The sequence below is a fragment of the Vulpes vulpes genome, chromosome X (assembly GCF_048418805.1).
Source record: "Vulpes vulpes isolate BD-2025 chromosome X, VulVul3, whole genome shotgun sequence".
Taxonomy (NCBI): Eukaryota; Metazoa; Chordata; class Mammalia; order Carnivora; family Canidae; genus Vulpes; species Vulpes vulpes.
The window spans coordinates 80,443,128-80,515,216 of NC_132796.1; the positions used below are offsets into that span (position 1 = coordinate 80,443,128).

General features: G+C 40.3%; 2 pseudogenes; one reads left to right on the forward strand and one right to left on the reverse strand.

Moving 5' to 3' along the window:
* The first annotated feature begins 12,837 nt into the window (after nt 1-12,837).
* On the forward strand, nt 12,838-13,261 carry LOC112932009 (small ribosomal subunit protein uS12-like; annotated as a pseudogene).
* A 19,988-nt stretch (nt 13,262-33,249) lies between these two features.
* Nucleotides 33,250-34,770, reverse strand: LOC112932077 (elongation factor 1-alpha 1 pseudogene; annotated as a pseudogene).
* Between the last annotated feature and the right edge of the window lie 37,319 nt (nt 34,771-72,089).

Genomic DNA, 72,089 nt, shown 5'->3' on the forward strand with positions numbered 1-72,089 from the left:
TACTTTCTCTTTTTTGATTGATAGCCATCCTAGTGAGTATCTCATTGTGGTTTTGAATTGCATTTCCCTAATGGCTAATGATGTTGAGTTTCCCTCTAATATCTTTTTGCCACAAACTCAACGATCTTGCAACATATTACCATATATCTTGTTGAAAGCTTCGCTTTTGGAGAGGGAGGAGCTACTATTCCCTTGCTATCCAGCCCACCTCCAACTATACTCTTGCCCCAAACTTCTCAGAATTAGAGGGGAAAGGTTTAGAAGGGCAAAGTCTCATGGTGCCATGGAGACCCATAACAGCTTTCTCTTTTTTTTGCTGCTTTCTGGAACAGAGATTGCTCAGAAGAAAGGTGAGTGTGGGCTTATATTTTAGGGTTTGCTGGAGGCCCAGAAGCCCTAGCTCAAAAGAAAATTTTCAGGGTCATGTGGCCTCTTTATTGTGGATTCTTCCTCCTTTGACCAAAATTAAAAATAGCCCAAATTAATAATTTATTGTTGTGGTCTTCTATTGGGCTAAGACACCACTCAGATTCTCTCCATGACCCAATCTCTCTCTGTCTCTCTCTGTCTCTCTCTGTCTCTCTGTCTCTGTCTCTCTCACAGACACACACACACACACACACACACACACACAATGAAACAAGATGAAAATATCCATTCCAATTCCACCTGTGCCAGCGACAACATGTGTGACCTTGGGCAAATCATTTGACCATTCTGGACCTCAGTCACCCCATCTTTGTCATTGTTTGATTCTTATTAGAGGTGATAATTCCTTTTCTGTTTAGACAGGCTCTGGATGTAGGAAGATGTTTAAATAGCCTAGGAAGAGGACTTCTGGGTGGAAGCCCAGTGTGAGCTATTGCTAGAGGGCAGCATTGTATCAATAATTATTCTAATGACACTGGCTGAGGTGTGGTCGCCTCAGAATTCTTTAATTAAAAAATGTAGTATTATCCTCACTCATAAGTGGCATATTCACAAAAGGGAGGTCATTTCTGAAAATCTGTAGAGAAGTCAGAGAGAGAAGAGTGCATCTGGTCCCCTTCACATTTCAATGTCCATTAACAAATTTAAGATCACAAAAGAGAGATAGTGTATTTTAATTTCTAATTAAACCTGTTTGATTTAGGTCCCAGTTGGATATAGTCACATAAATATCTTTTCCTCCTTGAAGATCCCACCAGCACTATGATGGAAATGTTCAAATTCAATTGCAACCTCTTCTAGAGATTTGATTCACAGTTCAGTGACAGAATTTCTTATTAGGCCATTTATTATTTTAAGTTTCTTCCTTCCTTAGCTTATATTTGTTACACCCAAAAAATAGAACATTTATGAAATGGATCTGTAATAAAGAATCATACAGGGGCACATTGGTGGCTCAGTCAGTTAAACATCTGACTCTTGATTTTGGCTCAGGTCATGATCTCAGGGTTGTGAGATCAAGCCCTGCATTTGGCTCTGTGATCAGGGAAGTCTGCTTGAGAGTGTCCATCTCCCTCCCCTTCTGGGTCTCTGCACACTCCATCTCTAAAATAAATAAATAACCCTTTAAAAAAGAATCAGGGCAGCCTGGGTGGCTCAGTGGTTTAGCACCTGCCTTCAGCCCAGGGCGTGATCCTGGAGATCTCGATCAAATCCAATGTCAGGTTCCCTGCATGGAGCCTGCTTCTCCCTCTGCCTGTGTCTCTGAATCTCTCTGTCTCTGTCTCTGTCTCTCTGTCTCTCATGAATAAATACATAAAATCTTTTTTTAAAAAAAGAATCATCCAGAAATTCCTATTAAATCTTTTGATTACTTTCCACATTTCACAGAAGGTAAATTTCTGCATGTCAAGGGGCAGCCCAAGTCACTTGTCTAGGCAAAAAATATATATGGCTTTAGCAATAACTGTTCACACTGTGTATTTCTAGCTGTCCCCTTCAGCTATTGTAAGGCAAATGAGCAATTAATCAGTAATGTCTGCTAAGAACAGGGATCAGGGGGATCCCTGGCTGGCGCAGTGGTTTGGCGCCTGTCTTTGGCCCAGGGCATGATCCTGGAGACCCGGGATGGAGTCCCACGTCGGGCTCCCAGTGCATGGAGCCGGCTTCTTCCTCTGCCTATGTCTCTGCCTCTCTCTTTCTCTCTGTGTGACTATCATAAATAAATAAAAAAAATAAAAGAAAAAAAAGAACAGGGATCAGGGTGTATAAATTGAGAAAACTGCCATCTGTAAAGTGATGCAAATGGAGTTAATTTACTATTAATAGTGATATCAATAAAGAAAACAGTATTTTTAGTAGCAAAGTAGGATATTAGTGTATCTCAATACATCTCCAGACTATGGCTGGTCCTGGGTGGGAGGGTGAAGCTAATACTCAAGAACTTCTAGAATCAGGGACTTGAATGCCACCATTATTCTTGGTTTTTCTCTCTGCTTCTCAGCTCTGCATATCTCTGCACATTGACTTACTTCTTTTTTCTCTATAGGCTGGCCTTCTCCATGTGGTGGGTGATAGGAAACTTTAGAGCAAATCTGTCCAATATGGCAGCCCCCATCACATGTGGCTATTGAGACTTGAAATGTGGCTAGTTTGAATTGAGATGCAATGGCTGTTAAGTGTAAAACACACACTAGATTTTGAAGACTGAATATGAAAAAAAAAATCAAAGTATCTTATTAATTAAAAATATTGCATGTAGAAATAACATAGTACATGAATTGTGTGAAATAAAACACATTATTAAAATAAATACCACCTATTTCCTTTCTTAATGTAGTAATTAGAACATTTAAAATTACAGGCTTGGCTCACAGTCTATTTCTATTGGACAGCACTGCTCTACAGCATTGCAACTTATAACTACTTGGAAAGTGATTGATTGAGTTCTCTTGGAGCAAAGCACAAAAAAAGAGAGAAAGGGCCCTTATTGATGAAGTTGGGCCGAATATCCACCAGAGGCATTTTTATGTGGCTCAAGGGGGAGGATCATATGAAAGCACAGCAGCTCCAGCTGGCATATAAAGTTGGGTTAGCCAGAGAGACAATTGCTAGAAGCATGGAGGGGGCTATTAGATCAATAAAGCAGAAGGTATTTTCCAATATGAGATGAACCTAAATGCCATTTTTTTTTACCCTCAAGCTCCAATAAACAATTATGTAGTGTGTTCTATTTATTCTACCTCCATCTGCTTTTTGCCATCTTCAACATATCATTCTCTTAGTTCACTCACTGTCATCTTAGTTGGGGTTATGCAGTCACTGGCAAATGACTTTTTTTTTTTAAAGATTTTATTTATTCATGAAAGACACACAGAGAGACGCAGAGACACAGGCAGAGGGAGAAGCAGGCTCCATGCAGGGAGCTCGATGTGGGACTTGATCCTGGCACTCCCGGGACTACACCCTGAGCCAAAGGCAGATGCTGAGCCACTCAGCCACCCAGGTGCTCCCTGGCAAATGACTTTTAAACAAGTGTAATATACATTTGTCTGACTGTCTCTTCTCTCAAGACAGGCATTTGGGAAGATACACACTTATTTCCAATTAAGGTGGTTTTAGTTATGTACAGGTTCTTCCATTCATAATACCTGTGAACAGACCATGCCATTTAGCTGTTCTGGGACTTAGTGTGCACATCTCTAAATTGAGACTAGTGTGAATCCTACTTACCCGGGTCATTGGTATTACTCAGGGAAAAACCATCATGAGAATCCTTTCACATGGAAAGTGTAATTTTAGAGAATGGACCAAACTACAAAGTTAGCTGTGCAACACCTCCTGTATGTAGAATTGTCTTAGCTTCAGGGACACAGTCACCAAATATTTTCAGCAGCAGCAACTCTTCTTTCTTTGAAAGTAGACTTGATTTTGCAAATGGTCAGAAATCACTGAAAGTCAAGTCTAATGAGATGTGTGCTCAAACTGGGTAATACCAAGTTTGGTGAGAGAGAGAGAGAGAGAGAGAGAGAGAGAGAGAGAGAGAGAGAGAGAAAGCAATGATACTAGTTTTATTATCCTTCCAAGAGAGGTTCTGAAAGTGTTTATTGCAGTAACAAACATTGTTGGACTAAGCAGGCGGTCTTCAGCATGGATGATTCTGATACACCATGCTCATTTGCATGTGGAGACACTCAAGTGTCGTTTTTTCATGTTTTTGGTTTTTTAAAAGGTATTATTTATTTATTTATTTGACAGAGAGAGAATGCAAGTGTGCACTAGCAGAGGGAGCAGACTCCCTGCTGAGCATGGAGCATTATGTGAGGCTCCATCCCAGGATCCTGGAATCACGACCTGAGCTGAAGGCAGATGCTTAACCCACTGAGCCATCTAGGTACCCCTCAAGTATTGTTTTTATATATACATTAAGAACAGTCTGACCACTGGTTGGCTCAACCTTGGAAATAATTCTTTATGTTTTGAAGAGCTTTCTCTTACAAAAGTTGTTTCTTTTGAATATTGCTAACAACTTTGTAGCAAATGGGTAGGTCCCACTCCCAATTTAGAGACTTGACAACTGAGATCAGAGATGCTAAATGACCTATTTTTGATGACAAAACTGCCCAGAGACAGAGTCTGGATGTGATTAGACCATTTGGCTCTGAGCCTTGTCTTCTTTCTGTTGAACATGCTGTCTTCTTGGCATCTCCATTTTTACACACGTAAATCATAACAATGATAATATTTACAATGAACAGAGAAGGGAAAGTATTTGTCCAAGGACACAGGTTAGAGCTTAGGTTTCGATGCAGAAATCACTTTGTTAGTCTGTTTGCTGCTGATCTGGTCTTTTTTTTTTTTGCAATCAACACTTGCCTGTCTACTAACACCTGCCTGTCTACTCACCTTCGACATCATATGAAAGTTCTCTATATCCCCTTCCTGCTGCCACCATTCTACTGGCATAACTTCCTCTGATGACCTCTTAGATAATAAATCCAGTGGCATGAACACATAGGTAGTCTCATTTTAGAAGTGTGTGTGTGTGGGGGGGGGTGTCCAAATCTGTATAGGGAGATTATAACCACAGCAACAAATTAATCAGAAAATGTCAGTGGCTTAACACAACAGAAGTTATATTGCAATGTAATAGACCAGTATGGGTGTTCTTAGTGCCTCGCCTTCAGCCACGAGGTGTTTCAGGAACCCTGATCCCTTCCATATTGTGCCTTGGCTATACTCCAGGGCCTCAGATTCCATTCCATTTATGAACACTAGTCACGTGGCCTCATCCAGATGCAAGGGAGACAGGAAAACATAGTCCCTGACTGGGCAGCCACTTCCCTGTAACAACTGAACTCTAGGGAAGAGGGAATATAAATATTGGTGGACTACTGTTCTTTCCTATCACACAAGCTCAGAAATGTTGCAAAGTCACATAGCTCTTAAGTGGTAGAGAAGGAATTTGAAGCCAAGTCTGTCTAAATCTACAATTTGTCCTCTAAATTATCATGCCTTCTGCCCTTTTTTCTTAAAAAAGAACTCAGCTGATCTATCTCATGACCTCCAATCACACATTGCAATGTAGAAATACCAGGAAAGCTGTGGACTGGCTATGCCCTGGCTTCAGACTTCACTTTTGTACATGGAGTTCATATTCAGGAATTCTGAAATGATGATAATGATGTTCACAGTTTACTTTTATAGGTTTCATCTCCATCCTCCCCTTCCAATTGATCTTTTCTCACTATTTCTCTATTACAATTTACCACTCTGAATCTACTGATTTGTCTTACCTATTATGAAATTAATTTGCCTTTCATTTTCACATATACTCCAACAGGTTGGGCATGGAGAAGTACAAACGGTAGTTTAATTTATTCAAGTAGGTAGATATTCTAAAAGCCAACAATTCAATACAAGTAACTGGTTAATTGCAAAATTATTAATTGGCTGTTTTAAATTCTAAAACCAATTATTTGACCTGCCCCCAATTTCTTCTCTCCTCAGAAGTGCTTTGAGACTCTGGATCCAACTATGGATTGAGCCAAAGGAAATATTTACATTTCCATGTGTCAGTGTTCTCTGATACACAGTTGACCCTTGAGCAATGCCAGGGTTAGGGGTACTGACCTCTAACAGTCAAAAATCTGTATATAACTTTTGACTTCCCTAAAACTTAACTACTCATCGCCTGTTGTTGGTCAGGAATCTTACCAATATAGCAGAAACAGTTGATTAACCTACGTTTTGTATGTTGTGTGATTTATTCTTACAATAAAGTAAGCTACAGAAAAGAAAGTGTTATTAAGAAAATCATAAGGAGGAGAAAACATATTTACAGTACTGTACTGTATTTATGGAAAAAATCAGCATGTAAGTGGACTTGCACAGTTCAAACTCTGTGTGGTTCAAGAGTCAACTGTAATTCTCCTTCCTTTATTTTACTCACTCTAATTCAAAGTACTTCTTTCCAGAATCCCTGATTAGGAAATCCCCTGACTGCCTTAAAATAATTGAGATATGTGATCTTGGCTAAGAATGCTTGATTCTGTGAGAAACTCCTGGAGATGGCTGAAGACAAAGGTATAGGCTTTACTAGGTGGGGACCCAAGTGTTACCAAGGCCAAGATCTCAACTCCCACTGCGGCCTTGACTCAAGCTTTTATTTTCTTTCTGGAGAGAAGACTGTTCATCCCTTATCTAATATGTAGGAAGGGCCTAAAGACCAACTTTCTATAGCAAGAGGTCCCATTCTGAGTTTAAACTACACCCATGATTAGAATTCAGATGTGTTCATGCATGTAAATCTATTTGCATGAGAGACTTAGAAATTTCCTAGGAGAGAATTCATCCCTACTGGAGAGGGAGCTAGGCCTACAGTCTTGGTCCACTTATGTAGCCCTAGTGTGGGAAAGGGGGAACACAGTGCTGTCATTTGGCTGTGTCACTAATTCAACATCCTTTTACTAGAGTGTGAATAAAACAGAAGAATCATTTCTTCTACTGCTTCGCCATAGAATTCCATGAAGCTTTGGTGCCTTGAGGACTCTAAGTGTCAGTCCCAGTAGAAGCAGAAGCAGTGTCTGGAAGAAGTGACAGTGGCCAGCAGATACAGTGGTACCCAGCAAAAGCCTATTATGGAGGCAAGAGTGTCAAATCTCAGAATGGCAAAGTGAGTTATCATTGTCACAAAGTAATAATCCATGTTTTTGCTGACTTTGGTGCCTAATCCCTGCAAAGTTTTCTCTGAGAGTTCTGGATGTTGTCTCTCAGGTAGGCATAAAGATGGATAGTCAAAAAAGCATTTGGTGTCTGCCATTCTTCCCCTTAGCATGATAGTAGGCTTTTGAAGACATTGCTTCAACCGCAACTCTGGAGATGAGCACATCATTAGGAACCCTGACAGGAACAAAGGCATTCTCTGCCTTTGAATTGGTATCAGGGTCTCTAGCCCCCAAATAAAATGGCCACATTCTGGGCAGCCCTGGTGGCACAGCAGTTTAGCACCACCTGCAGCCCGGAGTGTGATCCTGGAGACCCGGGATCGAGTCCCATGTTGGGCTCCCTGCATGGAGCCTGCTTCTCCCTCTGCCTGTGTCTCTGCCTTTCTCTCTCTCTCTCTGTGTCTCTATGAATAAATTAAAAATATATATATTAAAAAATGGCCACATTCTTATGGTCCAAAGAGCATGAACATATGAACCATGTGGAAAGTCTGATTCTTTGTGCTAGAAAGATAGATGTGAGACGAACACCAACTCAATTTGAAATGGAATTGCAAAGACTCAGAGCTGCAACTCTTGAGTAGAGCCAAATGAGGATGACTTAATCCACAGAAATACCTGTTTCATGCCCCTAATTTTCAGAAATTTTGTTGTATAGCACTTAGCTTATTGATCTATTACACTTTCAAGATAACACAGGACATCCAGTATTATCTTCACTACTGACATCAGGAGAAAGACATCATGTATCCCCTGAATGCAGTTTTCTCTGATGAGGCCCAAAAGGCATTATCCACTATTCTTACTCTGTTGCATTTATTTGGCCTTGATCCTGAAGATTCTACCCCTACTCTTGACACTCTAGCCTCTAAATTTCTCTCTTAACTCAAACTGTGTCACACAGGAGATTGGGAGCTTGATAGGGCAGTAATGATCATTTTTACTGGGGCACAGGTAATTCAGGACAGAAAAGTGTGAAAAACTTCAGGAAAACGTACATTAGGAAACATTATTTTTTCACTCACTCATTGAACATTTGTTCAGTGACGAAGTTATTTTAGGCTTTGGCCAAAGTGTTTATTGACCACACATAAATTTAAATGAACACCTATACATGAATGTGTGACTGTGACTTTCTCAAATGCTCTAAAGATAAACAAAACTGATATGTAGCTTTTCCTTTTGGTATACATTACTTTTCCTTTGTCTAACCTTTCTCCCTTCCATGCAGAATTATAAATGATCCAGGAGAGTTCCAATTCTGGTAGGCACATAAATGGCTCCCTAGAGATATCTGCATTCTACTTACTGGAAACTATAAATATGTTAGGCCACATGACAAAGGAGAATTAAATTTTACAGATGGAATTAAGGTTGCTAAGTAGTTGACCTTGAGATGAGGAGATTATTATGGATTATCCAGGTGTGCCAATATAATCACAAGGGTATTTGTAAGAGGAGGAAGGAGGCAGAAGAGAGATAATGCGAGTAATGTAGCATGAGAAGTACTTGGCCCTATGTTATTGGCTTTACAAGATGGAAGAAGGGAGCCAAGAATTAAGAAACACTTGCAACCTTTAGAAGCTGGAAAAAGCAAGAAGTATAATATGTGTGGAGCCCCTAGAAAGAATGTAGTCTTGTCTATCCCTTGATTTTAGCCTTATGAGACCAATTTTGGACTTTTGCATTCCAGAACTATAAGATAATAAATTTTAAACCATGAAGTTGGTGGCAATTTGTTACAGCAGCAATAGGAAAACAAATACAGTAAGAAATTGTCTAAATCAGTAATTCTCAACCTTGATTGCACTATACAATCACTTGTAGATCCTTTAAGATCCTAATGTTCGGGTCACACTTCAGACCAACCAGAAACTAAGGAACTGATATTCAAGCATCATTTTTTAAGCTTTCCAGATAATTCCATGTATAACAAATTAAGAACCACTGGTCCAACTAAATAATTTTTTTGTACCGTTATATTTTAACAGTGAAAATCTTGCTTGGTTGAGCACAGTCTCTTCTTATCTCTTTCTACAAGTTTGCCTTTCAGCAGGACAAGAAAACTCAAAAGAGATTCAATGTCCAGAATCCCAGGGACATGAGACCAGATAAGAAGAGCTTAAAACATCCTCCCAAGGAGCTGAAATAGAAGGTAAAGCATTGGCAGAGGCTCTCATCTAGCTTCAGTTTTGGTAGATCCATTCTCTTTTGAATGCCTGGATGTATATCTATTTATAAAATGCCATTTATTTTATTTTCAGTAAGGCATCTAAAAGTCATTGGAGGATGGACACAAGCTGCCAAATTCACCTTAAAAGGTGACCTTTCAAGACTTCCATGTCAGAAAGCAAATTCAATTGTGTGCTGACCAAACAGACCTGTTACTTACCAGAAAAAAAGTGTGAGCCATGTCTGTGTTACTGGCATCAGCAAGCTGGGGTTTGGAGTTCTTAGCCTAGGTAATGTAAAACTAAAAGTTGCTTTCTGATGAATGAGAACGAAGGAATAGAATGTATATTGAATTAACTGTGTCTTTAGCAAAAATGAATTATATACACCCTGAACTTGATTCCTCTTATAGGTTTAGGCAGAATGTACTGTGGCAGTTTGGCCAAGACATATAGATAATGTGAGCCCAGACAGTCATATTAAATCTTTCTTGTCACTAAAGAACATGCCGTTTCATTGCCAGTCTGACAGTGAAGCTTTCCAATTGACTATTTTCTGATCTGGCAAGGGAGCTGGTAGATTTCTGTACATTCATGGAGAACAATGGATGGAGAATACAGAAAGCCTGCTTTAGTCCATAAAGGTAGGATATATGTGTATCAGGTTGCCATGATACAATGTTCCCTGGGTTAGGGTTTGGTCCAAGGCAGATCAGATGCTTTCTGTAGAATTGACTCCACAAGCCTGAGCAGGGTCGAAGGGCCAAGACTAGGGGAAGTGCAGGAGATGACCTGCACCAGTTCATTAGCAGTGATTAGACACATCTCTGCATTTAATACCAACATAACAGTAGCTTAAAATTGGCTACTTTGTGGTGGAGTATTTACACCATAGAGCTTGGCAAATGCTCCAACTCAGTCTCTCCAATCCTCCCTCTTCCAAAGAGCTGGTTCTAAATATTCACCAATGTATTGGGATTTACAATACAATAAAACAGGCTGGGTCTGAGAGGTGTGGTAAGAGGATGAGGAATGTTTTGTTTGGAGAAGAAAAGACCTAAGTGGACCTAACTGCTGCTAGGGGAAGAAAGCTCAGATCCCTTCTTTATTTCTCTAAAGGGTAAATCAGAACTACTGTGCTTATGTGTACATGTATATGTGTATGTGGGGGAGGATTCCATGGAAACTGGATTCAACTCAGTATAAAAACAAGACATTATTAATGCTCAGTACCATTCAAAAGGGAAGAAATTTATCTCAAGAGATAGTGAGATTCCACATCACTGGAAGTGAGAAAATAGAGGCTTAAAAACCAGGAATCTAAGAGTTCAAAACCAGTATGAGGGGGAAGATTTTGTAAGAGCTCAAAGATTGCTTCTCTTCCCATTTATATTGTCTCTTCCCATTTATATTATATATATTATATATATATATTTGCCAGCACAATGCTACCCAAAAGGGTTTCCCAAACTGAATTAAGGTAAGCATTCTACTCACGCCAGGAGAGAAAAAAAAATCACATTAACTTAAGCAGGCTTTGGAAACAATTATACTATAGTGGGAAGAGTAGTTACATGTTTATATTGCTTGAAACTATGTTCTACAAAGTCATGTCAAACATAGCAGCTTTGAAAAATAAACACAAGAAACAGAGGAATTTTATTAGATTAAACATCTTCTCCGAGCAGCAGCTCATGGTTCTCTTTAGTCCACTGTCTGTTTTCATTAAATCAATCATGATTTTTTGAAGCCCAGAGGCACATGATCAAGGAGTGATTTCCATGGTTTGGATAGTTATCTACCTGCATGGGATGTTTGAGGTATTCACAGGGAGAAATACAGCTGAATTTTCCAGTATCTCCATCTTTCATCACAATCTACCTGGCTATTGATAGAATGGAGTGAAAACAGAACTCTTAGTGTGATATATGTGGCTGTGAGTAGTATATATGTATTATTGGGTTTGGTGATACTTAGACCTTGTTTAGAACAACAGTTTAGGATTAAAACAGAATTATAAGAAAGTGTTCCTGGATTGTCAGATATGGATTTAAAAAAATCTGCTCCTCCATAAAATTAACAAGAACACAGTAAATTGTCAGAATCAGCTTTCTCAGAACTCTGAAAATTGACCAAAATCACCTAACCATCAAGAGCTATTTATTCAAGAAAAATGGCTGAATCTCAATAAGACCAATGAGCTTCGTGGTATTTTAACTTGCTCTGTTCCCATTTTCTTCTCCAAAGCTTAGTGGGAGCCTTAGAAACTAGCAGCTTCACAACTATGGTTGTTGTGAGAATCAGGTTATTGGAAGAGGCAAAGTAGGTTTTGAGCTTGCTCATCAAGCCCCATTTTCAGAAAATAGCAATTGTCATTATTTGACTTGCCTAACACCTTCCTGGAAATCTCCACCTGCAAAGCTTGTCTTTATTTGACCTGACGCGGAGCTTACTCACTGTGAACAGTCTTTTCCCTGGGCCATTCAAACAAAAATAATGGTGCTAGAAAATTATGGAGGCAGGACAAATGATAGGTGGGATGCTCAGGGGAAGTCTTCATTTATAAGGTAATGCTTGTTCAGCCACCTCCGCTAAATGATGGAGTGAACCATGTAGCTCTTTGGAGGCATTAGAAGGGAATTTTAGGCTGAAGTAATAGCATATATAAAGTCCCTGAAGTGGGAGCATGCTTGGTTCCTATCAGGAGGAGAAGATAACTTGATTCTAATCTTTCTTCCTCTGTCTTTACTTAGGAATTCATTGGCTCTTATGACTTCAAAGACCATCACTACGGCACTCCTCACCAGGTCTCTGCTATACTACCTTCATATTCAGAACTCATTCAGGAAAGGTTTCACGAAACACTGATTCTGTCAAGTTATTCCCCTGCTTAAGAACTTCTAGGTGGTTCCTATTTACTTACAATAAAAATCCAAATTCCTCCCCAATCTCCAAAGATCTCCACCAACGTGATCTTGTGTTCTGTTTGTCACTTGTGCTACTTTATAAACTTTGATTCCTATTACTCCTGCACTGACCACTTCAGTTCAGTGGTCCTGCATGTAATTCTCTCCTGCATGTAATTTTTTTCTTGTGGCAGAATATACATAAAATAAATTTTACCATTCTGTTTGATGTAGTTGCTGATAATGTAGCTTACTTTTGCCATTTTGTTGTTTGTTTTCTATATGTTTTAAATCTATTTTTTTTCCTCACACGTTTCATTATTGTTCTGTTTTTGTGTTTGGCTGGGTCTTTTTATACTGGCACGTTTTGACTCCCTTCTCATTTCCTTTTCCTTATATGCTGTAGATTTATTCTTTTTGGTTACCACAGCAATTTTACGTGTAACACCCTGATGTTTTGGGAATTAATTTTAAATTGTTACCAACTTAACTTCAATTATATACACAAACTGTATTATATTACAGCTCTGTTACTCTCCACTTTATGTTAATAATATAAAAAATTACATCTTTAGTTCTTTTACTCGGGCCCATGGCACTGGCAGGATGGGCAAGTGTCATGGCCTTTTGTACTGCCAGGAAGCTCCATAGCTACAAACAAAATCAGAACTGGCATGATAAGTAGTACAAGAAAGCTCATTTGGGCACAGCCCCAAAGGCCAACCCCTTTGGAGGTGCTTCCCATGCAAAGGGAATTGTGGTAGAAAAAGTAGGGACTGAAGCTCAACAGCCAAATTCTGCCATCAGGTAGTGTGTCAGGGTCCAGCTGATCAAGAATGGCAAAGATCTAGCCTTTGTACCCAATGATGGTTGTTTGAATTTTATTGAAGAAAAGGATGAGGTTCTTGTTGCTAGATTTGGTCACAAAGGTCGTGTTGTCAGTGACATTCCTGGAGTTCATTTTAAGGTTTAAGCCAGTGTATCTCTTTTGGCTTTATACAAAGGCAAGAAGGAGAGACCAAGATCATAAGTTTTGATGGTGAAAATAATAAATTCTCATATGCCAAGAAAATTACATCTTTATACATGTGTACTCATTAATATGGACTTGTTTTTAAATCTATTTGTCTTGGAGGAGGGGCAAGATGGCGGAAGAGTAGGGTCCCCAAATCACCTGTCCCCACCACATTACCTAGATAACCTTCAAATCATCCTGAAAATCTACGAATTTGGCCTGAGATTTAAAGAGAGAACAGCTGGAACCCTACAGAGAGAAGAGTTCGCGCTTCTATCAAGGTAGGAAGACGAGGAAAAAGAAATAAAGAAACAAAAGGCATCCAAGGGGGAGGGGCCCTGCAAGGAGCTGGCTAAGGCCGGGGCGAGTGTCCCCAGGACAGGAGAGCCCCGTCCCGGAGGAGCAGGAGCTGCACCATCTTCCGGGGCGGAAAGGGGCTCGCAGGGAGTTAGAGCAGGACCCCAGGAGGGCGGGGATGCCCTCGGGCTCCCTGGGACACTAACAGACCCCTGCGCCCCGGGAGAGTGCGCCGAGCTCCCTAAGGGCTGCAGCGCGCACGGCGGGACCCGGAGCAGCTCCGAGGGGCTCGGGCGGAGGAAGAGGCTCCGTGCAGAGGGGGCTGCGCGGCTCCGGGAGCAGCTCGGAGGGGCTCGGGCGGCGGCTCCGCAGAGGGGGCTGCGGGGCGGGAGCGCGAATCCAACAGCGCAGGCCCCGGAGCACAGGGCGCCGGGACACAGCCCAGGATCCGGCCTCCCCCACCCCGTCCCCCAGAGGCAGAGGCCGGGAGGACCCAGGACAGCAAGGACGTTCCTGCCCGGGGCTGAGCAGATCAGCGGCCCCGCCCCGGAGCCTCCAGGCCCTGCAGACGGAGAGCCCTAGAGTTACTGCGGGGGCTGAATCCAGGTTTCCAGAGCTGCCGTGGCCACTGTGGCTTCCTCCCGGGGCCTCACGGGGTAAACAACCCCCACTGAGCCCTGCACCAGGCAGGGGGCAGAGCAGCTCCCCCAAGCGCTAACACCTGAAAATCAGCACAGCAGGCCCCTCCCCCAGAAGACCAGCTAGACGGACCAGTTCCAGGGGAAGTCAAGGGACTTAAAGTATACAGAATCAGAAGATACTTCCACGTGTTTTTTGTTTGTTTTTGTTTTGTTTTGTGTTTTTTTCTTTCTTTTTGATTTCTGATTGCTTCCCCCACCCCCCTTTTTTCACCTTTCTTTCTTTTTCTTTCTCTTTTTCTTCTCTTTTTTCCCTTTTTTCTTCTTTCTCTTTTTTCTTTTTCTCTTTTCTTTCCTTCTCTCTCTCTCTCTTTTTCTCCTTTTCCCAATACAACTTGTTTTTGGCCACTCTGCACTGAGCAAAATGACTAGAAGGAAAACCTCACCTCAAAAGAAAGAATCAGAAACAGTCCTCTCTCCCACAGAGTTACAAAATCTGGATTACAATTCAATGTCAGAAAGCCAATTCAGAAGCACTATGATACAGCTACTGGTGGCTCTAGAAAAAACCATAAAGGACTCAAGAGACTTCATGACTGCAGAATTTAGATCCAATCAGGCAGAAATTAAAAATCAATTAAATGAGATGCAATCCGAACTAAAAGTCCTAATGAGGGTTGATGAGGTGGAAGAACGAGTGAGTGACATAGAAGACAAGTTGAGGGATCCCTGGGTGGCGCAGTGGTTTGGCGCCTGCCTTTGGCTCAGGGCGCGATCCTGGAGACCCGGGATCGAATCCCACGTCGGGCTCCCGGTGCATGGAGCCTGCTTCTCCCTCTGCCTGTGTCTCTGCCTCTCTCTCTCTCTCTCCCTCTCTGTGACTATCGTAAAAAAAAAAAAAAAAAAAAAAAGACAAGTTGATGGCAAAGAGGGAAACTGAGGAAAAAAGAGACAAACAATTAAAAGACCATGAAGATAGATAGAGGGAAATAAACGACAGCCTGTGGAAGAAAAACCTAGGTTTAATTGGGGTTCCTGAGGGAGCCGAAAGGGACAGAGGGCCAGAATATGTATTTGAACAAATCCTAGCTGAAAACTTTCCTATCTGGAAAGGGAAACAGGCATTCAGATCCAGGAAATAGAGAGAACCCCCCCTAAAATCAATAAAAAATGTTCAACACCTCGACATTTAATAGTGAAGCTTGCAAATTCCAGAGATAAAGAGAAGATCCTTAAAGCAGCAAGAGACAAAAAGTCCCTGACTTTTATGGGGAGGAGTATTAGGATAACAGCAGACTTCTCCACAGAGACCTGGCAGGCCATAAAGGGCTGGCAGGATATATTCAGGGTCCTAAATGAGAAGAACATGCAACCCAGAATACTTTATCCAGCAAGGCTCTCATTCAAAATGGAAGGAGAGATAAAGAGCTTCCAAGACAGGCAGGAACGGAAAGAATATGTGACCTCCAAACCAGCTCTGCAAGAAATTTTAAGGGGGACTCTTAAAATTCCCCTTTAAGAAGAAGTTCAGTGGAACAATCCACAAAAACAAAGACTGAATAGATATCATGATGACACTCAACTCATATCTGTCAATAGTAACTCTGAACGTGAACGGGCTTAATGACCCCATCAAAAGGTGCAGGGTTTCAGACTGGATAAAAAAGCAGGACCCATCTATTTGCTGTCTATAAGAGACTCATTTTAGACAGAAGGACACCTACAACCTGAAAATAAAAGGTTGGAGAACCATTTACCATTCAAATGGTCCTCAAAAGAAAGCAGGGGTAGCCATCCTTATATCAGATAAACTAAAATTTACCCCGAAGACTGTAGTGAGAGATGAAGAGGGACACTATCTCATACTTAAAGGATCTATCCAACAAGAGGACTTAACAATCCTTAATATATATGCCCCGAATGTGGGAGCTGCCAAATATTTTAACCTATTATAACCAAAGTGAAGAAATACTTAGATAATAATACACTTATACTTGGTGACTTCAATCTAGCTCTTTCTACCCTCGATAGGTCTTCTAAGCACAACATCTCCAAAAAACGAGAGCTTTAGATGATACACTGGACCAGATGGATTTCACAGATATCTACAGAACTTTACATCCAAACTCAACTGAATACACATTCTTCTCAAGTGCACATGGAACTTTCTCCAGAATAGACCACATGCTGGGTCACAAATCGGGTCTGAACCGATACCAAAAGATTGGGATCGTCCCCTGCATATTCTCAGACCATAATGCCTTGAAATTAGAACTAAATCACAACAAGAAGTTTGGAAGGACCTCAAACACGTGGAGGTTAAGGACCATCCTGCTAAGATGAAAGGGTCAACCAGGAAATTAAGGAAGAATTAAAAAGATTCATGGAAACTATTGAGAATGAAGATACAACCATTCAGAATCTTTGGGATGCAGCAAAAGCAGTCCTGAGGGGGAAATACATTGTAATACAAGCATCCATTCAAAAACTGGAAAGAACTCAAATACAAAAGCTAACCTTACACATAAAGGAGCTAGAGAAAAAACAGCAAATGGAACCTACGCCCAGCAGAAGAAGAGAGTTAATTAAAATTCGAGCAGAACTCAATGAAATCGAGACCAGAAGAACTGTGGAACAGATCAACAGAACCAGAAGTAGGTTCTTTGAAAGAATTAATAAGATAGATAAACCATTAGCCAACCTTGTGAAAAAGAAGAGAGAGAAGACTCAAATTAATAAAATCATGAATGAGAAAGGAGAGATCACTACCAACACCAAGGAAATACAAACGATTTTAAAAACATATTATGAACAGCTCTACGCCAATAAATTAGGCAATCTAGATGAAATGGATGCATTCCTGGAAAGCCACAAACTACCAAAACTGGAACAGGAAGAAATAGAAAACCTGAACAGGCCAATAACCAGGGAGGAAAGTGAAGCAGTCATCAAAAACCTCCCAAGACACAAGAGTCCAGGGCCAGATGGCTTCCCAGGGGAATTCTATCAAACGTTTAAAGAAGAAATCATACCTATACTGCTAAAGCTGTTTGGAAAGATAGAAAGAGATGGAGTACTTTCAAATTCATTCTATGAGGCCAGCATCACCTTACTTCCAAAACCAGACAAAGACCCCACCAAAAAGGAGAATTACAGACCAATTTCCCTGATGAACATGGATGCAAAAATTCTCAACAAGATACTAGCCAATGGGATCCAACAACACATTAAGAAAATTATTCACCATGACCAAGTAGGATTTACCCCGGGACACAAGGCTGGTTCAACACTCGTAAAACAATCAATGTGATTCATCATATCAGCAAGAGAAAAACCAAGAACGATATGATCCTCTCATTAGATGCAGAGAAAGCATTTGACAAAATACAGCATCCATTCCTGATCAAAACTCTTCAGAGTGTAGGGATAGAGGGAACTTTCCTCGACATCTTAAAAGCCATCTACGAAAAGCCCACAGCAAATATCATTCTCAATGGGAAGCACTGGGAGCCTTTCCCCTAAGATCAGGAACTAGACAGGGATGTCCACTCTCACCACTGCTATTCAACATAGTATTGGAAGTCCTAGCCTCAGCAATCAGACAACAAAAAGACATTAAAGGCATTCAAATTGGCAAAGAAGAAGTCAAACTCTCCCTCTTCGCTGATGACATGATACTCTACATAGAAAACCCAAAAGCCTCCACTCCAAGATTGCTAGAACTCATACAGCAATTTGTTAGCGTGGCAGGATACAAAATCAATGCCCAGAAATCAGTGGCATTTCTATACACTAACAATGAGACTGAAGAAAGAGAAATGAAGGAGTCAATCCCATTTACAATTGCACCCAAAAGCATAAGATACCTAGGAATAAACCTAACCAAAGAGGTAAAAGATCTATACCCTAAAAACTATAGAACACTTCTGAAAGAAATTTTGGAAGACACAAAGAGATGGAAAAATATTCCATGCTCATGGATTGGCAGAATTAATATTAGGAAAATGTCAGTGTTACGGAGGGCAATTTACACGTTTAATGCAATCCCTATGAAAATACCATGGACTTTCTTCATAGAGTTAGAACAAATTATTCTAATATTTGTGTGGAATCAGAAAAGACCCAGAATAGCCAGGGGAATTTTTTTTTTTATTTTTTTAAGCCAGGGGAATTTTTAAAAAGAAAACCATAGCTGGGGGCATCACAATGCCAGATTTCAGGTTGTACTACAAAGCTGTGGTCCTCAAGACAGTGCGGTACTGGCACAAAAACAGACACATAGATCAATGGAACAGAATAGAGAACCCAGAAGTGGACCCTGAACTTTATGGTCAACTAATATTCGATAATGGAGGAAAGACTATCCATTGGAAGAAAGACAGTCTCTTCAATAAATGGTGCTGGGAAAATTGGACATCCACATGCAGAAGAATGAAACTAGACCACTCTCTTTCACCATACACAAAGATAAACTCAAAATGGATGAAAGATCTAAATGTGAGACAAGATTCCATCAAAATCCTAGAGGAGAACACAGGCAACACCCTTTTTGAACTCGGCCACGTAACTTCTTGCAAGATACATCCACGAAGGCAAAAGAAACAAAAGCAAAAATGAACTATTGGGACTTCATCAAGATAAGAAGCTTTTGCACAGCAAAGGATACAGTCAACAAAACTAAAAGACAACCTACAGAATGGGAGAAGATATTTGCAAATGACATATTAGATAAAGGGCTAGTTTCCAAAATCTATAAAGAACTTATTAAACTCAACACCAAAGAAACAAACAATCCAATCATGAAATGGGCAAAAGACATGAAGAGAAATCTCACAGAGGAAGACATAGACATGGCCAACACGCACATGAGAAGATGCTCCACATCACTTGCCATCAGGGAAATACAAATCAAGACCACAATGAGATACCACCTCACACCAGTGAGAATGGGGAAAATTAACCAGGCAGGAAACAACAAATGTTGGAGAGGATGTGGAGAAAAGGGAACCCTCTTACATGTTGGTGGGAATGTGAACTGGTGCAGCCACTCTGGAAAACTGTGTGGAGGTTCCTCAAAGAGTTAAAAATAGACCTGCCCTATGACCAGCAATTGCACTGTTGGGGATTTACCCCAAAGATTCAGATGCAATGAAACTCCGGGACACCTGCACCCCAATGTTTCTAGCAGCAATGTCCACAATAGCCAAACTGTGGAAGGAGTCTCGGTGTCCATCGAAAGATGAATGGATAAAGAAGATGTGGTTTATGTATACAATGGAATATTACTCAGCCATTAGAAACAACAAATACCCACCATTTGCTTCAACGTGGATGGAACTGGAGGGTATTATGCTGAGTGAAGTAAGTCAATCGGAGATGGACAAACAGTGTATGTTCTCATTCATTTGGGGAATATAAATAATAGTGAAAGGGAATATAAGGGAAGGGAGAAGAAATGTGTGGGAAATATCAGAAAGGGAGACAGAACATAAAGACTCCTAACTCTGGGAAATGAACTAGGGGTGGTGGAGGGGGAGGAGGGCGGGGGGTGGGGGTGAATGGGTGACGGGCCCTGAGGGCGACACTTGACGGGAGTAGCACTGGGTGTTATTCTGTATGTTGGTTAATTGAACACCAATAAAAAATTAATTTATTAAAAAAATCTATTTGTCTTTTAAATCCTATGGAATGTGAAAAGTGGAGTTACAGACCAAAATTACAAAAGTACTGATATTATATTTGTCCATGTATTTATCATTTATCAAAGATCTTCTCATTCTCATATGATTTGGAATTACTGTGTAGTGTTCTTTCATTTTGATTTGAAGAACTTTTACCATTTTTTATAGGATAAGTCAGTGGCAATGAATTCCCTCAGCTTATGTTTATCTGGAAATGTCTTAATTTCTCCTTCATTCTTGGTGAACAGTTTTGTTGAGCATGGAATTCTAGTTGATAGGTTATTTTTCTTTCAACACTTTAAATATATCATGCCTTATCCCCCGAGGCTTTCTGCTCAGCAGTCCACTGATAATCTGGTTGAGGATCTCTTATATGAGACAGGTCACTTTTCTCTTGCTACTTTCAGGATTCTCTTTGATCTTTGACAATTTGTTATAATGTGTCTTAGTCTGACTCTCTTTGGGTTTAGCCTACTTGGAGTTCATTGGCCTTCTTGTATCTATACTTCCATGCCTTTACACAAATTTGAGTTTTTCACTATTATTTGTTTCAGTAACCTCATGCCTCTTTATCTCTGATTTCTTATTAGACTTCCATAACGCAAAATAGTGCTGGGCATGGAGCGTGCCTGAGATTCTCGCTCTTCTCCCTCTGACGCTCCCCCTCTCTTTCTCTAAAAAAAAGGGGGGCATAAAACTTCTTATTGCTTTGAATGTGGCTTTAAAAAAAATTGAATGTTCACTTGGTTGCTGTAGACCTTTGACTCTTTTCAGAGTTCCTATAATGTTATTTTAGCCAGCCTCTAGTTGTTTTTTCAAATGTTTCTGTGGGGAAATGTAGATCCATAGCTTCCTAGTCCACCATCTTACTGATATCTCTGTTGGGTATGACATTGGGTTTACTTTTTCCCTTCCTTACATGCCATCACTTCTACCCACAGTATCCAGGTTTCTCTTTCCTCCACCAATTAGTTTAATGCAATGGTGAAGAATAGGGGCTCCAGAGTCAGTCAGACATTACCTTGAACCAAGATACGTCACTTGCTTCAGATGTCATAATGTCACTGAGCCTCAATTTCTCATCTCTAAGATGAGTGTGCAATAGTAGCAATGATACCTTCCATTTCAGGTAATAAGATAATGTCTATAATGTAAAGTCCAAGCATATAGTTATTTCTTAAGATTAGTTGTTTTTACTGTTATTACTGCAGAGAAATACCATTTTTCACTTACTAGCTCTGTGACCTTGAGTAAGTTACTTAACCACTTCAAGATTCGGTCTTGAAATGTAGCTAACTATAGTATGCACCTCATAGAAAATGTTAGGATTAAATGAGATAACACCTATGAAATGCTTGTAATAAAGTGGGCAGTAGTGCTCAAATGAATGGTTAAGAGCTTTAGGGGATCGGCAAAGGTGAAATCCCATTGTGTGGAATAATTGGAGTAGTTACATAAAAGTTAGGATTTATGTTTGATCCTTAAAAATAAGTATAATTTGCAGGGGCACCTGTGTAGCTCAGTTGGTTGGGCCTCTGACCCTTGGTTTCAGCTCAGGTCATGACATTATAGTTGTGGGACTGAGCCCTGCGATGAGCTCCACACTTGGCATGGAGTCTGCTTCTGATTCTCTCTACCTCTCTGCCCCTCTGCCCCTCTGCCCCTCTCCCTGCTTGCGCACAAGCTCATTCTCTCTCTCTCTCTAAATAAATAAATAAAATATTTTAAAAATAAGTATAATTTGTGGAGTTGGAGAAAGAATGAGTGAAATCAAAGAAGAAGGAACAGCATATGTAAAGTTCAGGGAGGTGAAAATAAGTGTGGTATGTCAGAGAACAACAAAGATATTATTAATGTTGAAGAGCTGTAGGAAGAAAGTGTATGATCAAATCAGGGACAGATTGATAGAGCTTTGGTATTATTTAAAGTATCACTGCTATAACAGATTAACCCTCAATTCTCAAAGGTTTATAATATAATAAATGTTTCTCATTCAACTCACAATATGCTGGGAGTGTTCCTGGTTGGGCAGCTTTCTACTTATGCCATCATAGAGGGACCCAGGATCTTTCCATTGCATGGCTATTTCCTCCTCTAGATCCTTGGCATTCTTTCAATTCAGCTGGAGGAAGGGAAAAGAGAGAATAGGGCAGTTTGTATAGGTTTTTATGTGTCAAGCTGATAAGTCATATACATTACTTCTGTTCAAATTTCACTGGCCAGTACTCAGTCACATGGCCACACCTAAAGGCAAGGGAGGCTGAGAAATATAGTCTAACTTTGAAGAGTCTATGAGTTTGTTACAATCATTTAATTATATGAAGATACTTCTTTTAAATAATACATTGATTAAATTTTTGTGTAACACGTTAGCTTTTTATTCTTAAAAAACTCTGTCCAGAAGTCAGATAAAGACCTTTATAGGCTTTGTTTATTTAATTTATTTTATTTTTCTTTTTTCTTAAAGATTTCATTTATTTATTCATAAGAGACAGGGAGAGAGAGAGAGAATGAGAGAGAGAGAGAGAGAGAGAGACAGAGAGAGACAGAGAAAGAAGGGGGGCGGGCAAAGGCACAGGCAGAGGGAGAGGGAGATGCGGGCTCCATGCAGGGAGCCCGACGTGAAACTCGATCCCGGATCTCCAGGATCACGTCCTAGGCCAAAGGCGGTGCTAAACCGCTGAACCACCGGGACTGCCCCCTTTATAGGCATTAAATGGAATGCCAAAAAGATGATTGTACTAACTGGCATACACAATTTCAAGTTAGAAAAAGTATCACTAAACTATAACAAAATTCAAGAAGGTTTTGGTTTTTTTCCCTCCATGATGATTACTTTGATTCTTTTTAAAGAAAATCCAGTATCAATTTTTTCCCCATAAGCTTTTTATTCTGATTTTGGGGGCATCTTTGTAGATGCATCTGTTTTAGCTATTTATTGAATAATCCAATTCAAATTTGGCCTTTCAAAAACCCATCTTTAATGTGCAATTATTCTTTGGTTTCACTTTGAGGAGTTTAGGGCAACTCTGTTAAAACAGGGGGCCATACCTTCACTTCCTCCCTGCTCTCACATGTTGTTTATAGATGCAGAGAAAAAGAGGCAGTTCAGAGAGATTTACTTCTGACAGAAAATAAGAGGGCTGTATTTTTCTGGCTTAGGACTTGCTGTACAGACTTGTTCTAGACAGTAATTCAAAGGAAGACCTATTTTAGCAGAAGAGCCACAAAAGAGAGTGTTTACATTGAGCTTATTTTTTGACTTTCCATTAAGTGGTGATTATCGTTCTGAAATTCAGATCTACAGCTCACCACAAAATAAGAACAGAGTAGAAAATCAAAATCAATCAAGAATTATGGTAAAATATAGCTGTTTTTTTTAAATAGCTCTAAATGACATCTGAGAATGAGATCAGAACCAATGTTTCAAGTGTAGTTATAAAACTGATTATGTTTCTTTCTTTGTGTTTCCATTTGTCCTTTATTTTTTAGTTATTTCATTATGGTTATAAAGTCTGTTAACCATTTCATGTTTTATCATTGTTAAATCATATGAATTATTCTCTATGTCAATAATATTGTGGATGTGACATTTTTCTACAGTTCTATAGTATTTGATTATACGGTTTGAGACTAAGCATCACTATGTCACTTGAGCAGTCATTCCAGCTCAGCCTCTGGGAGAGTGAGCAAGCAACATGTCCAACTTAGGGAAGACACAACAGTCTCCCCAAAGGGACCATGTTGTCTTAAGGTGATGGAACCTATACTACAGTGTTGGCATAATAGAAATTGGAGTAAGGAGTATATATCAGAGGTATCAATAATGTCAACCTGTGAAGCCAAACAAGGTCATAGGGATGGATTTTGTTCAATGAGACATGAGGGAGGGCAGAGGGCATGTCATCTAAGTCATATGATCAATAGTAGGAACTAAGATTGGAGGCCTTGAATACTGGGTGACTATGGCCCAAGTAGGTAAAGGTAAGAATCAAAAATGACTTACTCCAAAAATTCAAGCTTACATGATTTGGGAGACAGAAGAAAAGGGAAAAAGTTTATGGGAAATAATAATGGCTTAAAATTGGAATAAGCTTGATTTTGGGGTGGCTGAGGACCATTGACATGGATGGTGTAGATCTGGGAGTTAGAGAAATAAGACTATTGTTCCAGGGAGATTCCTGCTAAAGCCAAAGTTGGGAGTCATGTACATCAGTGAATATGGAGAGAAAAAAAGCCTAGGGCTGGAGAGGAACATGATAAGGGGGATATAAAGTTGGGGGAATTGGTTCTTTTCTTTTTTCAAAAGATTTTATTTATTTATTCATGAGAGACACACAGAGAAACATAGGCAGAGGGAGGAGCAAGCTCCCTCTGGGGAACCCGATGTGGGACTTGATCCCAGGATCCCAGGATCACAACCTGAGCCGAAGGCAGATGCTCAACCACTGAGCCACCCAGGCATCCCTGGGAGAACAGATTCTTGAAGAAGACCATATAGATTCAGAGTAGACAGATTGGAGAATGGGTGGGGGAACTCCGTGGTATAGACAAAAGCATAGCAAAAAATGAAAGCAACAAAAACACAAAGCATATATTCTTTTCCTCCGAAGTATTATTGCCCTCCAACCATTCCTTTATGGGTTCCTGGGTCCAAAGCATAGCAAGGGAAGTTGAAATTCTGCTGGAAGACACATTACCACACGTCTCAGAAAAAGAGAAGATCTACATGGTAAATAAACAATGAAATGGTTATGTTTCATGAAGGAAATGTTAAAGAATAAGGCTTTTGTTTGCTTTTGTTCTTTTTTACCTCTAGAATGCAGCAATTAGGGTGTAATCTGACCTTTCAATACACAGCTGACCCTTGAACAACATGGGTCTGAACTGTGTGGGTCCACTTATATGCAGGTGTTTTTCGATAAATACAGTACAATACTGTAAATGTATTTTCTCTTCCTTATAATTTTCTGACCAAGAGTCAGATGATTAACTGACTGCACCACCTAAGCATCTTTCTTCCTCATGATTTTCTTTTTTCAAAAGATTTATTTATTTTTTGAAGAGAGAGAGAGAGAGAGAGAGAGAGAGAGAGAGAGAGAGAGAGAGAGAGAGGGAATCCGTGTGCACACAAGTAAGGGAGAGGGGCAGAGAGAGAGAATCTTTCAAGCAGACCTCTGCTAGGCATGGAGCTCAATACTGGGCTCAATCCCACAACCCATGAGATCATAATCTGAGCTGTAACCAAGAGTTGGACATTTAACCAACTGAGCCACCCAGGTGCCCACTCTTATGATTTTCTTAATAACGTTTTCTTTTCTCTAGCTTACTTTATTGTAGGAATATAGTATATAATACATATACAAAATATGTGTTAATCAACCGTTTATGTTATCGATAAGGCTTCTGGTCAACAGTGGGTAGTTAAGTTTTGGAGGGGTCAAAAGTTATATGTGGGGGTTGGTACCCCTAACCCCCATGTGGCTAAGTGTCAACTGTATGTATGTATTCAGCATTGGTGAAGAGAAGCCAATGGGCCAGAACTGGGATCTAATGCCTATGCCACCCCCCTTTTTTCTTCCTGACTCACTTTATTTTTTTTTTAATCCTCTTGAAAAAATTTTTAGCACCATTGCAAATATGTGAAGGATTTATGGAAACTCAGGACACAGCACTAATTTTGGTACTTGCTCAATGTGGAGTGAGGAGTATGTCAATGTTTTTGTTCTGTACTTCTATCTTAACAAACATATTATTTGGGTAAAAAACTAGACTTTATGCTGTAATATAGAATATTAGGTGTTGACTCCAAAACAAATTGGTTTTCACTGAGATTCAAAACAAGTTTGTTTATATATTTGAAATTAAGATTCATTTCCCCTATCATACTCATATTTTTGATATATTTTCCACCCACAATTTTCATCAAAATAGAAAAATATACACTCAAGTTAAGCAAGCAACACATCCTTATTAATAAAGAGTATTTCGGGAAGTAAGTCATATATCAAAATGGCTCTCAATTCCAGCTTTGCTGAAGGCTTTCCTTCTAAAGAGAATCTTTGTCCATTTTGGTAGATAGCCACTGAAATAACCATTTTCAGTTGAAGCAGCATTGTTATTGTTTTTCTTCAGCTATCTGGCTGATTTGTTGCTCTACCATTGTTTGCCACTATGTACACTTAAACATAACAAATAAGCACTACAAAATCTGCTTTCAACATGGAAACATGTTTGAATTAATTCTAGTGGAGGCTGAGAAACCAGGAACCAATCAATGTCTGTTTTATGGTGGTGTGGCCACCAATTCCTTTATACCTTCCTGATAAAACCCAACAGCAACAACTACTACAACAACCCAACTATTGGGAGCACCATGTAAAATACGTCACTTGCTTTGTCTCATTGAATCCCTATGACAGTCCTCTAAGATGACTACTATTATATCCCTGTTTTGTGAAAGAAGCTGATTTAAGTGATTTGCTTCAAAGTCACTTAAATCATAGCAAGTGGCAGACTGAGATAGGAACACAAGCTGATCTAACACCAAGGTCCAGGTTGCTGTATTTCTTCTCAAAGTGAGGCTATACTATAGACAGCCCAAATAATTTAGAAAAGGAGAAAATATGGTGGAAACTGTGATGAAGACATCTTAAATATTTGCTCTGATTGTAGGTATTTACATTCAAAAAGTCAAACTGATTTGAAAGCTTTTACCTAACTCCTTCCCCCTACTCCTAGTTTGCTGTTCAATTAATATATATATATATATGTAAATGGCAAGTGGGCCAATTCAAGTGTTTATCAGAATTGTGTCAAATACTATCTTCTCAGTGAAGTCTACTTTGCTGTATTAAAAATTGCACCATTCCCGACCCAAAATACTCTCTATTTCTCTTCCCTGATTTAATCTTCTCTTTAGCACTCACTGCCATCTACCATACTATGACACTAACCTGTTTATTTTGTTCATTGTCTCTCCAACCAGGATGTAAGCTCACCCAAGAGCAAAATTTGCTCATTATGATATCCCCAAAATTGTGTTTAAAATGGTGTCTCATATATAGTAGACTTCCAGTAAATATTTGTTGAGTGAACAAATCTTAAAAGTCCTCCTTGGCCTCTAGAAGAAGGCCAGTTCTTTGACTAGTATTGTCTACTGGTTACTGATATTTCCATTCTTTTAAGTCTCTTTATATATTTTTCTGGGCTAAATAATGGAGATGGAGTTGTTTAGGCAAGGCTTCCTAGAAAGTGAGTTTGGAAGTGTGTTTCAAGAAGACTGAAGTCCAGAGAATAGCAGAGAATAAAAGAAATATCTCCCAAATTGAGGAAACATTATCCTCCAGAATGGGGATAATTTGGTTGGTTAAAGGGGAAAGCCCCTGTTCAGCAGTAATCAGAAATTAGGATGAGAGCAGCATAGTGAGCCAAGGGCCATGAAAGCCAGATAAAGACACTTAAAGTTGATATGCCAAAGAATGATAATGAGAGGAACACGATCCACAGATGTCAAGTTTCCTACTATTAACTGTGTGGCCTTTTCTAAGTTAGTGTATTTCTCTGGGCTTCAGTTTTCTTGTCTGTAAAATGAGGGCAGACATAATTGAGTCCCAAGCTCATAGAGTTGTTGTAGGACTTGAGGTAATACAGACAACGTGCTTGGCATGTGACAGTAAATGAACGTTACTATCATCATCATCATCACTACCTTTAAAATATTATCAGTCTTTTAATACTTTGTCATGAGTATTTGACATTTACTACTCAAAACTGTTGTGGCTTTAGGGCACTATCAAACCAAGGGCAGTGGTTGAAAATATGCTGTGTGTGTGTGTGTGTGTGTGTGTGTGTGTGTGTGTGTGACTGGTATGAAAATTATTCTATCCACAGTGCAGAAACCATGAATCACTTTTACGGGGTTGCCCAAGGAAATGCTGACACCAGTAACTACTGGTTTCAGTGGATTTGTGACACCTTCCTGGATTCTGGGCAGTCTAGGACAATGGACAGAGTTGAGTAGGGGAAGGCAGGTCATCTGAAGTTTTCAATTTTGGTACTGAGGATCAGTTCTGCACATACACTACTACTACCTTTTTATACAAATAAATGCCTGAGTATAACTCCTTACACTTGACAGTTTTAGCAACTAACCTATCAAACAAGACAGAGGGGAAGAAAAGCTATGTGGTAGAATTGGTAAATGAAGTCAAGGCCATCATCACCATGTTAGGTTCTGGCCACAAGATATGAGGTTTCTTGGTGACCTAATATAATGGACAAAGAAAGAGAGGGAGCTGGAATCAAGGAGAAAGTCAGTTTACTAGGACAATGCCGGCAGGATACTCAGGGTAGGTGGTACTTGTAAGTCAGCTAGGTCATCATGAAGTAAGTCTGTTTACATGCAGTGGAGGCCCTAGACACTGGATTGGGATCTGATCCTGGGGAAAAAGCTGAACAAAAGCAAGAGTGGCTGGGAAGATCATTCTATGAAGTGAGGGAGTATTTGAATGATTATTCAATTTGATGACAGAAGGACCCTGAAGGTATGATTAGAACATGTGGAATTGCTTGTGGGGAGAAAGGAATTCAAGCCAAAGGGAATAAGGTAGGCAAAGCAATGGAGTTGAAAAAGCACAGAGAGGCTGAAATGTCAGGGTAGTGTAGGTCAGTTGTGTGGGTCAAGGCTAGAAAGGTAGGTTGGGACCATGTTGTGAATGGTTTTAAACACCGAGTTGAAGAGTTTTAGGATGAATTCAAAATATGAAACTATTGAAAGTGTTGGCATAGAAGCATAACATTCTTAGAGCTATGCCTTAGAAAGATTAATTGGTTAGCAAACCAGAGGGTAGGTTTCAAGGGTGTTAACGTAGAGACAGAAAAGCTAGTTAAGAGACAATTGCTACTGTTTGGATAGAAGAGAATTTGGAACTAAACTAGTGACAGTGGGGATGGACATGAAAAGCCAGAGCCAAATCATTTAAATAATTATAGCAGAGAATGGCATCTCACTGGCTCCAAGCAGAATAGACAGAAGCAGATTTGTAGGCTCTGTGGTATGGGGAAGAAATGGGCAAGAAATTCCCTATGTGATAACTTGGACAACAGATTACAATTTAGTCTTAAAGACCCATTTAGTAAAAATTCTCTCATAGGTAGAATCCGTTTTATTTTATTTTTTTTTTAAAGTATTTTTTTAAATTTTTTATTTATTTATGATAGTCACAGAGAGAGAGAGAGAGGCAGAGACACAGGCGGAGGGAGAAGCAGGCTCCATGCACCGGGAGCCTGATGTGGGATTCGATCCCGGGTCTCCAGGATCGCGCCCTGGGCCAAAGGCAGGCGCCAAACCGCTGCGCCACCCAGGGATCCCATAGAATCCGTTTTAAAAAGAAAACTTAAAAAGCAGCCCACCTTGTCAATTTGAAATAATTTCAATTATTTATCCAGGTTTTAAGAAATGCCACCACATTTTGGTTTCATGATAGTATACTAGAAATGCTTTTTAGACCTTAGTTTTGAAAGAAAAAACCCTGATTTTCAGGACAGCCAAATGCAACTAAAGACAGAGATGAGAGGTTAGGTTCAATTTTGCTATATTTTTGAGGTCACAGAAGTTCAGAGCAACCAAAGTGAATTGAGGGGAACCAAGAAAGCCAAATAAAATTCTTAAGAGTTGAGAATCAAGAAAAGCTTCATGACCATGCTTGAATTTGAGCTTTTAGTTAGGAGGCACTACAGGCAAAATTGCAAGTAGCTTTGAGCATTTTTAGAAATGGCTAGTGTTTAAAATCACATTCATCTAGCATCCTTATGTAAGACTTCTTATCTTGAGAAGGCTTAGGAAATGCTGGGTTCTGATTTTCCCTTCTGTCCTTTTAGCAGTAAGTTAGATACCTTGGAAAGCAAAGACATGCAGCCTGGCTACTGGGAACAATTTTTTGCACAGCTGGAGAGAAATATGGTTCATCTAATTCACACAAAACCTCCTTACAGGTAGAAGTCTTATTTCAATTTAGTTGAGAACTTTTTGAACTGTTCAAATGTCACTTTTGCTCCTATTCCCCCAAACCAAATACTCTCCTTGAGGCGAGTGATTCAGGGTCTTACAGAGTTATAAGAGGCCATTAGGCTTGAGCCTACTGAACACTACAGGAAGATTTACAGTTAGCCAGCTGAGACTGAATGTCTAATGTGAACATAAGCAGAGAAAATGATTTTGGCCTCTTAAATTCCACTTGGATGGACCAATTTATCTGAGTTGATTGCCTATACTGATCAAGGGGACTTCCAGTTCCTCTTTCATAACTTTATGGAGGGGCCATTTGACAAAGTCAAATATAGCTAGTGGGTTCCAATTAGTGACATCTCAAGGGAGCATAGCAAGAGCCTATGTCATAATGATCTTCAGGAGTGACAAGGTGATTGAAGAAGCTTGGGCCTGTGTCTTTGCTTATGGTGGAAGAAAATTTTTCTCAAACATATTGGCGAAGCACAATATGGTAATTTTGCTACCTTTTAGATGAGTCAGAGTGGATGGTTTTAGGGAAAGGTGATGGGATTGGTCCCAGGTATCACCATGGATCAAGCATTATAGTTACAAATTCACACTACTTAGACATCCTTGATTTCAAATCTGGTTCTACCACTTATTACCTATATGACTGAAGGTCGATTAATTTCTCTGATGCTTAAAGTCCTCAAGTATAGAGGACTATAGTATAGAACTATATATATATGTATACAATATATATAGTATTAGAACTATATATATATATAGTATATATACAGAAGCAACTATATTCATAATATATATATTATATATACAGTATTAGAACCTACCTCAAAGCATAGATGTGATGATTAAATGAACTAAAAAAAATAAATGAACTAAAAATACTGCATCAATCTCAATGCTTGGCACATAGTAAGTGCCCAGTACTTGTTAGAAATTATGTAAATTAGCTCTGATTAGGTTGGAGGAGGGATGTTGCACTTGTGGAGGGCAGAGGTAGGGTAACGGTGTATAGAGCCCTGTCAAAGGCTCAAAACAGCATCTCTATCTGCCACTGATGCCTTCAAGTACCATTGGATCTGCTGGATTATATGTCGCAAGTGGCAGAGTGGCTTGCACAGCAGTCTGCAGTTGTTGTAGAGCTTTTTCTTTTTATGGGCCCCCCTCAAAATGCAGCTTTCAAGGTCACTCAGCAATAGGCTAGTGTAACACACCCAAATGTGTGGTGGAATATTTTGCTTTTAAAATCCAGAAAGTATTTCCTACAGGGTGTTATGACTCTTTCTTGGTTGTAGGAAGGCCATATGCAACAACTTATCTTTTGCTTTAAAAGGTATATTTCAACATGCCCCACACCACTGGATCCCTAGAAATTTCACTAAAGTAGAAGGCCCCTGAATTTTTGTTAGATGTGTGTCTTACTCTCTGATATGCAAATGTCATATCAATAAGGCTAGTTAATCCTTCCTTGTTTACTAAGTACAATCAGCATAATGTCATCAGTGTAATGGGCCCATGTAATATCTTGTGCAAGCTGATCAAGATCCCTATGACCAGATTATGACATAGGCCTTGGAGCGTTGAGTCAATACAGTGAAGATGTATTGCTGGCCTTGCCAGCTAAAGCTGCTTCTGGTGGTCCTTATTGACAGGAATGGAAAAAAGGCATTTGTCAAATAATTGCTGCATACCAAGCACCAGGAGACATGTTGATTTGCTCAAGCAAAGAAACTATATCTGGTGCAGCAGGCACAAATCGGAGTCACCACCTGGTAAAGCATATGATAACCCACTACCATTCTCAAACATCCATCTGTTTTCTGCATAAACCAAATAGAAGAATTGAATTGGGATGTTGTGGGAATCACCATCCCCTGCATCTTTCAAGACCTTGATAGTAGCACTAATCTCTGCATTTTCTACAGGAATGCAATATTGCTTTTTATTTACTATTTTTCCAAAACTATCAGCAGTTCTAGTGACTTCTGCTTGGCCTTTCCTACTATAATAGCCCTCAGTCCACCAGTCAGAGAATCAACGTGGAGATTGCGCCAGCTGCTAATTATGTCTATTCTAATCATGCATTCTGGAACTGGGGAAGTAGCCATGGAATGAATTGAGGGACCCATTGGACCCACTATGCGATGGAGTGGAGCTACAACTCTATTGGTCACCTGACCTCCATGAGCTCCTACTCTGACCAGTGGGCCACAGTAATGTTTTGGGTCTCCTGGATCTGGTGCAGTTCAGACCCAGTATCTGGTATTACCAGAAAGTTTGGATTATTTTGATTCCTCAGTGCAGAGTTACTCTGGTAAAGTGTCCCTTTGAGGAAGGCTGGGAGAAAGATTAACAGTATACATTTTCAGTAGTGTACCAAAGTCCTTCCTCAAGGGGACCCAAGCTCCCTTTTATTCAAGGGATTCTGGGTCTGTAAACTGGTTCAAGTCTGGGAATTAATTGAGGGGCTATGGCTCTCTGTTTTTATGATTTAGGTTAGACTCTGTTCACTTGACCTACATTTCTGCTTATACAGATCAAGTAAGAATTTAGTAAACTTCCTGTCTATTTCAGCATCATGATCAATGTCAGTGCCATAGGACAACATAAGCCAGACTATTTTGACTGCTGCTTTGATCCATTATGGTAAACATGTCCACATTGCCTTTGGTGATTAAGTGCTGCCATTTGGCCCCTGCCATCCTGGGATTCAGCTACTTCCATTTTATTTAGATATCTCAGTTCAGTGACCATAGTTCCCCCATAAGGTCTAGTGTACAGAGAATAGTTATCACAAAGCTTTTCAAGGATGCCAGAGCTCCCCCTCACAAATTTATTTGTCACAGTACTTGTTAAAGGTGTGTCTTCTGGACACTCAGTGTGGCCAAGTCATTTTTATATGACAAATCCACTTTAACATTCCAATATCCCTAAACCTTTGAATCCCTTCCTCTACATTAAACCAAGGCAGATCCAGTATTCCTAACTGGTTCACAGTGGGCCACCTTTTGGTTCGTGTTTCAGCCAACCAACCAACCAACCAACCAGTTAGAGCCATTTCTAACTCCCCAAGCTGTAGCATTAAATGCAGAATATCTGCTTAGGGAGTCTATATCAAATTTTGCCTGACTCAACTTCATGTTCCTTCCACAACTACCGATACTCTTTTTTTTTTTCCTCATTAAACTTTTGTTTTAATGGGTCTCAAAATTCTGTGACAGATTTTTGGTCAAATTGTTTCCATTAAAAAGTACTGATTTTAAAAACTAATAACCTAAAACTGCCACACACACACACACACACACACACACACACACACACACCAAATGGTCCACAAAACATTCTCCTTTCCTTCTGAAGTTTTGACAATGCATTGTTATCATTAACCAGTCTTTTACTATTAAACTTAAATGGCCAATTGACACAAACAGTTCTGAGACCGTTCTTCTACCACTGATTAAGACTGGTGTGGCAAGTATTGGAGATAATATTCATTTAGCCTTCTGAGCTTTCTGGGCAGACTTGACGACTTTGCCAGCTCCAGCTGCCTTCTTGTCCATTGCTTTGATGACACCCACAGTAACCATCTGTCTCATGTCATGAACAGCAAAACGGCCCAGAGGAGGATAGTCAGAGAAGATCTCAACACACATAGGTTTGCCAGGAACCATATCAACAATGGCAGCATCCCAAGATTTCAAGAACTTGGGACCATATTCCAGCTTTTTTCCAGAATGACGATCTATTTTCTTCTGCTCAGCAAACTTGCAAGCAATGTGAGCTGTGTGACAATCCAGCAAGGTGCATATCTAGCACTGATTTGGCCTGGATGGTTCAGGATAATCACCTGAGCCGTGAAGCCAGCTTCTTCCATTGGTGGGTCATTTTTGCTGTCACCAGCCACATTGCCACGATGAACATCTTTGACAGATATGTTCTTGACATTGAAGCCCATGTTGTCCCCAGGAAGAGACTCACTCAAAGCTTTATGGTCCATTTCAACAGACTTTACTTCAGTTGTAACATTGACTGGAGCAAAGGTGTCCACCATGCCAGGCTTAAGAACACCAGTCTCCCCTCGGCCCACTGGGACAGTACCAATACCACCAATTTTGTAGACGTCCTGGAGAGGCAGACGCAGGGGCTTATCAGTTGGACGAGTTGGTGGAAAAATGCAATCCAGAGCTTCAAGCAGTGTGGTTCCACTGGCATTCCCATCTTAATGGGTGACTTTCCATCCCTTGAACCAAGGCCTGTTAGCACATGGCTCTAGCATGTCGTCACCATTCCAACCAGAAATTGGCACAAATGCTACTGTGTCGAGGTTGTAGCCAATTTTCTTAATGTAGGTGCTGACTTCCTTAACGATTTCCTCATATCTCTTCTGGCTGTAGGGTGGCTCAGTGGAATCCATTTTAACAACAATTAGTTGTTTTACACCCAGTGTGTAAGCCAGAAGGGCATGCTCACGGGTCTGCCCATTATTGGAGATACCTGCTTCAAATTCACCAACACCAGCAGCAACAATCAGGACAGCACAGTCAGCCTGAGATGTGCCTGTAATCATGTTTTTGATAAAGTCTCTGTGTCCTGGGGCGTCAATGATGGTCACATAATACTGCTGGTCTCGAATTTCCACAGGGAGATATCAATGGTGATACCATCGTTAACATTCCGCTTTGAGTTTATCCAAGACCCAGACATACTTGAAGAAGCCTTTTCCCGTCTCAGCAGCCTCCTTCTCAAATTTTTCGATAGTTCTTTTGTTGATCCCACCACATTTGTAGATCAGATGGCCAGTAGTGGTAGACTTGCCCGAATCTACGTGTCCAATGATGACGATGTTGATGTGTGTCTTCTCCTTTCCCATTTTGGTTTAGGTTTAGTGGTGGTTTTCACAACACCTGTGTTCTGGTGGCAAATCCATTGCAAAAATGCACCCACACTTTTTTTTAGATTTTATTTATTTATTCGAGAGAGAGAGAGAGAGAGAGGCAGAGAGGCAGAGACACAGGCAGAGGGAGAAGCAGGCTCCATGCAGGGAGCCTGATGTGGGACTCGATCCCGGGACCCCAGGATCACGCCCTGAGCCAAAGGCAGACACTCAACTGCTGAGCCATCCAGGCATTCTGCACCCACACTCTTAATATCCATTCCCACACATGTTCCCTGGGATTTTGTCTGTATATATTAGAAAGCTTAGGTAGTTCTTTTGCAATGAAGTATACTTCCTCCTGGGTCGCTCTGCACCTCACCTTTAGGCTTCTGCTGGAACTTGAATCTGGTTACAAGTGCCTGAAAGTGAAGAAGGGCAATGGAATGGATCATCAGGAGAATCAGCATTGTCTTGCATGGTAACTGCCTCAGGAGAGGCCATTATACATTCCTCAGGTAATGCAAGTATAATCCTCCAGACACGGGTAAAGAAGCCACTTCTACTAGGATCAAGGAGGCTCCTTCTACCAATTATGGAGAGGCCTCTTCCACTGACAAAGAAGGCTCATCAATATTTAGGGGATTTTGTCCCTAGCTTTGTCAGTGTCTTCCCACACATCCCCTTTCCAATTTTGGGACTCCACTCCTAACCAATGCCCTCATTTTAACAGTAGACACACTAGGAGGCTGGGATTTCAACTTGAATTGTAATTCGGCCCATCACAGGGTGAGATTATGTGTTTGATTTTTCAGCAGCTTCAGTCCCACAGCTATAGGAGGTAAGAGTCTCCTTCAGGGCACACACAGAAGGCTTAAGGGCATTTATGTGCCACTTGAGCTGGGAATTCAAGGCCCTGAGCTCATCCTTTTGTTTTCCTACTTTGCCCAATGACAGGAAGCCAAATCAGCCAATCTCATTATATTCATTAATTTGACCAAAATGTTTGAAACTGGTATATACATAACCATCCACATCCTTGCTTCTTATAAGTGGATGATAAGAAGCATACAATGGTGATAATTTGCATATCTATATTGCCAGATCACATCACTGACTCTGTGCCCTCTTTATTACTGAAAATAGAATCATTAGTATCTTTAAATCTAATCAGATTAGAGAGCCAATTCCAGAAACCCCAGAACCAATTCAGAAAACTCATCTGAAAAATTCTGTTCTCCTAGAACTACTTTTGGCACCAAAATCTATATTAGGTTCTCCAGAGAAATAGAACAAATAGGATATGTATGTGTATGTGTGTATATGTGTGTATGGATGTGGATTTATAATAAGGATTTGGCTCATGTGATTATGGAGTCTGACAAGCCCCAGTATCTGCAGTCAGCAAGCTGGAGACCCAGGAGAATCAATTGTGCAGTTCCAGTCTAAGGACATGAAAACCAGGAGAGTTGATAGTATAGTTCCAGCCTAAAGGTCAACAGGCTGAAACCCAGGAAGAGTTGTTATTTCAGTTTGAGTGTGAAGGAAGGAAGAAATGGATGTCCTAGCTCAAGGCAGTCATGCAAGAGGAGTTCCCTCTTTTTTTTTTTTTTGTATATTTTTTTATTGGAGTTCGATTTTCCAACATATAGTATAACACCCAGTGCTCATCCCATCAAGTGCCCCTCTCAGTGCCCGTCACCCAGTCACTGACCTCCCCTTCCAATGGAATATTACTCAGCCATTAGAAGTGATGAATACCCACCATTTGCTTCGAAGAGAAGCTCCCTCTTATTCAAGGGAAGGTCGTTCTTATTGCTCTTTTTAGGTCTTCAACTGATTGGATGAGGCTCATCCACATCAGGGAGAGGAACCTGTTTTACTCAGTCTACTGACTCAAATACTAATCTCATTCAAAAATGTCTTGGGGCACCTGGGTTGCTCAGTTGGTTAAGCATCTGCCTTTGGCTCAGGTTATGATCTCTGGGTCCTAGAATAGAGCCCCAGATCAGGCTCTGGGCTCAGTGGGGAATATGCTTCTCCCTTTCCCTCTGTCTCTCCCCCTGCTGTACTCTCTCACTAAAATAAATAAATAAAATCTTTTTAAAAAATTACCTTCACAGACACACCTGGAATTGTTTGACCAAATATCTGGGCACCCCATGACCTAGCCAAGTTGACATGTAAAATCAACTATCACAGTGCTTTTAATAACAAAGGAAAAATTTTTAAAGATTTTATTTATTCATGAGAGACAGAGAGATAGAGAGGCAAAGACGTACGCAGAAGCAGGCTCCCTGCAAGGAGCCTGATGCAGGACTCGATCCTGGAACCTGGGATCACGCCCTGAGCCAAAGGCAGAGGCTCAACCGCTGAGCCACCCAGGCATCCCACAAAACATTTTTTAATCTGGTTTTCAAGTGACACAGTTAAGAAAATAAGAAGACATAACAGACTTAAGAAAATATTCTTAAACATCTTTATTTGGCATTATAATGAGCTCTTACAATTCAGTAAGAAGAGACCAAACAACTCAATTCTTAAAAATTGAGACTCGGACACTTCATCGAAGAATGTATATGAATGGCTAATTAGTCTATACGCACTTGGAAAAGGTGTCTAAAATAATTAGTCATTAGGGAAAGGCAAATTAAAATCACAGTGAGATACCATTTCACAGTGAATAGAATGAATAATATTGGAAAGACTATAGTAACACGTGTAGATGAGGTTGTAGTACAACTGGAACTCTCATACATCATTGGTGGGTATTAAAATGGCACTGTCACTTCATAAGCTCAGCAGTTTAGCACTGCCTTCAGCCCAGGGTGTGATCCTGGAGACCCGGGATCGAGTTCCACGTCAGGCTCCCTGCATGGAGCCTCCTTCTCCCTCTGCCTGTGTCTGTGCCTCTGTGTGTGTGTGTGTGTGTGTGTGTGTGTGTGTGTGATGAATAAATAAATAAAATCTTTAAAATTTATTCATTCATGAGAGATTTGGTTTACTCATTCATGAGAGATACAGAGAGGCAGAGACATAGGCAGAGGGAGAAGCAGGTTCCCTGCGGGCAGCCTGATCTGGGACTTGATTCCAGGACCCTGGGATCATGATCTGAGCCAAAGGCAGATGCTCAACCACTGAGCCAACCAGGTGCCCCAGTTTGATAGTTTCTTAGGAAGCTAAACATTTATCTATCCATGATTCAGCAATGCCACTTGGAGGTATTTATCCAATAGAAATTAAAACGTGTCCACACAAAGACTTGCATACAAATGTTCATAGCAGTTTTATTCATAATATCTGGAAGCTGGAAACAATCTAAATGTTCATAAACTAGTGAATAGACAAACTGGCATATCCATAAATGGAATACTACTTGGCAATGAAAAGGAATAAGCTTCAGGTACTGGCAACAGCATGGGTGTTGCTGAACAAAAGAAACAAGATGCAAAAGAATACATACCGTATGCCTCCATATATATCATATTCTACATCAGCCTGAACTAATCTATATCTAAATACCACTACCAGTTGTTTTAGACTTGAGGGAGATGGATTGCAAAGGAGCACAAGGAAACTTTCTTGTGTGACAGAAATGTTCCATGACTTAATTGGCGGGATCGTTACATGACTCTATACATTTGTCATCAAATCACACATTTAAATGGGTGCACTTTATTGCATGGACGACATACCTCAATCATATTAATTCACAAAAAATATTGAATATACAACTTCAGTAGATACATAGAGCAATAGACCAGACATCACTGAAAGGTGAATTTCTGAACTGAATGAGAGATTTTATTCAATGCGATCTCTCAATGAGGAAATCACCGAGAATGCAGGACAGAGAGCTAAAGAGAGAAAAGATATGAAAGAAATATGAAACGTAAAAGGTTACATTTATCTAATGGGAGTTCCAGGAAAATGGAGATACCAAGGAGGCATAATTTTAGTCGTTGAGAATTTTCCAGAATTGAACACAGACACAAGTGAAGATGCCCCCACTGAAATCCAAGCAGGGGAAATAAAAATGAATCAATGTTTAGCCACATCACAATAAGCTTCAAATCATTGGCTCTGGCAGCCCTTTAGGATTTAAAGTGCCATTCCTAATTCTTTTACAGGTTGCCTTTCTCACTGCCTGAAACTTCTTTTGATTGTCTCCTCCTCAGAGAAACCGATGAGCTTGAAGGGGAAATCTGAAGAGCATGGTTTCTGAGCTTTTAGAAGCTTCTTTTTCTTTTAATCTCGTCCTCCAGAGATCTGGCAGATGTCCACATTCCAGGCACTCTCACGGGGTTAATATTTTTATTTTATATCTATTTGTGAAAGAAGATCTTTGGCTTTCTTAAGAGGATTCCAGGCACAGAAGTGGGGAAGACTAACAAGTTTGAACAAAGGGATCTTCCTAGAACACTGAAAGAATTCTCCCTAAATGGCCACCGTTCCATGCAAGCACAAAACTGGCTGCTGGACCAGTGTGAACTTCATCTCTACCACACAGTATCTTAAGGCCCCTTTCACTTACTTTTAAATGGTGAAGAGGCATACTAAAGCAAGTGTGGCAAGTCAGCAGGGCCATGTCCAGTGAATTCTGTGAGATGCTTTATCTTCATTCCATCTGATCAGCATTATATGGCTGTATCAATGGCAATTGCTCCATAATCTAGGGCTTGTAGCTTGCTCCAATCTTCTCTCCTTTCTACCATAAATATACAACACTTTTGCTGTTCCTTAGTATCTCTTAAGGGTGGGCCAGGAGAAGGAGGAAATTTTTTTTCTATTATATAATCTTTTTTTTAAATTAATTTTTATTGGTGTTCAATTTACCAACATACAGAAAAACACCCAGTGCTCATCCTGTCAAGTGTCCGCCTCAGTGCCCGTCACCCATTCCCCTCCAACACCCGCCCTCCTCCCCTTCCACCACCCCTAGTTCGTTTCCCAGAGTTAGGAGTGAGAAGGAGGAAATTTAAAGGAGCTAATCTGGCTTCTTGTGAGCAGCTGCTCAGTTCGGTAGAGGAGAAGGTTGAAAATGTGGCAGACTGATTTTAAGGTTTTAAAACAACCATGGACTTCAATTACCCAGGACCTTTATATAGCTTTTCTCCATGTCTTCATTGGCAGGCTGGGCAGTAGCTGCTGCTTTATGTGGTTTAAACCTCAGTGCAAGTGATAGAAATTAAGGAGGGCACTTGCTAATGATGAGCACCGGGTGTTGTATTGGAGAAGTGATGGATTGCTTCTACACCTGAAGCTAATATTACACTGCATGTTCACTAACTGAATTTGAACTGAAAGTTTGAAAAAGGAAAAAAAAATTAAATAAGAAAAAATCCCCTGTGATTACAGCCAGTTCTCAATATAAAGGAGAAAAAAATTCACATATTCACATCATTAGAAGTGTAACTTTTTCTCCCCCCAGGAAAAAAACATGAGATTGGCATGCCAGGAATGCAGATGTTTGTCTTTATCTGCGGATTCCAGCCTTTCTCACAGTCCCCTTGCTAATTGTTCTGCCAGGCGGGCTTTGCCTTTTCACAAAGCAAACCTGACCTGTGTGTCACTGCCCTTTTTAACAAAATTCAATCTCAAAAAATAAAATAATGAAGGTGCCCTTAAAGGATGTATGGAAGGGGAAAAAAAGAAAAAGACAAAGCTTAAGTCAATAGAAATTGAATAAGAGGTTGGAACCTTGGGGTAAAATTACACGTAACTAATTGGAATTCTTTTCTTTTCATGAGGTAATAAAATTAGGCTCCTTAATAACTATTCCTTGGGATTAAATGAATGGCCTGAAGCCACTGAGAGGGGACAACAGGGCTAGTCTGCAGTGATTAGGGGACCCAAGTCTGTTGCTACAGCTACAGACAAAATGCTCGACTATATTTTGTGAAAGGACAAGTAGTTTACTGGTGGTTTAACAGAAGTGATGGACCAATTTTAGCCAGAATGACATAATTATTTGAGTCTGCATGGAGAGATCATAATCATCTAGATTAAAAAAGGGAATAACTTAAATCCACTACCCATATATTTATGCTTCCATGGTACCAAGCATGAGGAATGGGGGAAACAGCTGAATGATAGATTCTGTTTTACTATTTTACCTGGATGCCTTTTCAAACGCCCTGAGTCTTTGAAGGGTACTTACCATGCTTGATGCATTATTTCTCTTCCACACAGCACTTCCCATGAAGAGCCTACAATAACCACTTGATCAATTGGTCAGTAGGATATTTGTCTGTTCTGTATAAAGGATATAACTTTGCATCAGCCTGCAAAACTGTCTGGCAAAGATGTCTACAGGGTCCCCAAAGACTCCTGTTCCCATTCCATTTTGGAGGGTAGTGGCTCTGAAGCCAGGGGCCGCATTTCCAAGCCCCACCTCACATCTAGATGGAGCCATCTGACCAATTTAATGTTGAAGGAACTGCTTTGTGTGGTTGTTAGGCCAAAGTAGGTAAGAAGCAGCAGCGATTTTAGTCTATTTTCCTGTCTACTGGCTGAGTGGAGGGAACTCCAAAGGTCCAAGGGAGGGCAGAAGCATGAAATGAAGGGAACCCAGGCCCCTGTGGAACACTTGCACAGCCAGGAACACTCACATTGGCCCATGAAATATTTTCACTTTGTTACACCACTAGGAGTTTGGAGCTTATGTATTAGAACAGCTAGCCATATCTTAATTGATACACTGTGGATTTTAGTATCTCAAAGCTAGACTGATCTCTGGGAGGCCACTTTTGTTGAGTCTGCATGGTGTCAGCAGAGAGGGATAGGTAACAAGACATTCTGGTAGGTTCCTGTTGCCACAGCACTGTCACAGGGGAACTGTGCTGGATGTCTTCTATTTGTCCCTTCCAAGGCTCCTCTCCACCCTTTTTCCCCCTGTTCTCTGCCCTCTGTAATCTGAAATGTATGGATTACATCAAGTGGCCCTCTTGCCCTCTGGCATCTGGCAGGGTTTAGCTAATAGGAAGCTCCCCCAGGAGGTCAGAGAGAACGAGGGAGTGAGGTCAGAGTATTGATTCCCTGGGCTTTCTCACTATGAAGTTTCCTGTGGGTGGCTGTGTCCCTCAAGCAAAGGTCACTGCTGCTCTCAAAGCAGCCTTCTCCACACCACACTCCCTCCTCTGCCTTCCAGCAATCACCCTTCATCCTGTGCCTTCAGGCCTAGGGCTGGTGATAGCTTTGCTGCTTCTAGCTCTTGGTTACTGTACTATGCATTATAGGTCCCTTATATCCCATCCACTTTTATATAAATTACCCCTTTTATGTGTCTATTATATCTCAGTGATGCAGGGGGTGGAGACAGGGGATAGCCCCTTGATTCAACATCTCTCAAATTCACCTATTTGAATGTGCCATCTGTTTCTTGTTGAGACCATGACTGATACAGGGAACCAGAATTAGATGCTCCTGAGATACTCTCCACTCGTCAATATGGGGCCCATTGAATCTGCCAGTCTCATCCAATTCCAGCTGTGTACACTTTGTGGAGGACTTCTTTTCACCACAGCAGCCATAGTGGCTGAAGACTGAATTTTCACCCTTTCAGAGAGATCGAAGGTTGTAGCCCAAAGCAGTTGGCTATGATTTGACACTTCTTTGAAATGTTATGTAATGTGAATTTCACTTTCTATTATATATCTGTGCTTGAAAGAAGTGGAACATAGTAGTGAAGAATGCTTGGCATCAGCTCAAGTTAGCCTTCAAATTAGGCTGTCTCCACTGCTTATTAGCTATGACCTTGGACCACTTTGTCTCTCTATAGGCCTCCCTTTCCTAATCACTAAAGTGAGGCTAATAATGTTATTCCCCTCATGTGGTTGCTTTGTGGACTAAATGCCTGACTCATAGCGCTCAGGAAATTCTAGCTCCATATAACTATGTATGCCTGACTAAAATCAATGCTCCAAGAAGATGGAGCTTGTTTAGCTTCTAAATTCATATTCCCCCAGTAGATAAACGATACTTATTCCAGTTTGAGAAGCGAGCATACTTTTGTATGAAGTCTAAAGCTATGTTAGTAAAAGTAAAACCACGATAAGGGCCAATATTGCTGATTTTTTATTATCTGATATTTGATTTCTCAGAAGAAAGAAAGGAAGGAAAGAAAAGAAGGAAAGAAGGATGAAGGGAGAGAGGGAGAGAGACAGAGATAGAGACAGGGACAGAGAAGGGTCATCTTGAAGAGGCTACATAGCATAGCAATTAAGGACATAAGCCGGGTTTAAAATTCTGACTGCTAGGACACCTGGGTGGTTCAGCGGTTGAGCATCGCCTTGGGCTCAGGGAGTGATCCTGCGGTCCCGGGATCAAATCCTTTATCCAGCTCCCTGCATGGAGCCTGCTTCTCTCTCTGCCTTTGTCTCTGCCTCTCTCTGTGTCTTTCATGAATAAATAAATAAAATATTTAAGAAATAAAATCCTGACTCCATTACTTATCCACAGTGGGACTTTGGGCAACTTACTTAACCTCTATGTGTTCCAGTTTTTTTTTTATCTATAAAATGGGGCATCATAATGGTATCTGTCTCATGGGATTGTCATAAAGATTACAGGAGTTAAATGTAAAATGCTTATGACAGTGCCTGGAAAACAGTAAGCACCATATAAATGTTTATTGTTATTTATTATTTCTTGAGGGAAAATTCAGAATTTAGTTTTACTTCCTTACAAATTATTTTTATTCTGAATTACATATGGAGGGAGGTGCTGTATGTTTTTCAAGTACTTAGTGTCATTCAAGATTTTAATCAGGCCTTGCTCTGCTTCAAAGTGTTTCTTGTGTTTGGAATACACTCCCGAGGTAACCCCCACCTTCTTATAGCCCACCCCACTTCCTCTCTAGTTGGTAAAATTATATTCATCATAGCCTTCCTCTAACTTCCCCAGGTTATTGGTTGTTCTTTCTCCTCTGAGCTCTCACAGCACTCTGTTTATCACCTTATATATGTAGATACTTCACTCACCAATCCAAGACTTCTTTCCATCTTCATAACTCCTAGTGTCTGGCACGTGGTAGGCTTTCAATAATTAATTGAGTTGAAGCATGTATTCAGCCACAGTCTATGCAATGGTCTCACTGGCTTTAATCTTAACCACAGCCAAGCAAAATAGGCATTCCAATCCTCATTTTATAGTTGGGGAACTCCAGATGATAATAGAAAGAGCTTTTGTTGTCAGGACCAAATCTCTCTTGCCACAAATTAGGTTTACTTCCTCTTTAAGAGTAATACCTTATAACACCTTATAATTTTTTTCACCTTATAATTTTAATAGTAACTTAAGAGCATGTTTTTTTTTTTTTCTGTGCTCAAGAAAATGGAATTAACACATTGGCCACATTTCTACATAGACCCAAACACTTTTCTCATGCTAAATCTTAGAAGATAAATCTTTCTCTCAATGAAGATATCAGGGATAAGGTAGAGCCATAGTTTAAGGTAGAAATTAGCATACACGAGGTTTCTAGGAGAAATCAGTCCAGGGGCCCACCCAGTTAAGAGTCAAAGTTCTTTAAGCCATGATCTAAAATTTAGTGTGAGAACTCAAAGTCAGTAAAATGGTCAAAGCCAAGTGGAGGCTGCCATAGAAACAGTCACCAGAGCAGCCCTGAGGATGGTTATTGAACAGATGATAAGCAAATTTTTTCTGACCAGTCAATCTAGAAGATAAAGGGTTGACTCTCCTTGAGGAAATCAGAAGACCAGCCATGATATGAGAAGCCATAACATATATCAACCTACAGATAGACATTTGCCTGTTTTTCCCAACTACATGTTACAGGCCATGCCCCCAATTCTGACCCTACACCAATCTGACAGAGTGAAATCACAACTACTAACACAATTTCTTTTTTTTTTTTTTTTTTTATAGTGAGGCCCTGGGGGACTTGAGTGCCTTTCATCCAAGCAGGGACTTTTTTTTTTTTTTTTATTTATGATAGTCTCACACACACACACACACACACACACACACAGAGAGAGAGAGAGAGAGAGAGAGAGAGAGAGAGAGGCAGAGACACAGGCAGAGGGAGAAGCAGGCTCCATGCACCGGGAGCCCGACGTGGGATTCGATCCTAGGTCTCCAGGATCGCGCCCTGGGCCAAAGGCAGGCGCCAAACCGCTGCGCCACCCAGGGATCCCACTAACACAATTTCCACTAATAAACTAGAACACTCTTTTATTAAAGTCACCAGTTTGTAGTTGACATCAAAGTTGTTATTTACCAACATTAATGTCTGAAAACTGGTTACCCATTCAGGTTTGTTAGTCTTTTGGCAGAGGAAAGAAGAAGAAAGAGAAGAAGGAGGAGAGGACTTGTGTTTTCACTTAAAATGCAGACCTTATAGTAAATTGTCATTGAATTGGTTATTATCATTGAACACTTTTTACTTTAGGTCATTTCAGTGTATAAAGAGTACTATAAGTCAAATCTCAGGTAGCAGCTAGAATAGATCTAGATTGTCTGATCAATTCAATTGAAACAGTTGACTATTTTTGTGGATATAGTCTTGGGATAAGGAGAGCCATATTTCAAATACAGTTTATAACAAACAAGCATGTCTCTGTGCAAACAAGCTTGTGGTTGTTGGAGTCTCTTTAGAATAAGGACAAATCTATGGGCACATGATGGAACTGAGTGTATTTGAAAAGGTTGTTTCTAAATTGTCCCATCTTAATCAGGTGGCCCGATAAACCAAGAGAGCAGAATTTCTGGGTCTCTGCCACTGATGGGGTCATGGTCCTGGGTTAATGAATTGGTGTCACTGATTTTCCATTTTGTCTGATTCATGAGTTCTATCTAGATTCTGTTTCAAGCCTTATTCACCAAGGAGACTGTCTTCTGCTCACACAACAAGAGAGAAAACCTAATGAGAACTAAGTGGAAAATAAAGAGTTGTTTCTTCTTCAGATTCATTTTGGCTCTAGAGTGAACGCACATGCTTGAGGGTGTGTTTTTGTAAACCTCCCTTCCCCCCTCCTCTAAAGTTACTTAGTTGGCTTACCCCATCGTTGTGACTAAGTTGGAACAGTCTTCCTGGGTGTGCCTTTCTCTTTCTGGAGGGAGTACAGAAGAAGTGGGATCAGATCGTTTTGACCTGGAGTGGACTACGGCTGGGGTTGTTTCCCACTGTAACCCTTTGTCCTTGGGATAACAAATCCTTTGTCTTCTAAGTGCCCTCACCTTCAAGTGTCTACGAGGAAGTCAGAAGACACAGTGAAAAACAGCAGTTTTTGTTCCCATATGAATTAATGTTGGATTCTACAAAATTTGGCTATGTGTCTAGGATCCGGTTGTTATTTGCAGGGCACGGTTGAGAAAAATGTCCCAAAAGACTATATCTAAGCATATGTACATGTTTCTTCACCCACATAAATCTATTTTGCATTTTAAGTGTAGTTCAGAGTAGGTCCACACACTTGTTTGTCTCTGAGAGTCCTCAAGGACACAGTGTAACATTTGTACACTCAAAGAAGTTTAAGAAAAACTCCACAGTCCAATTCAGACCTCAAGAAAAGTTCTTTTAATGACAGTCACTTCTCCTTTATAACTACTACATTTTCAAATCTTTCTATAGGTCTAAAAGCCCTATGCCCGGAGCCTAGGCACTCTTAGACTTTTCCTTGCCTGAGTTGTTTCAATGAGAAGTCAGATTTCTTTGTTTCCAAGTACCCTTGATCTCACTTTCTTCCTTCATGTTGCTTACATTTATTTTCTTCTCTAGAACTGGCCATGTGGACAAGTAGAGGAGGTAGTTGTGCATTGTGATTTGAGAGGTACTGTGGGAGGTACCACGAGAGAACACCACACAAGAAATTCCACTACTCAACCTTAGTGCCTTGTCTATGTTCCAGGTCTACCTTCTGAGATCCTATCTTTCCTTGCAGTAGCAGGGCCCGATGTCTTTGCTTGTTTACCCAACTTGGACTCTTTCTCTCTAAATTTGGTTCCAGAGTTTATTGCAATCTCCCTGGCCCCTCGCCTCTGGGGGTGCTTCTAATGAGAAGCCCATGGGTCACATTAGGGTCTAGAGCAGCCTGCAATGTGTATGTATGTGTGTGTGTGTGGGGGGGGGCGGGGTTGGCAAACTATATTTCACTGCCCAAACCTCAGGCTCCTGTCTGGTTCTGTAAATGAAGTTTTATTAGAACACAGCATGCCCATTGGTTTACATATTGTCTATGACCATTTTTGCTCAGTAATGGCAATGAGTAGTTGTGACAAGAGTCTATATACTGCATTGTCTGAGATATTTACTATCTAGTATTTTGCAGAATAAGTTTTCTGACCCCTGCCCCAGGGGTTTAAAGGCTGATCACTACAGGAGAATGAGCACAAATAGCAAATGGAGCCAAGCTATAAAATTTACAACTTCTTATGTAATGGTTTCTGTTCAGTTGTTTCTGACTCCTAACGTGGAAAATCCAAATCCAAATAGGCTTCAGGTGATTGCTTTTAATTCTGTGGGTGGGCCTTACCCTCTCTGCTTCATGTCTTTCCTTTTCCTCAGATCTGGAGAAGGGCAGGTGGGTTCAACTCTATAAAGGCCTATCTTCTCAGCATATAGTCTTAAAATGCAATCCAGGTGAAAAATCCAGATGCCTCCTTCATATGAGGTAGCCAATTTGTATCTCTAGAACCTCTAGACCCAGTGACATTTAGCTACACTAGGTTTCTTCTTACTCTCTGCACCTCCTACCCCCAGCTCCACCCAGAAACATATCTACATGAGCACTCTACTCATTTCTTATTTTGGGTTAAAATGTAAATGTGCTCTGGAAAAGGCTGACACAGCCAATAAAATCTTGGTTTAATCATTTTTACTAATTTTCTACCAGAGGGAAGGACTCTAAGTATCAAATGTTGTCTGCTTCTAAGGCTAGATACTCTTTTCCCAGAGCTGAAGCTACTTAATTCCCTCCTGCAGAGCTTCAGCTACATCTACTTTCAAGGACCAAACTTAGCTTTGGTCAAGAAGGATTAACAGTCTCCTCATCTAATACTCTGGGAAAAGACATTAGGTTAACCTTGTTTTAGGCAAGCTCTGGCTTTGTGTTGCAGCTCTTATGGCCCTGTAGCCTTCTTTCTCAATTATTCATTTTGCCTTGCTTCACAGTCTAGTACCTCCAGTTCTACTTTGTCTGTATCTTCTTGGGATGGGAATCCTGTCAGAAACCCCAAACCCAGTGGTTGGGACCCTGATATCTGCCAACATATTTACTGGATATTGACTTCCTATATGAATTTCCAAGTGCCACCTACTTTTGGATAACCAGTTTCTATATTCTGTCCACCCTAGGGGTAAATATCATTTCATTTTAGATCCCTCCAGTGCCTACTACTGGATCATTAAACAAATAATTACTGCATCCTTGCAGAAGGTTCCCTCTTCTGTTCTTAGAAACCAATATTGATTCAATTTGGGGGTTTTCATCTCCCTGATGGTTCTCTCTGTGCCTCCCCATGGAGGATCAGAGCCTTGGAGGTCAAAGAACAGCAGCCTTGGCTGAGGAAAGAAGTATCATATAGTCGATAAAAGCTCATGGAAAATTTGACTGATTTGACCTTTTTAAGGCTGACTAATGTGATTTTCATGGCTATTTTTTGTTCTCCCCTGTTTATGTTCTTAGTATAATTTCTGTGTACTTTTCCAACTTTGTTTTTAATTTGCGTCTTTTTTAATAATTTGTGCACCTTGCCTCTGATGACTGAGAAATCAGGGAAAGAATACAGTGTGATGATTTACCCTCTAGGATGGGTTACTCTGGCAGGAATAGTGACATTTTGACTTAGAGGCCCAAAGAGGTTAAACTGCAGCTCTAATCTCCCCAGCATATTCACCATGGCATCTAGGAGAGACATTAGGAATGAGAGAGAGTCCTGGATGGAGAGGGAGAAAGAATCCTACATTGTTTCCTCCCAAAGCAGCACCTAGCATAATTCCTGACAGAGTATCTACTCATGAAAGTCTCTGATAAATGAATAACAGTGTCAGTTTTTAAAGTGCGGGTTCAACCCATTCATCTAGTTAACACTGACTGTAGGTTGATAGTAGTGGTTTTCTGTGTGTGTGTCTACTCTTCTCTGACCAAAGTAATTCATCTTCATCCCTCTGCTTCCCCAATACATAAACAGTGATAAAACACAATTTTTACAATTGAAGAGCATTTGAATTTATCCCTGAAGAAGTCTTATAAGCAACACCAAACCTTAAAGCTCTGAGGTGGAGTAACAGCTAATATTTATGACATTCAATAAAATTCCTTGCTTGAAAAGAACATCCCCTTCCATGAGAGACTTGGATGACATGTGGGTGAATTGAAGATAGTGAGAAGTTAAACACTGGCTTGGGTTTCAACACAGCTTGGGTTCATAAGGCACTGTGTGCCTGGCCTTGTCAGATGGATGAACCCTACAGCAGCAGACTGTTCCAGATGCCTATCAGCTACACCTAGTGGGCTATAGCTGTGGTGCAGCCCAGAACTGGTGAAGAAATTTTCCTGTTCTAGGAAACAGGACCGTATCTCAGCCAGTTTTAGGATATAGTAATGCTTCATCATCTTCCAGCCTTTTTGAGCTATTTATAATTTTTTATAGATGAGGAAACAAAGAGATGAAGTAGCCAGTTCACCAATTGCCCAGCTAGACTTGGGACTAAACTCAAACTTAGCTTTCCTGATTCCCTATTCAGGGTTCTTCTGATCTCCCCACTTTCTCATCCTGATTGTGGTGACACTGATCATTCTCCTTGGATACCTTGGTTCCATGGCTGGTGTTATATCTGTCAGATGTCATAACCACTGGTTGAAAAGCAGGAAATAATAGTCCATAAACCTCAGTCACTTAGTTGATTTTCTGACCAAAAGGACTACATGTAGATGTGGACAAACAAAACAGAAGTCTTCACCCTCCTTCAAAGCAGCCACCTCTCTACAATTTCTCCATGTAGGATGAACCAATTTAGCTAATTGTGCTGGAATATGATTTACTAGTGAGAGAAGCAACCTGATATATTTTGTTTCCTTCAGTTTGCCTCAGAACAATTCTGAGGACTTTGTTCTCATTAAGAGGCTACTTACCTACTCAAGACCCTCCAATGGGATGCCTGAGTGGCTCAGTGGTTGAGAGTCTGCCTTTGGCTCAGGGCATGATCCTGGGGTCCTGGGATCGAGTCCCACAGCGTGCTCCCCGCAGGGAGCCTGCTTCTCCCTCTGCCTATGTCCCTGCCTCTCTCTGTGTGTCTTTCATGAATAAATAAATAAGATCTTTTTTTTAAAAGACTCTCCAATGACTTCTGCTGCATATAGATAATTAACATTTATTGTCTTCTATGTGTGAGATGCTCCTTTGGGCACTGTGTGTGTATAGAAGGGAAAGCAGTTCATGAGCAACAAAGCACACGTGGTTCCTTCCTTTGAAGATTTTACAATCCAGTTAGCGAGGTAAGGCTAATACTTAAGAGACAAACATAGAGGGACACCTGGGTTGCCCAGTGGTTGAGCATCTGCCTTCGGTTCAGGTCATGATCCTGGAGTCCTAGGATTGAGTCCTGCTCTCCACAGGGAGGCTGCTTCTCCCTCTGCTATGTTTCTGCCTCTCTTTGTGTGTCTCTCATGAATAAATAAATAAAATCTCTTTTTAAAAAAGAGACATAGAGCAATATAAGAGGTGTAGCCAGATGCTGGTGTGGGTTCTACCACTTATGATGAGGGACAGATATCCTTAATCTGCGCAATGAAAGCTTTTCAGAAAATATGGAACTTGATATAAGCTTCAAAAACTTATTAGAATTTTGACAGACAAATATTTCCAGGTAGAGAAACAGCCTAGAAAATACAAGAGTGAGAAATGTTGAAGTTGGGACAACAATGAGATAATCAGTATAAATGGAGTAGAGAGTATGTCTGGGAGGGGTAAGCTCAGCCCAAACTCCTTTGCTTAATCCTCAAACTCTCGGCAGCCCGGGTGGCTCAGTGGTTTAGCGCCCGACTTCAGCCCAGGGCCTGTTCCTGGAGACTCGGGATTGAGTGTCACGTCGGGCTCCCTGCATGGAGCCTGCTTCTCCCTCTGCCTGTGTCTCTGCCTCTCTCTCTCTGTCTCTCATGAATAAATAAAATCTTTTTTAAAAATCCTCAAACCCTACATTATCTTCCCTCATGTAGTCATGCTACAATCCAACGGCTTTTCTTCCCAGAGAGTAGGCTAAAAGACCATTATCCTGATAAAGTCTAATGTCCTAGTAGTGTCACCTTCCTCCACACCCGGTTGGGACCAAAACCAATTGCATCTCAATAACTGAGTAGCATCTCCACCAAAGCCTATTAAATCAGTGTGAGCACCCAAAGAGCAGATGTAGGACACTGCTTCTTAAATGGACATTTTGTCCTAGAATGAGCAATGTTGTTAAGGATGATAGGGAAGGTCATGGAAACAGTTTTGGAAACTTTTGATGTTAGAATTAATTGCCTTCAGTTTTGAGAGGGCCTATTTTATCTTTCTCATTTACAGTCAGAATTCGGTGAAAGGGAAAAGTCACTTCTAAATAATGGCGTGAAAATAGCTCAATGTTTTACAGAATTAGCTGGCTCTTGGTGGAATTGATCTACCTCTTGGGCAAGCTGTGAGTGGTGTAAGGTCTGAGACATTCTCCATGATCCCATTACTGCTTCAGATCCTTTGTCATGCCAACAGTTTGAGGGTTTCTTCAAACATGCCTCCAGTGTTTACTCACAAATAAGCCCTAACTTAGCTGCATGGTCTTTCATCTGGAGATGACCCATCTCACCTGTGTGTGAAATCATTTCTCATAATCACCCCAACAGCTGCATTTTGATGATATGCCTGGGGAATAATTGTCAATGGCTAAAATACAGTCAGTTCATCTCACCAGTGAATAATATACTTCCCGGATTCCACCAAGTTAAAATGAACCTCTTAGAATCTTTGTGTCTGGAATGATTTCCAGGGAAGAATGAATGACCTGGACTGCTGACACTTTTTAGAACAAACACTTGATGGCTTTGATGCTTGCTCTAACTACCTTGTCTTGGGATAAGCTTGTACACCATGTAAGGTGACTGATTCCAAAATCTCCCAACCGTTGCCTTGTCCTTCTGTTTGAATACACCAGTGTTGTTGGTGTTTGAATGAAAGCTCCTATCAGGCAAGGAGCATGCTCTTCAGAACTCTACTCTTTAGAGTTCCCAAGACAGAAACAAAGCATATTTTTTCATTTTCAAAATGGCTGTAGAGTGGCCTGAAGATAGATTTGGGGCAATGTGGTTGGCTGTGTAGGCTCCACATTCCAGATAGATATTGGAGTGTATTAGCTAAGTAGGAGTTGAGATCAAATGAAATGAGTAGCAAATGCCCATTTATTTCTTTTTATTAGTTTATTTGCCAAATTCTACCTATAACTAATCAGAGAAATGGTGACTTTCCTTTCTTGATGCAATTAGATGCATATTTGAAGAGGAGTTGAGTTCCAAACAGAAGTAGACCTTACATCCAAGGGCAAAATGGTGTTTATGTATTTAGGGGTAGGAGTTAAGATTGCCTTTCCACTAAAACAAGGATTCCTAACTTCTCTTAGAGGAGGAATTACGTGGATAGAATCCTTAATCTCTCCTGTGGTATATTACCTACAGGAGTATTGAGGATGTCTCTCTCAGGGTTCTTACCAAGTAGAGATTTAGGGAACAAGTCATACATGGGACATGTCCTTGGGAAACCCATTTTGAAACTGAGACATGCACATACTACATCAATCCAATTTCATTTATTCAGTGAGGAAGTTCTTTGCTGACTGGCTGATGCAGCCTGGAAAGAATCCTTCTCTGGTCCTTTCCTGGTTACCAACTATTCAGTTGATGCATTCATGACAACCATTCTCTTCCATTTCTGTAATTGACCTTTGGGCACTGTGGTGTAGTAATGGCAATGATTTGTTCATATCTCTCTGTTCCATGCCCTCATAAAATCTCCTTCCACACTCACTCTGGGGTTGATTGTGTGATGTGCTTTGACCTTTTGGGCAGTGGCACATGTAATGTAATCAAAGACTTGAAAATTGCTCACACATGGGGGGGCTTGTTCTCTTTCACTGCTTACAGGAGTCTATAAAGAACATCAAATGAAGAGGCTTGTGCCAGCCTGCCAAATGAAGAGATATATGGGGGCCCAGTCATTAGCCTACCAAATGTCAGACATGTGAGTGAGGCTGTCCTAGATCATCAAACTGTTAGTTGACTCATGATCTGACCACCATAGCATAAAAGAATGCTGAAAAGATCACCCCAGCTGGCTTAGTTCAGAAGAATCATCGCAACTAGCACCAGGATGAGGCAAGTGAAGGGCCTAGGACATAAAATCTAAGGAGGCACTAACAGGAATATGCTAACAGGGAACTGGGGCAGGGGTCAGCTTTTTGATGTTTGATGTGTGTGAGAAAGATTATCTAGCAAACAGAGTAATCTATCCTTGATAGTATTTATTCATTCAGCAGGCTGGCACAAGCTTCTTCATCCAAATAAATAGTGGTTGTTTTAAATCACTAAGTTTTGGGGTGATTTGTTACACAGCAATAGATAACTGGTATATATTGACTATTTCCAAAATTCTTTGCTCCCCCACCCCCCGGCCTTTATTTAGAATTTTTTTTTTAATTTTTATTTATTTATGATAGTCACAGAGAGAGAGAGAGAGGCAGAGACACAGGCAGAGGGAGAAGCAGGCTCCATGCACCGGGAGCCCGACGTGGGATTCGATCCCAGGTCTCCAGGATCGCGCCCCGGGCCAAAGGCAGGCGCCAAACCGCTGCGCCACCCAGGGATCCCCCCGGCCTTTATTTAGAATGGCAGAACAAGCCTATAAGAAATTGAACTGCAAATCCAATTAAGCCTTTAGCTCCTCAAGAGTACATCCCCTGATGCAGTGGATGAACAAAAAGTTTTCCATGTGAACTATGGATCCAAATATGCCTTATTCTTATCTGGGGGTTGATGGTGCAACAATTTCACAAAGCTGGTGTCCACTGACCTGATGGTAGGATGTAGCTGGCTCCTTTTTCTTTTTTTGCTATACCTGGCTATGTCTAATGAGTCCACGCCCACACACACGCTTGGTCTCCTCAGCAGCACTCATTAATGTCCCCGGCCAACTTGACAGCTTTGTGCATCTAGACCCTCTCCACGGTCATCCTCCTCCTCCTCCTCCTCCTCCTCCTCCTCCTTCTAAGATTTTATGTATTTATTCATGAGAGACACACAGAGAGAGTCAGAGTCATAGGCAGAGGGAGAAGCAGGCTCCTTGCAGGGAGTCTGAGGCGGGACTCTATCCCAGGACCCCGGGATCACGTCCTGAGTGGAAGGCAGATGCTCAACCGCTGAGCCACCCAGGCATCCCTCCACAGTCATCTTCTAAGGTGAAATGAAGAGGAGCTGGATTAACATGACCTAACCTCTTTTTATCCTATGAAAGAAAATCCTTTATTAAAATAACAGCATCAATGGTTAATTTTTCAATATTCGGTGTCATCTTAAGAATAAGTAATATGAAGTAAGGTTTAAGGAAACAAACATTTGGATATACACTTAATCCCTTTTATCACAAAAAAACTGCAAATAATGTACCCTAGATAGTACTTACTCTGTTTGCTAGAGAATCTTTCTCACACACACCAGATGTCAAAAAGCTGACCCCTCCAGTTCCCTGTTAGTATATTTCAAGCAGTTTGAGCAACTTCTATGCTCAGATGGTTTTTTCCTGCTGGCAATTCATCAAGTGCTTTGCTTTTATTTCTAATTGCATTAGTGGAAGTATCTACTGGGTGAGCACATCATACTGATTTCTGGAAGTTAACGTTTTCTCACTTTTTTTTCTTTTTAGAAAAGAAAGATTATGTTCCTTTCAAATGGCTTTCTTGTATCTTATACTTTTCCTTCCTTTAGGGGTGTTCCTGTATCTTATACTTTCTAGATCTAACTAAAGTACTAAAGAAATGTCAGGATCTGTGACTGACCTTTAGATATTGAGATGGTCTCTTTCCAATCAAACCTTCTCTGGACCTAAAACATCTGTCTTTCCCCTGCTGCCAGTCAGGACTGGGGTTTTCTCATACATGCTCTCAAGCATCCCTTGCCCCTGGCATTTAATACGTTGTCCCACTACATTATACTTATGGCTGCTTATTTATATCCTACAATCTAATGTAAGTTCCTCAAGGATGGGAAAGCTATCTCATTTTTCTCTACATTTTTAGCACAATGCCTCACACATTGTATGTGCTCAAGAAGTTTGGTAGGATTATTCTATAAATTTATGGATGAATCAAGATGAACCACTCTGGCCCTTTAGGGCATAAAACAGCTTAAGAGCAAAGGGCCAAAGGGCTTTTGAATCACTGTAGCTCCAAATCATACTAGCTGTGTGGCCTTCAGCAACTTAATCTCTTGGTGAGTTGAGTTTGTTGTCACCTGACACAGTGCCTGGCACATAGTAAAGAGGCACTCAAAAATGGTAAGCTCTCTCAGTAGTGGTAGCAGTAAAAATAGTCATGACAGTATCCTTTGGGCTTTCCATATGAGGTCAATTTTCACTCTGCAGGGCTCAGAACCCTGAGAATGCAGGTGACAACAAGATAGCTCTTCATTAAGTCACCTGAAATAGTTGAAGCCATTCCCTCCAAGATGGAAATGAAAGTACAAAGATCCAGGGTCAGGTATTTATTGCACGGAGAAGAATTGGTGTGCCCATAAAATGAGACTGTCTTTAGCGCTTTTTATATCAACACACCAGAACACTTTTACACCAACAGATGAGAACAACTTTGAAGTGGTTGAGTGTTGTCCTTTTAAGATGCAGCCTTACCTGGTTACCTGCTTACACCAGAGCAGCCACTAGTGTTCAAACATTTTAGACTTCCTTTTTTGGGAAGTGCCTTTAGAACAGCTTTTGAGACACTGAAGAAACCAGGGTTATTTTTTTATTATTATTTTTCAGTTGTAGTCACACACTTCATGCTATGAATATACGCTCCGTCGTCTGACCGTGGGCATCAGCACTGGCCTTTGACCTGGATTCCACAACACAGTTTCCCCTGAGCCCAGCTTCCACTGTGACTGTCTAATCAGTGGGGAGAAGGGATTCTTTCTCTTGGATTTGCACATAATGGTTCTAAGAGTGGGAAAGTGCCATCTGTTGTTTCCTAATAGACCTTGGGGTATTAAACGTGAAACATGCCTTTAAGTATTTCTACTTTAATTTCTGCTAACCAAAAAAGGTGATATTTACTCCATGTTAAATCGAAACACTGATTTTTTTTTACTACAAAACCATAATATGTTTTATTGTAACAAAAAGTAAAGCAGTGTATGAAGGGAAAAAGAGAGTTGTTTCCCATATTCCTCTTCCGCCAATTTTATCCTCCTAATGTGGTAAATATTATCAGCTTGATATGTGTATTTCCATACCGTTCTGTATGTACAAACACACATAAACACATAGGCTTCCACTCTTTTTTGGTTTGCAAAAATCAGACCACGCTATATACATTCTTTTACAATCTATTTATACTTGCCAATATTTTTATGGACATTTCTCCTCTGGGTCAGCACTATAGATCTAATCCATTAAAAACTACCTGCAGAGTATTCTGTTAAATGATGTACTTTAGTTTATATCCCATATAAACTTGTACTTCCAATTCTACAGAATATATTCCCCACAGTGAGATTGCCACGTCAAAGGGCTTGTGTATTTAAGATTTTTAGAACTACTGCCTGAATACAAAAAGTTCAAACAATTCACATTCCCACCAGCTTTGCATAAGGGTACTCACCAATAGTGAATACTAACAATCTCTGAAGTTTTTATATTATAATCTGAAAGACAAAAAGCATTTTCTTGTGATATTAAGTGAGGGTATTTTGCATTTTCATATATGGCTTTGCCATTTGCATTCTAGACACTTTCTGTTGTGAATCTGAGCAAGTCAAGATTTTTCTGATATGATTCACCTGTTCATAATCTTTGCTGTTTTTCTATTGCAAGCCTTCTTTTTCATATCAAATTGTAAGAGCCTTTTTAAAATAGTAGAGCTATCAACTCTTAGCCTGTTCTGTGCATTGCAAATATTTTTCTCCCAGTTTGCTTCTCTACTGAAAAATCCCATTGTCTTTTGCTTGTGAAATTCCTTTTAAGGAGCCATTTGGACATCTTTCTGTTGTCAAAAACCTTCCCTTACATTTAACCTAATTCTTTGTGTTGCAATTCAACTCTCTTTCCCTGGGTTCTGTGCCTCATTATTGCTCTTCATCTCCCCAAAGACAACTGAGCTGTGTCTATTGGAGCTTTTCTACTGGCTGAATGGAGCGAATTGACCGACCAGTTTAGTCATGAACGTCCTTTGACTTACTTTTTTCCCTCTCCTTCAAATTGACTGGGTGTTTGACTGAATTGACCTTGTTAGCCAGTCTTTTTAGCACTATGAATCTGTGTGGGTGTACCTGTGTGTGTGGGTGCACCTGTGTGTGCAGGCGCATGCCTAGGAGTAGAACTACTAATCAGTGGTTTTGGTTGTTGCTTCCAGTTGAACTGGCCTTCCTTGGCCCATTTTTCTGGCATTGCAATTAGCAGCAACCTCACTGTGGATATATAGCACTCCAGTTGCCTCACTGGGTAGAGAGAAGATGCATTTGATCAATTCAGCTGAGAATCCTGTTATGATTCTGCCACTGCACACATAGAGCAAGACTGTGAAAAAGGTCTATTTGGCTTCACCATTGGTAAAATGAAGTAAGCACAAAGATCAAAGTAAGCACAAAGTAAGCACAAAGATCAAAAGAATGTTTGGTGGATAGAATAAGCTACCACTTGTAAATGTTTAGCATGAGGCCTGGTACTATAAGTACTCAATTAATGTGAACTCTTCTTATTCATAAATATCTTTGGGAAACTTTGGATTATACATATCACATCTCAGAGTCTCTAATATGCTGATGTTCCTAGCATATCACCATAAGAGAAATAGATAAAGAAGTAAATGCTTCTTCTTGGATTTGGGACCATGGATCATGGGACCCCTCTCTCTGTTAAGATAATTCTCAATGAACTTGTGCTCTGTGAAAAACACTTTGGGAAATACCATTGTAGAGAGAGAAGACACAATTTTGAGAAAGAACACTTGAGTTCCAGATAACTCTCTTGTTTATGTGATTTTGAGCAAGTCATTTAATCTTTCTGGGCCACATGTTCCCCACTTGTAAAATGAGGAGCATGAGACTGTTTTTACCTGCTTTACAGGTTACCGGGAGAGAACTCTATAAGCTGTCATTTGCTATACCAACCTCATAGACCAGGAGCAGGACTGATTGTTGTGAATCTAGGTGCAGAAAGAGGTAAAGGGAGGATTCCTTATGTGTTGAGTTCAAGGGCATGATTAGTGAGACATTTTGATGGCAGTGATTAGGAGTGAAGTGTGCATACAACATAACTCCATGGAGGTTGCAGCATGAGGAAGCCTGGACTTCTAGGCCCCATCCAGGTCTCTGAGCCATTTTCTTACTGCAATGAATCGTCAAAACAGAAATGTTTTTTTTTTAAAAAAAAAACAGACAGGAGAGTTCTAAAGAAATCCAAGCACTCCATGATATATTGGTTAAGTCCCTGGCTTAGATAATTTGTTGCTTTCCTCAGTATGAATTGATAGAGCCTCTGGAAATCAAATATATTCCTAATTCATACCAAGATTTTAGTGGCTGGAAACAGTCTTCAGTATTTTCTCCTCAGGGCTTTTTAAAAGCCAGCCTTCAGGAAAGGCAATACTTACCTGAAATAGCAGCCTGATGGAGAAGATCATTTGGGGCAGGAGAGCCTCCTCTGCACCTCAAATCAGATCGCAGAGGCAACTGTCTCCTTTCTCTACAAATGAATCAGGCACAGGTCCAGATTAATTTTTTCTCTGCCTGTTGTTTCCAGACTCATGCAACCCAATGGAAAGACTGTACAAGAAAAGCATGTGACTGACCCTTGTCTGTAACATTCTGGCTGGATGTTAAGAATCTCTGCCTTGGATCCACCCACTAGGTCTTTAATCAGTTACTTTCAGCATGCTTCTTCCAACTGGTCTAAATGCTTGATGAGTATGCTGGAAAGAGCACTAGGCTGGGAGTTGAGACCTGGAGGTCCTGTCTGTGTTACTTACTCTGTGATATAAGGCAAGCCATGACCCCTCCTTGAACTCAGTTTTCTCATCTGTTATACAAGGTATTTGAACTGGGGTGATCTTAAAGGTCCCTTTCAGTCCAGTCTATAGTTTCACTTGTTTGTCTATACCCTCAGATCAGATTCATTCTCATTCCATCTTCCTGTGTGGAGCATATCCATTTGAGGCTAATTGCAGGATGTTGGAAAGCTGTCCAGGAACATATGAAGCATTGGAATATTCATTTGAAATTAATCAGACACAACAAAACATGCAGGTGGTTGGTCTTTCCCTTCGACTTCTGGCCCTTGGGATCTCGCCTCCTGGAAGGTGTTCATGGGCTGCAGCTGCAGAGGACAACCTGTGGATTATTGCCCAGAAGAGCAACTTCTGTGAATGGGAGGGCAAGACCACTCATTGGGCTCTTTCTCTAGTGGATAGGGGTAAGAATGTTGAGGGATGTAAGATAGAATAGAAGTCAAGAAGTCCAGACCTATCAATAATAAGAAGTGAGGTTACAGCCTTTATTTCTTGGCCCTTTGTCTTCTTGTCTGGGAATTGGCTTGGACTGACATTATGAAGGAGACTGTCTCATGCTGGCCCACTCCAAGCATCTATATGTTTTCAAATATACTGATGCCTGGTATCACATAGACCTCATAGTGGCCTGGCATTGTTTCATTTCTCACCAGTGAGAAGCTCCTCCAACCCTGTTGCCTTCTGCTGTTCAGCCATATTCAACTTGAATTCTCTCACTTTAAAGGTCTTTACATATGCTTTCCTCAACTTTCCTCACTGTCTTTTGGGGAGAATCTTTTTCCCCTTCAACATATGTTACAGTCTATATGATGTCTTCTGCTATTACTCTTGACCGAGTTGATCAATCCCTCCTCTGTTTCCATAGGACTCTGGACATTCCTCTACTGTGTACCCACTAGGCTGCAAGCTGCATGAAGGCAAGGACCACTGATTTGGGAATTGATATAATGCTAGTTTTAGTAAGAGACAAATCCCTAAATCTCAGTCTCAATGGTTTAAAAAGTAGTTTATTTCTTATTCATATTAGGTCCAGTTGGTGATCGTAGGGTAGATACTAGTATTATGTAGTCTGTTTCATGAAGTCATTCAGGACCCAGGCTGATGGAGGTGCTAGCATCTTTAACACGTGGCTTTTAAGGTCCTCGTGAGAATCTATATCCAGTCCATTATTGGGGGAGGGGGAGAAAGAAGATCATGCACCGTAGGTGCTTTTTATGGACTAGGTTTGTTAAGTGGCACATATCACTTCTGTTCACTTTCTGTTTGCTGGAACTCAATCATATTACCACATCTAACTATAAAGAGGACTAAGAAGTATAGTCTAGTTATGTACATTAGAACAAGAAGGAAAGCCTTTTGGTAAACACATAGCTGTCTTTAGAGGCCATAGTGTTTTATTCACTGCTAAATCCCTAGGAGTGAGCACAGTGACTCAGAGGTGGTGACTACATTGGATTGTGATTGAAATTCCACCACTGGATCATGACTTCATGGTCTAGCTTCTTATTACCCCAATCAAACACAGGCACATAGTAGGTGCTCAATAAATGTTAGCTGGCCATTATTGAAATTGCAGTATCCTGGGTGTATTTCTGCTCTGGAAGATCTTTTGGTCTAATTTACCTCCTAAGGACAACTCATGCTCTAGAAGATTGCTCCTGATCAGGCTGGCCTTTTTGCCCTTGGTATTTGAGCCAACATTCCCCAATCACAGTATTTACCTGTTTCTCAGACTTCTTGGAACCTAGGTGTCAATTCCTATCTAGCTAAGAACAATTTCTTAAGTCCTGAGCCTTTTCCTCTGTGATGGCTTGTCATTCTATTTCTTCTTCCCTTTTCCACAAACATACATTTTTGTATCTTATCATTTTCTTTGCCAGCTCCAAGCATATTTAGCCACCTTCTGCCCCATTATTTCCATAATTGGAGAGATAGAGGTAAATGGAATGGAGGAAATGATGATATCCTAGCCAGCATTAGTGTTATGAATACCTTACAAGGCTTATCTCTGCTCTAGTTTAATGGAATCCATCCCATTCCAGCCCAGTCCAGATTAGCCATTGTGCTTTGCCATCAGGACTTGGAGACACATTTCTGGATCCATAAAGGGGGTACTGACTAACGGTGACTGGGATATGTGTCTTGTCTTTCAGAATGTCCCACCAGCTAAAGGTCCACTCAGTCACATATTGTGATAAAAGTAGAATTTGTAGTAGGTACATAGGCCCAGATATACCAATACTTCTGAACAGGTCTAGAGAATCACCTGTACACAGCAGACAGTAGCATTTGACCATGAAGGATGTGATATTTAGGATTAGCGACTGCCAAAGGTAAGCCTGAATTGGTTTTGTAATATAGCCACAGAAGCCTCTGAGAGGCCTCAATCTCCCTTCCCTGAGGTTTTCCTTTTGCTACAAGGTGATTTTTTCACCAGCCCCTTGCAGGAGCCCAAAGACCTGTGCCCCTAGGATCTCTCCCCTACTCCCCTTGGCCATGCTTGGTCAGGTTGTTTCCACTTCTAGGAAAAATGACAGTTAATGTGCTTTCTCATTTCCCCCAAATTTCTTTGTCAGGCCTTTGTGATCAGGAGAAAAAGGGGCCTAAAGGTCTGACTCAATGAATAAGTAAGGGAGGTGGTTATTAGTCTCTGAAAGGCAGCTGTTTGCTTTGCCAATGCTTAATGGTAGCTCTGGCCTGACTCAATTATTTTTCCAAAAAGAGTCCTTTTACTTCCACAGAATTTGGATCACAGACAACTAGACACTGGAGCCTGATTTATTTATTTTTCTTACTTCTGCTTTAGGTAAACATATGGAAGCTTGTTCAACTGACTGAGGCCCTCAGATACAGATTTTCCTTAACCCTCAGATAGTTCAAGGGAAATCTCTCAGGCTTTGGGCTCACTGAAAGAAAAAAGCAAGAAATGATCCCCTTCTCCGACACCTTGAGAGTGAAATGACAACATACTGCTATTAGATTGGTGGAGGCCATAGCTTTTGAAGAGAAGGAAGGTAAGTACAAAAGTTGAATCTACTGAGAAATATAGCACAAGTCATAGTCATTTTGGAGGTATTTTGGAGAAAAAAGAACTGGAAAAGCTGAAATGTGACTTTCTCTGAAATTTCTAACTAAAAGTTAAAAAGAAACAAAACCTCACTGAGTTATGGGAGCAGAACTTGTGAGATGCAGGAGGTAGGGGTCAGAGGTTGGGAAGAGAGAGAAAAAAAGAGATAGAGGGAGGGGGGAGGGAGAGAAAATAAGATTGAGAGAAAGAGAGAGAGAGAGAGAGAGAGAGAGAGAGAGAGAATCTAAAGAAGTTGGCCACAGACACTTTTTTCTTTTAAAAGAGGAAAGAAATGTTTATTTGGATTAACCAAGAAAACAAAAGGAAATCTAATAAACACTGTAAATTCTGATCCCAAAGTGTTTGTGTCAAATGCCTTTCTTGCCTGTGGTATAGTAATAATGAGATTAGAGGGGAAAAAATCCTGGGGTTGTTTACTTGAAAAAATGAAAAAAAAAAAAAAAACCAACAACAGGGAAAGATGTTTAATTTAATCATTTGGGGAAAACAATTGCATGAAGTAGCTTTTCTTACTCTGCTGTGAAAGCCTTGTCTGAGTTACCAGAGAGTTCACGATTCCAGTGTGTCACTAAAGGAGAATATAAGATGAATTTTGCATACACATTAATACTTTTACCAGGGCCCTGGGATTGAACCCTGCATCAGGCTCCCTGCCCGGTGGGGAGCCTGCTTCTCCCTCTCCCTCTCCTTCTACCTACCACTCTGCCTGTTTGTGAGCACTCTCTCTCTCTGTCAAATAAATAAAATATTCAAAAAAAAAAGAAATGTAAACATGGATGGAAATTAAGATGAAAACACTAATGCTTTAACAAGGCTGGACTTTAAACAAATTTTTCTCTTCCTCATTCTTAAAGCCTCCCCTTTCCCTTCATTTGTTCTTTTGTGGAATCCTTTGTTCCAGAAACTCAGTATTGATATTGATATCTTGCTAACCTCAATGTATACTTAGTAACAAGACTCAGATGGCTGGCACCAGTGCTAGTCATGAGACCACCTTGACATGACAAACTCAGCTGGCAACATGTACCAGATTCTCATTGAAACTGCCCAGATCCTATATTTTCCTGTAAAACCCCTTAGCCTTTTAACCTAGGCTGGCTTGCAGTCTTGGAAACATTAGCCTGCTGCAGCCTCCTTTGCCTGGCAAAGTAATAAACTGTCTTCCTTCTTTATACCCAAAGTCTGACATGGTGTTATGTATTTTGGCTCTGGAGCACAGAGGTCAGTTTTCAATAATAAGCACATTGTTCACCATCATAATGGGAATCCTAGCCACTGCAATAAAACAAGAAAAAATAAATAAAAAGCATACATATTGGGAAGGAAGAAATAAAATTGCCCTTATTTACAGATCACAGAATTGTCTTTGCAGAAAATCACAAGTAATCTACAAAAGACTTCCGTAGAACTAATAAGTGAATTTGGCAAGGTTGAAGATACAGAACCAACACCCATAAATCAATTGCATATCTATGTATTAACAAGTGAACACGCAGAAAATTAAATTAAAAACAAACTTTTAAAATAATTCCAAAAAAATAATTCCAAAGAAAATTAAATACTTAGGCATAAACTTAACAAAAGATGTACAGTATTCATATGCTGAAATCACAAAACACTAATGAAAGAAGTATGGAAGACCTATGTAAATGAAGAGACATATGGTGTTCATAGATTGGAAGATCAACAGAGTAAAAATGTCAATCCTCCTCAAATTTATCTATATGTTTTATACAAATTTTATCAAAATTCCAACAAGATCTTTTGTAGACATAAACAAGCTTATTCTAAAATTTATATAGAAAGTAGAGGCCCAAATTGAACACCAATAAAAATTAATTTATTAAAAAAATAATAAATTAAAAAAAAGAAAGTAGAGGCCCTAGAATGGTTAAAACAATTTTTAAATAGAATAAAGTGGAAGGATTTATTCTATCCAATATTAAGATTTTCTATATGGCCATAGTAATCAAGATAGTGTGGTGCTAATGCATAGATAGGTGGAATATAGATCAATGGAACAGAATAGGCTACCCACATAATTAACCTCAATGTACTGTTAACAAAGGTGCAAAGGCAATTTAATTGAAGAAGAATAGTCTTTTCAGCAAATGGCACCAGAGCGACTGGACATCCATTGGCAAAAAAAATGAACCTTTACCTAAAACTCATTCCTTATACAAAAATTAACTCAAAATGAGTCATAGTCTTAAAGGTAAAACATAAAACTTTAAGGGAAAAATTTGGGAAAAAGTCTTTAGGATTTAGGGCTAGGCAAAGAATTCTCAGACTTGACACCAAAACATGATCCATAAAATGGAAAATTGATAAATTGAGCCTCATCAAAATTAAAAGCTTTTGTTCTGTGAAAGTACATATGAAGAGAATGAAAAGACAAGGCACAGACTGGAAGAAAATAATTGCAAACCACACTCACCACAAAGGACTAGTGTCCAGAATATATATAAAGAACTCTTAAAAACTCAACATTAAAAAGTAGACAATCCAGTTGGAAAATGGGCAAGGGACATGAAGAAACATTTCACCAAAAAATAAATACAGATGTCAACTAAGTACATGAAAAGATGTTCAATATCATTAGCCATCAGGAAAATGCAAATTAGAACCACAATGAGATGTCACTTGAAAAACCTATAAGAGGGATCCCTGGGTGGCGCAGCGGTTTGGCGCCTGCCTTTGGCCCAGGGCTCGATCCTGGAGACCCGGGATCGAATCCCACGTCGGGCTCCCGGTGCATGGAGCCTGCTTCTCCCTCTGCCTGTGCCTCTGCCTCTCTCTCTCTCTCTCTCTGTGACTATCATAAATAAGAAAAAAAAAAAAAGAAAAACCTATAAGAATGAAAAAAAAAACAGTGAAAAACTGCGGGGGAGGATATGGAGAAACTGGAGCTTTCATACTTTGCTGGTGAGAATGTAAAATGGTACAGCCACACTTGAAAACAGTTTGACAGGTTCTTAAAAAACCAAACATACAATTACCCATGACCTAGCAATTGCACTATTGGGCATTTATTCCAGAGAAATAAAAAATTGCATGAATATAAAAACATGTACATGAATCTTTATAGTAGCTTTGTTTTTAATCACCAAAAACTGAAATAATCTCAAAGGTCTTTAATTAGGTGAATGATTAAGCAAACTGTGGTGTATCCATACCATGGAATACTACTCAGCAATATAAAGGAATTTACTACTGATAGATATGTGCCACCACTTGGACAAATCTCCAGGGAATTGTGCTGAATGAATAAAGCCAATTCCTTAAAGTTATGTAGTATGTGGTTCCATTTATGTAATATTTTTGATGTGACAAATTTTAGAAATGGAGAACAAATAGGAAGTTTATGGGGGTTAATTGTATGGGGAGTGGTGAGGAAGGATATTGGGTACGGTTATAAACAGGTACCAGGAGGAATCTTTGAAGTGTTAAAACTTGCAGTATCTTGACTGTGGTGATGGAGACACAAACCCCTATACATATGCTAAAATTGTATAGGGCTTAATGCACACGCATACACACACATACACATACACACGAATGAGAGGAAATATGAATAATATTGGCTGATTGCATCAATGTCAATATCCTGGTTTTAATTTTATACTATAGGTTTTCAAGATGTTAACACTCAGGAAAATGGGGTAAAAGGTACATGGGATATATCTGCATTATTTCTTGTGACTGCATGTAAATCTATAGTTATCTTAAAAATTTCAATTAAAAAAGCTAACATTTATGTATCTTGACATTATTATTTATTCTCTAGGGAATAGTGTCACCCAAAATCACATTACTCATTTGCTGTTGTGCTGAGAGTTGAGAGCTGATTCACATTGGAAATAACAGTATAAACTTAACTGTTTTATGGTTAACCATTGCGGAACTCCATAATGAAATTGTGGAGTCAAAACACTGGGTCTCTGCTTTGCCACTTATTAACTGGTGTGACCTCTAGCCAATCTGTCTCTTTTTCCTCATCATTAAAATGGAAGTTACAATTTTTCCTTCCCAAGGAAAGAATAAGGAGGCCAAGTGTAAACAGGGAAGGATTGCCTGCCCTCTGGCACCAATTAGCTCTTGAGAGCAAGAATGGAATATTCACGTCAGAATACTCCCTATGCTCCAGCCTGGCATAGTGTTTCTCCCTGGAAGTACTATGGACGTTTAATGTAGGACAGTTCTGTTGTGCGAATCAGCTCACACATTGCAGAATATTTAGCATTCCTAATTCTCACACTAAATTCTAGTAGTGTCATTAATCCCCCTTCTTTGTGCCAAAAAAGTTTCTATGCATTTCTAATTGCCCTTTAGGAGACATGCTCGCTCCCTAGTTGAGAACCACAAGCAAGTATCTCACTAGTATGCAGCAGGTGCTCAACAAATGTTTGACTAACTGCTTGATTGATGGATTTTTTTCTTGGCTACAACTTGGGCTTATCTCATCTTTGGTCTCTAGAGCTAGTATAGGTTTGTTAACTGTGCTCTGCCCAGCACCCAGAGAACCATTGGCATGGGCATCATTTCACTAGGATCTTGACCGTGGAAATGAATGGGTGATTCCCAAGTCTGGACACCCTGGGAGATATAAAATTGGAAGGCAAAGGTGAGGCATTGTCCCCTATGCATTGTAGAGTCTGCATGGGTAAGGCTTGCATGGCTACAAGGAGCCCTTTACCACATTATTGAGCTAATGTATTCATTGCAGGTATAGTCAACTCTCAGTTATCCTCCAATGGAACAACCAAATTACAGTGAAATAATTAGGTACAGTTAGTAGATAATGAAGCACTTCATGTGCACTGTTTACTAGTTTTTGCTTCACTTTAGTCTTTCATGAGGTCTGCAATCCAGCCAAGATGCCTATTTATCTCTTTAAACCCCATGAAGATACAAACTAAAAATTCAATAGGTTGAGAGAAAGATGGAGTTTTTATTTTTTTTATTTTTATTTTTTTAATAATTTTTTATTGGTATTCAATTTGCCAACATATAGAATAACACCCAGTGCTCATCTCATCAAGTGCCCCCCTCAGTGCCTGTCATCTAGTCACCCCTACCCCCCGCCCACCTCCCTTTCTACCACCCCTAGTTCGTTTCCCAGAGCTAGGAGTCTCTCATGTTCTTGTCTCCCTTTCTGATATTTCCCACTCAATTTTTCTCCTTTCCCCTGTATTCCCTTTCACTATTTTTTATATTCCTCAAAAGAATGAGACAATATAATGTTTGTCCTTCTCCCAATGACTTATCTCACTCAGCATAACACCCTCCAGTTCCATCCACGTCAAAGCAGATGGTGGGTATTTGTCGTTTCTAATGGCTGAGTAATATTCCATTGTATACATAAACCACATCTTCTTTATCCATTCATCTTTCGATGGACACCGAGGCTCCTTCCACAGGTTGGCTATTGTGGACATTGCTGCTATAAACATCGGGGTGCAGGTGTCCCAGCATTTCACTGCATCTGTATCTTTGGGGTAAATCCCCAGCAGTGCAATTGCTGGCTCATAGGGCAGATCTATTTTTAACTCTTTGAGGAACCTCCACAGTTTTCCAGAGTGTCTGCACCAGTTCACATTCCCACCAACAGTGCAAGAGGGTTCCCCTTTCTCCACATCCTCTCCAACATTTGTGGTTTCCTGCCTTGTTAATTTTCCCCATTCTCACTGGTGTGAGGTGATATCTCATTGTGGTTTTGATTTGTATTTCCCTGATGGTAAGTGATGTGGAGCATTTTTTCATGTGCTTGTTGGCCATGTCTATGTCTTCCTCTGTGAGATTTCTGTTCATGTCTTTTGCCCATTTCATGATTGGATTGTTTGTTTCTTTGCTGTTGAGTTTAATAAGTTCTTTATAGATCTTGGAAAATAGCCCTTTATCTGATACGTCATTTGCAAATATCTTCTCCCATTCTGTAGGTTGTCTTTTAGTTTTGTTGACTGTATCCTTTGCTGTGCAAAAGCTTCTTATCTTGATGAAGTCCCAATAGTTCATTTTTGCTTTTGTTTCTTTTGCCTTCGTGGATGTATCTTGCAAGAAGTTGCTGTGGCCAAGTTCAAAAAGGGTGTTGCCTGTGTTCTCCTCTGGTATTTTGATGGAATCTTGTCTCACATTTAGATCATTCCTCCATTTTGAGTTTATCTTTGTGTATGGTGCAAGAGAGTGGTCTAGTTTCATTCTTCTGCATGTGGCTGTCCAATTTTCCCAGTACCATTTATTGAAGAGGCTGTCTTTCTTCCAGTGGATAGTCTTTCCTGCTTTGTCAAATATTAGTTGACCATAAAGTTGGGGGTCCACTTCTGGATTCTCCATTCTGTTCCACTGATCTATGTGTCTGTTTTTGTGCCAGTACTACACTGTCTTGATGATCACAGCTTTGTAGTACAACCTGAAATCTGGCATTGTGATGCCCCCAGCTATGGTTTTCTTTTTTAATATTCCCCTGGCTATTCGAGGTCTTTTCTGATTCCATACAAATCTTAAGATGATTTGTTCCAACTCTCTGAAGAAAGTCCATGGTATTTTGATACGGATTGCACAGAATGTGTAAATTGTCCTGGGTAGCATTGACATTGTCACAATATTAATTCTTCCAATCCATGGGCATGGAATATTTTTCCATCTCTTTGTGTCTTCCTCAATTTCTTTCAGAAGTGTTCTGTAGTCTTTAGGGTATAGATCCTCTACCTCTTTGGTTAGGTTTATTCCTAGGTATCTTATGCTTTTGGGTGCAATTGTAAATGGGATTGACTCCTTCATTTCTCTTTCTTCAGTCTCATTGTTAGTGTATAGAAATGCCACTGATTTCTGGGCACTGATTTTGTATCCTGCCACACTGCCGAATTGCTGTATGAGTTCTAGCAATCTTGGGGTGGAGGCTTTTGGGTTTTCTATGTACAATATCATGTCATATGCAAAGAGGGAGAGTTTGACTTCTTCTTTGCCAATTTGAATGCCTTTTCTTTCTTTTTGTTGCCTGATTGCTGAGGCTAGGACTTCCAGTACTATGTTGAATAGCAGTGGTGAGAGTGGACATCCCTGTCTTGTTCCTGATCTTAGGGAAAAGGTTCCCAGTGCTTCCCCATTGAGAATGATATTTGCTGTGGGCTTTTCGTAGATGGCTTTTAAGATGTTGAGGAATGTTCCCTCTATCCCTACACTCTGAAGAGTTTTGATCAGGAATGGATGCTGTATTTTGTCAAATGCTTTCTCTGCATCTATTGAGAGAATCATAGGGTTCTTGTTTTTCCTCTTGCTGATATGATCAATCACATTGATTCCTTTACGAGTGTTGAACCAGCCTTGCATCCCAGGGATAAATCCCACTTGGTCATGGTAAATAATCTTCTTAATGTATCGTTGGATCCTATTGGCTAGTATCTTGTGGAGAATTTTTGCATCCATGTTTATCAGGGATATTGGTCTATCATTCTCCTTTTTGGTGGGGTCTTTGTCTGGTTTTGGAATTAGGGTGATGCTGGCCTCATACAACGAGTTTTGAAGTACTCCATCTCTTTCTATCTTTCCAAACAGCTTTAGTAGAATAGGTAAGATTTCTTCTTTAAACGTTTTATAGAATTCCCCTGGGAAGCCATCTGGCCCTGGACTTTTGTGTCTTGGGAGGTTTTTGATGACTGCTTCTATTTCCTCCCTGGTTATCGGCCTGTTCAGGTTTCCTATTTCTTCCTGTTCCAGTTTTGGTAGTTTGTGGTTTTCCAGAAATGCGTCCATTTCTTCTAGATTGCCTAATTTATTGGCATATAACTGCGCATAGTAAGTTTTTTAAAATCTATTTTATTTCCTTGGTATTGGTGGTGATCTCTCCTTTATCATTCGTGATTTTATTAATTTGAGTCTTTTCTCTCTTCTTTTTAATAAGACTGGCTAATGGTTTATCTATCTTATTAATTCTTTCAAAAACCAACTCCTGGTTTTATTAATCTGTTTCACAGTTCTTCCGGTCTTTATTTCATTGAGTTCTGCTCGAACCTTTATTAACTCTCTTCTCCTGCTGGGTGTAGGATCTATTTGCTGTTTTTTCTCTAGCTCCTCTAGGTGTAAGGTTAGCTTTTGTATTTGAGTTCTTTCCAGTTTTTGGATGGATGCTTGAATTGCGATGTATTTCCTCCCAGGACTGCTTTTGCTGCATCCCAAAGATTTTGAACAGTTGTATCTTCATTCTCATTAGTTACTATGAATCATTTTAATTCTTCCCTTTTTCCTGGTTGACCCTTTCATCTTTTAGCAGGATGGTCCTTAACCTCCACGTGTTTGAAATCCTTCCAAACTTCTTCTTGTGATTTAGTTCTAGTTTCAAAGCATTATGGTCTGAAAATATGCAGGGGAGGATCCCAATATTTTGGTATGGGTTGAGACTTGATTTGTGACCCAGTATGTGGTCTATTCTGGAGAAAGTTCCATGTGCACTTGAGAAGAATGTGTATTCAATTGTGTTTGGATGTAAAGTTCTGTAAATATCTGTGAAATCCATCTGGTCCAGTGTATCATTTAAAGCTCTTCTTTCAGGCAACCCAGGTAGGTCTGCGTTTTAGTGCCGCCTTCCGCCCAGGGCCTGATCCTGGAGACCTGGGATCGAGTCCCATGTTAGGCTCCCTGCATGGAGCCTACTTATCCCTCTGTCTGTGTCTCTGCCTCTCTCTCTCTCTCCCTCTCTGTGTCTCTCATGAATAAATAAATAAAATCTTTAAAAATAAATAAATAAAGCTCTTGTTTCTTTGGAGATGTTGTGCTTAGAAATTCTGTCAATTGTAGAAAGCGCTATATTCAAGTCACCAAGTATAAGTGTATTATTATCTAAGTATGTCTTAACTTTTGTTATTAATTGATTGATATACTTGGCAGTATCTTTATCTTTGGAATTTGCAAGTTTCACTATTAAATGTGGAGGTGTTGAGCGGTTTTTATTGATTTTATGGGGGATCTCTCTATCTCCTGGATCTGAATGCCTGTTTCCCTTCCCAAGTTAGGTAAGTTCTAAGCTATGATTTGTTCAAATACACTTTCTGGTTGACCCTTTCATCTTTTGGCAACCTCTGGAAACCCTATTAAATGTAGATTTTTCCTTCTGAGGCTGTCATTTATTTCCCTTTAGCTATTCTCATGATCTTTTAATTGTTTTTCTCTTTTTTCCTCAATTTCCTTCCTTGCCATCAACTTGTCCTCTATGTCACTCACTCGTTCTTCTCCCTCATTAACCCACTCATTAGGACCTCCAGTTTGGATTGTATCTCATTTAACTGATTTTTAATTTCTGCCTGATTAGATCTAAATTCTGCAGTTATGAAGTCTCTTGAATCCTTTATGCTTTTTTCTAGAGCCACCAGTAGCTTTATAATTGTGCTTCTGAATTGGCTTTCTGACATCGAATTGTAATCCAAATTTTGTAATTCCGTGGGAGAGAGTGCTGTTTCTGATTCTTTCTTTTGTGGTGAATTTTTCCTTCTAGTCATTTTGCTCAGTGCAGAGTGGCCAAAAACAAGTTGTACTGGAAAAGGGAGAAAAAGAGAGAGAAAAAAAGGGCGGGGGGGGGGGCAAACAGAAAACAAAAACAAGGGGGAATATCCTCTGATTCTATATAGTGTAAATCCCCTGGAACTTTCCAGTGCTGCTTGGTCAATAACTTGGTTTTCCCCTGTCTCTCTGGCTATTCTTCTAGGGGAGGGGCCTGCTGTGCTGATTCTCAGGTGTGTGCACCTGAGGGAGCTGCCCAGCCCCCTGCCAGGTGCACGGGCTCAGTGGGAGCTGTTTATCCCTGTGAGGCCCCTGGTCAGTCCCAGGTACAAGGTGACACCAGGAGGAACAACAACAGTGGCGGCGGCCAGCTCTCCAGCCCTGGAGTCAGCTCTCGCAGTAACTACCGCAGCTACCAGTCCACAGGGGCCTGGATGCTCCGGGGGCGAGGGGCGCTGACTTGCACAGCTCGGGGGCACCCAGCGGCAGGAGCGTCCTTGCTG